This window comes from Urocitellus parryii, chromosome 6 (assembly GCF_045843805.1).
Source record: "Urocitellus parryii isolate mUroPar1 chromosome 6, mUroPar1.hap1, whole genome shotgun sequence".
Lineage (NCBI taxonomy): Eukaryota > Metazoa > Chordata > Mammalia > Rodentia > Sciuridae > Urocitellus > Urocitellus parryii.
Window position 1 is genome coordinate 187,700,531 of NC_135536.1, and position 70,438 is coordinate 187,770,968.

The window sequence follows — 70,438 nt, forward strand, 5'->3', positions numbered from 1 at the left end:
TTGTTCACCTCTCCTACCTGTGTTTAAAAAAAAAAGGCTGAGAAAAAAGTGTATTGTCTCACACGTGTGTTGATAGGGATACCCAAGGATCTGAGGAAACTGGGGTGCCTCAGTACTAGGAAGCGAAGACCAAGTCATTGCTCATTGCAATGTAACTGGGAAAGTCGCCTACACCACCAAGATGACTTGGGTTGGCAAACTGGCCTGGCCTCTAAATCTAGGCAGTGGATGCCTGGGTTTACAATGATTTTATGGTTTTAAAAGCACTATAAAAATAAAGAAAACTACGAAACAGAGATTGTATTTGACTCGAAAAGCAAGGAATGTGATCTGGCTTTTTTGCAGGGAAAGTTGGCTGACCCTGAGTCTAAGGGTCAGAATGCAGGGAGCCGGCTCAGGACCAGAGCCTGAGGTGCAGTGAGCCTGAGGTGCAGTCTGCCTCGCTCAATGCTGGCAGTGTCCCTGGAGCTAGAGGTCCTCAGGCAAGGCAACTGAGCTGTTTCCTTATCCGTGACAGGGGGGTAAGAATAGTATCTCTGCTTAATGGAAAGGCTGTGAGGACATAAGAAAATGTAAGTGGAGTCTCAGCAGGGCCTGGTGTATGGGTGATGGGAAAAGGGCTAGCTCTTCTCACCTGCATTATATGAGCAGCGGATTCCACAGGCATGCTGGGAATATCAGTTCTGTTATCTGCACAGATGTGTGTTATTTACAAATTTAAAGTGCCCTATATATTATTTAGGTAGCAAAAGTGGCACATAAATAAAAAGTCTAAGTCATCAAAATCTAGGCTGTTTGGAAAAAATGTTGATATTTTGAAAAAACAGGTAGCAGATAATTCTAGATTAAGGACAACTGAGACCCGATATAAGGTGTAATCCCAGAATAAATTGTGGGGTAGGAAAAAACAAGTGAACACACAAACCAACAAGATCCAAAAAAAGAAAAAAAAAAAGGATAGTTTTGGAAAATGTGAATGTGGACTGAATATCCAAACGGCATTAAGCAATCGAGGTGACATGTCCCTAGGTGGGAAGATGGTGTGTGGTTCTGCAGAATGACCTTGCTCTGAGGAGACACGGCAGGTCTTTCGAGATGAAGCGCCGTTATATCTGCCACATATTTTCAAATGGTTTAACTGTGACAACAACAAAGTCTGTGCCTATGTCTACATATATACAAATAGATGTAAGACAGAGTGCCGGGAACTGAGGAATCTGGGGAAGGAAACGTAGGGGTCTACTGAATTGCACCCCACCCCCCTTTTCCCAACACTTTGAAAAATTTCAAAGGCAATAGTTGAAGACAAAATTCTTCAGAAGCTTAGATATTTACACACAATGTATTTAAGAGGGTAGCACAAGCTACTCAGCCACCAATTTCCCTACTGACATTATTATTATGGCAAGAATATACACCATGTTTAGTATTCCCCACTTAGTAATTGTTTCATTTATTATTTTCCTATTCTATTTAACATGTTAAAACGATGTAGCAAGATACACACACACACACACACCACACACACACAGACACATCAACCCGAGCTTCACTTTCCTGTGTTTGAGTGTCTGTTCCTGGTAGCCACTTTAACTTCCTACATAGGGAATCTTTTTTGGTTCACAACAGACTTGAAATCTGTGTGAACGTTGCATGTGGCTCCCGCAAGACCCAAACTACCGTGAAGACAGAATGTGGGTTCCAGCGTGCCCTCGACAAGGAGGCTGAGGCTGAGCCTGGGTTCTGCTCTCGGTAAGTGAGCAAAGAGATGAGCCAGGACACCTGTGAGCCGCACAGCGTCTTCAGGGTCCAGAGGAAGAAGAAGAGACTGGGATGCACTGAGGCAGAGGCTGGCATCTTGCTAAACAGGTTCCTTGGACACAGAGGGACGGGGGAGGCACTGTTGTCCAGCGTGTCAGCTGATCTCTACTGAAAAGTCGTTTCCACCCATCTGGGAAGCCAACCTGTAGGCAGCTTACACAAGCCCGTGTGTCCCCACAGTTACACACACACTCAGCTTTGCTTTCTCCAACCTGCACAGGGTTAGGATTCATCCTTTGCCTTCATCAGACACTCAGAACTAAGAGCGGTTGCATCCTCAGCCGTCGCTGCTCCCCCCCGCACACAGACCCCACGGCTCACCTTGGGTCCTCCATCCCTGATGCTCGTTCCCCTCATGTCAGTGATGTGACCCAGCTGCGCTGAGCTCCACGGCTATCTCCGGCTTCAGAGGCAGGTTATGCAATGTCACTGCATGCTTCTGGCTGGTTCTCAGAAGCTGAATTCTATGGAGCTATCTCTCTGACACATGGGAAATCGTCAAGAAGACGCTCCCAGTCAGCAAACTTTCTGGAAAGTGCGATAAGAGTAAAATGAGAGGGCCGAAGGAGGGGGGACCAGAAACGCAGGCCACACTCCCTCCTCAATGCCTGACGTCTCACTGTGTCTATAAGTGGAGATTGTCACTCATTTGCTGTGTAAAACCACAGAAGAGGAAGAAAAAAATTCTTCTGCTTTACAGGATGAAGTTCCTACTTTGAAGTGCTCTGGGTAGTCATACAGGGCACTTTGTCCCTCGAACACTGTGGAATAACTCCCACCGGACAGACCTGGCTCGCTTCCCTGGTGAGAGACCACTTGGCAATATTTCTGGTGTTGGTCAGCATGCCTTCCTCTTGGCTTCTTAAAACTTGCCTTATAGCCGGGCGTGGTGGCGCCTGCCTGTAATCCCAGCGGCTAGGGAGACTGAGGCAGGAGGATCGTGCGTTCAAAGCCAGCCTCAGCAACTTGGCAAGGCACTTGGCAACTCAGTGAGACCCTGTCTCTAAAAAAAAAAAAAAAAAATACAAAATAGGGCTGGGGATGTGGCTCAGGGTTGAGTGCCCCTGAGTTCAATCCCTGGTACATGCCCCACCCCCATAAAAAAAATCTTGCCTTCTGACAGCCAGGGTAAAACAAGTCAGGTGGACCGTCTTCCCTCCAGGTGGCCTTCCCCATCACACTTGCCCTGTCGTGAGCCCCACACCCCCCGGCTTCATTTGCTCACAGTGCTTGGGTGAACATCTTCTGAGCTCGGACTGCAGCAAGTACTGAGCTCAACACCACCCTTGTCCCTATCTCTGAAATCTCGCCACTGTGGTCTGCACTTGAAACCACCGTGCTAATACACCTGAGTCTTCGGGACTTGCCAAGTCTTTATGCTTTCCCAGCATCTCGAGACAACCTGCTGTAGGACAGACTGCAAAGACGCACCTGCGTTTTTATTTCATGGAAACAAAAGGGCACTATTCTTCCAAGCCTAGCTTCAGCTTCACCCCAGCCAGCTCCTTCTCCTCTCCTTGCTCCCCTCTTGCCATCACAGCACGTATTGGCTTGTCTTTTGGTTGGGTTGAGTATCCAGGTCCCCACATCAGAGCGTGGAATGTTTGTTTGCCAAATGACTTATTTTTGGACAAGACCATCTATATTTCAAAATGTTATCCTTGTTTGAAATGAACTTTGAGAGTCAAGCAATTGACAGGCTGTGTGGATGGGACTAGATGACAGGGAGGGGACAATGACCCCACAGTTCCCTCACAAACCAAGATTGCAACCAACCAGGTCAGAGTGGAGGTGGGAGGAGAGGAGGCCTAGAGGAGGGGGCGGCTTCACCCCAGGAAGACTGGATTGGCGAATCCGAGGAGGCAGAGCTTGCTCCTCTACAGCGTAGATTTAAAAAAACAAAACAAAACAAGACAACAACAACAACAAACAAACAAAAAACAACTAAGATGAGAAGCAGCAAGTCCTGCTTAAGGGAGACAAGCAGATCCCTAGGAAGAGCAGTGGAAAGGCTGGGGCTGGAAGGAGGCCTGGACTACAGAAGTGTTGGATGCCCTTGGTCTCTGCAGAGAGACAGTCACTCCCAGGGCACTGCGTCAATGACTGTAAAAAGCTGCACACAGTGGCAGGCCATCTGTTTGTCGACTTGCGTCAACATTCCTTAGGCCGCCCCTTCCCTCCTGCCTTCTGCGAACTCCACGGTCCTCTGTTGGTGGGATGGGTGATGCAGAATCCCAGGTGAGGACGATGTGGCTGCTTCATCAAGCCTGCGAGAGCCTCGTGTTGCAAGGGTGGGCCCTACCAGACCTGGGTCCTATGCTGCCAGGGAACATGGGAACAGGAATTTTAGATAGGGCAGTGTTAACTTGAGCATTCGTTTTCTACAATTAATTATTTTTTTAAATCAAGAATCGATATCTCTAACACTTAAGGACTCAAACGTAATGTAGAAATCTAGTCACATCCAGAGATAACCACGGATTTTAAAATTACAAAAAAGCAAAAACAAAAACAAAAATCCATTACTTTTTTTTTTTTGGGAAACCAAAGGAAGACAGCAGAAAGCAAGGGCTTAGATAGAATAACAGGGCAGGGCTAACCTGTTTTGTCTCATCATCCCAGATGTGGGAAACCTGCACTAACTCAAATGTAGAATATAAAATGTAATAAAATTATATAACAATACTACAATATTGATTAATATAATTATGTATGAGCTCTAGATTATGACTTCCAACCTATTTTAATGCACCTGTGTCATTTCTTTGCAGTACTTGCAGAATTGAATGCCTGGGACGTAACAGGTTAAACGGCAGGGCTGCAGAAGGTCTCGCTCATTCATGCTTTCAACACCACGCAAAAGCTCCCCAGTGCACAACTTTTTGTTTCTCTTTTTAAAATGCCTGGAAGCTACTTTATAATAAATTACTCAATGTGAGGCTTTCCAAATAGGGACCCGTCTGTATGGGTCACTGATGATTTCCCAACGTTTAGACAGTGGTGAGCACATAGCACTCGAAAATCTTTGAATACATGAATACTGTTTAGTACTAGGTTGGTACCAGGACAGACAAAATACCAATCGTTGGCATGTCTAGAGCACCACAGTGCCGCTTTCTGGTTACAGAGTTTTGTTCTGCTCCTTTAGCACCCTGTTCTTTCATGTGGTGAGATACTTTTAGCAGCAGGTGGAAAGGGTGCTCCATGCTAGTCTGAGCACCCAAACTCGAGACACAGTGATTGGCTTACACATTGGGGGGGTGCGGGCGGGGCTATTTGTTCAGGTAACCAAACGGGGTGATGAGAGCATGGAGAAAAGACAAACAGACACACAAATAGAGAAAAAGCTAGGTCCCTGTGGTTCACTAAGAACCCTGGTTGGGAAGCAGTGACTACGAACAAGCTCAGCATGTTTATTATATAGGTTTTAACATCAAAAGGATTTATTGTGAGAAAGTTTCTTCAAGATAAACAGAACTGAAGCTGAGGATATAAATAGACCAATTAGAACTATCAGTTTTCGCCCATAATTCTCTACCCCCTGGGCAGCTGGCATCTGAACTCTAGGTCATGAACTGATAATTCCATGGCTGGCACGAAAATTCCCATTGACCAGGGCGTCACCACAGCAGCTGGACAGTCTTCACACTGAGAATTCCCAAGAGGGGCACTGATTGCCTCTGTCACCAGACAGCTCATGGACTGTAGTTCATTCCCCACTCCTGACAGGGGAAGCCAGTGCTCCCAGGCAGGTTTCACTGTCTTGAAGGTACTTAGAAAGGTTCTGCCCTGAGATGGCCAGGAAGAGGAGCAGGTGGCAGGCTAGGCTCTCTTGGATGACTCTGCCACCAAGTGGTGTGTGTCTGCTAGAGAATGACACCCACACAGGGCCAGGCTAGCAGAGAAGAGAAAAAGAACCCCTAGAAGCACTGGGATCGGGCCAGGACTGAAGAGCAAGCTCTAGGTTCTCTGGCCACCTGAAGGGCTGGATTTCTGAACCCTGGAGGCTATGAAGTGCTGTTCCAAATGCATTGCAGAGATGACCTCATTTAGTCCAACTGCAGCCTTGGAAGTTAGCTTCTACTACTCTTCCTATTTTGCTGATGAGGATCCTGGTGGTGGTGGTGGGACATTAATTTTGCCAAATAACCTAGTTTACTCAACAAATAGACTGTAAGGAGAAAATAGAGACTGTAAGGTGAAATCTAAAGATAAAGAGACTTACAGAAATCATCAGATCACAATGTATGGGCCTGAACTGGATCTGAATTCAGAACAAACCATTTACCTGGCAGTCTAAACACTGAATACATACATGATGGTATTCATTAGTTAATGTTATGATGATTAACATTGATGTTAGCAGGTGTAATAATGTTATAATTTTTTTCCCTTTATTGGTGTTGGGGATTGAACTCAGGCTTGCTTTACCACTGAGCTACATCCCCAGTCTTTTTAATTTTTTAAAATTTTGAGATAGGGTCTTGCTAAATTGATGAGTCTGGCCTTGAACTTACAATCCTCCTGCCTCAAACTTCAGAGTCACTGGGATTACAGGTGTGTATCACTGTGTTTACCATGATTTGTGTTTTTAAAAGTCCTATCTTTCAGACATATGTATTAAAATACTTGTAGATAAAATATATCTGAGAAATTGCTTCAAAAAGATTCAGAAAAGGGGAAAGAGAGATACAGGTAAATTGAGGTCGGTGAAGGTCAGGGAGTTTATGTGGTAGATGTATTGGGGTTTATTGTTCTGTAGACATTTTTTTAAGAATAAAAAACAGCTTTATTAAGATATGATTCAAGTGCCATAAAACTCACTATTTTTTTTTTTTGTGTTACCAGAGATTGAACCCAGGGGTTCTTAACCACTGAGCCACATACCCAGCCCTTTTTGTATTTTATTTTGAGATAGGGTCTTGCTGAGTTGTTTAGTGCCTCAATTTTGGCTGAGGTTGGCTTTGAACTCCAGATCCTCCTGCCTCAGCCTCCTGAGTCGCTGGGATTATAGACATGTGCTGCCATGCCCAGAGGGAAAACCCACGCTTTTAAGGTATAAAATTCAATGGTTTTTAGTACAGAGTGCAACGATCCCCAGTAATTTCAGAACATTTTCATTGGCCCAAAGAGAGACCCTCATCCCCATCAGTCACTCTTCATTTCTCTCCCTCCCCTTCTCTGGGGAGTCTCTACACGATAGACTTCTGTGTACATCCAAAATTTTCTTTCTTTCTTTCTTTTTTTTTTTTTTTTAAAGAGAGAGTGAGAGAGGAGAGAGAGAGAGAATTTTTTTAATATTTATTTTTTAGTTCTCGGCGGACACAACATCTTTGTTGGTATGTGGTGCTGAGGATCGAACCCGGGTCGCACGCACGCCAGGCGAGCACGCTACCGCTTGAGCCACATCCCCAGCCCCCAAAATTTTCTATAATAAAAAAAGAGAAAGAGGGGTATGGGGGGAGAAAAGGGAAGGACAAACTTGCTCAAGGTCACAGTGAAGTGAACAGTCTCCTAATGAAGACTGGCTCTACTCTAACTGAAGTTCAAGTGGTTCCCATCACCTTGGCAGTTTCCCACAGTGACCTTCCCCATACCGAAGGGCTTGCCTTCCGGTTCGCCTTACACACGGCGATGCAATAATTTGCATGTCATGTGTTCTAAGGAACTCAACCTAAACCAGAAAACAAAACAAAGACGCAAAAGCAATGATACTTGGCCCTGGAATTAGACTACTTCCTACATAGCTAGCTAGGACTTTTGTGGAATTTGATCCCTCTGTGATTCTTATGAATGAAAGGCGTGAGAAGCAACTCAGACACTGCTGCAATCCACTTATACTGCAAGTATTGCGAGAGTGATTATTCTAGGAAATAGGGTGCTTTTGAAATACCCGTCTGAGACTCTGGTGAGGTTACTGAGACCAGTACTCTGGGCTTAATTTTTTTTTTTTTCCTGAGCTTGGTGAGTCTGATTACTTTACTTCTATAAGGTCTGATAAATGTGTAGGGAGGCAAGTTGCTTATGTTTTCTGTACATGTCTGTACTGTTTTCCTGACAACTTTTAGCTATGAAGGTCTCTTGAGTCTGGTGGTATTCAAACACGGGACACTCAGTGCCTGAATTGGAAGGTGTAGCTGAATGAGACTGAGAACACTCAAAACATTGAAGACTTGAAAGTCTCAGATGGTACTGCTTCAAAATTATCCGAGATTATCTGGCAGGTTTTACTCTCATGAAGATTATTCATAAAAACAGTTCTTCTGGTCATAGAATTTTATAAATTGCCAAAAATCTCACTAACTACAGTGGTGTAGGGATAATGCAGGGAGGACTGGGGCTTTGTAGTCGCTGTAATAATGAGAACTCAGTTTCCTAACCAAATTTTGATGCCCAGGTTAGAAGCCCCTGGCAAAGGCTGAATGCTAGCCAACCAAATAGCACAGTTAGGGGTGCATCAAGCAAGTCGTCATCGGGCAGGGCACATAAAGCAGCCAGCAGTCAACTGGCCACAGATGACTGGGAAAGAGGCTTCCCTACATAGGGGGCAGGAAGGCGAAGTAGAAAAGCTCCAGAAGAAGGTGAGAAGCATTAAGTATGAGAGTGGTAGACCTATTGAATTATTTCCCACGAGTTTTATTCTTCCCTTCAAATACACTCTTGACCACTGTGTCATTGTAGTTCCTTGTTCAGTTCTTTAAACACATTGTACATTGAACAGTCCCAGCGTGTTCAGGTCCAAGTTTCGTGTTCTTGCTGATCTCCTAGTGGCTAGTTTCCCCATGTATCTGACTGAACTCCATCCTCTGCACTACTGGAAAATCACCTTAGGATGGAGGTGAGAAGTGTTCTAATGCCGCAGTCTGGCTGGGCACAATTCAGGAGCCACTTGTCAAAAGAAACTAACTTTATTTTTAGAACTACAAACGCCAAGCAAAACAGCTCCTCAGGAAAAAACCCTCAGAGCCCAACTGCCACCACCGGCTTCCACAAGCCTCTCCCCACACAAACCACTCCACCTCCCACAATCCTCCTGCTCTTGAGGCCGATTGGCTGGGTCGCATGGGCGGAGCCAAAGAAGTCCCCCAATGAGCAGTTCCGTAGTCTGAAGGGCAGGGAAACAGCCCAATGAACATCACCGCAGAGGAGCCAATCAGCTAGATGTTGCTGGGGCCACTGTGAGCATCAGCCGGCAGCTGGAAGTTTGCTGGCAGCTGGAAGTTTGCTGGGGCCCCTTTGGCTGTGGCTCTCAACATCCTGGCACAGGGAATTTGTGCTGGCTGTGCAAGTCACAGTGGCCACTGCCAACCTAGGTGGCTTTTAGTTTTCCACTTGGTTTTGTCTGAGTGTGCAAGTGGTCCCAGTTGTTCTAAACTTGCTTGAGGAACAGCTTGTTTCAGATTCTCAAGAGATCTTCCCTATGTCACCGTCCCATCCCGCCTCCCTGCAAGCCTGAGCCAACTGCTGAGGAGGCAAATTTATGGTCAAGCTTGTCTTTTTTATTGAGGGGGCACCTTTTAAGTTCCAGGCTCTCTGGGCTTTGATCAAAGTTCCTGCCCTGTGAAGACTCACAGCTTTGACTTCTGCTCAGAAACCGTTAGGTTCAAGAAACCGACCATCCTCTGGATTTGTGCTTTATTTTTTGGCTCTCAAGAATTCCCTTTCTTGTTAGCTCAGCTATCTATTTAAAAAATAGACTCTACTTAGTTTTGCATTGAAAGGGTTCCATGTACCTGGTTTGCTATATTTTCAGAAGTAGGCCTCCCCCATAAAAGCAAATGCCTCCCTCTCTCCCAAGTCTGTTTCACCAAGTATTAAAAAGAGGTGCTTCACTCTTTTCACTTGAAGTGCCTGCTGGAGATCACTGTGATGAAGGCATTTCATCAAGAAAAGCTGCTGTAGCCCAGAAGACAAATGACCTGCCTGACAACTTATCCAGCTAGTAACAGAGCAGAGACCAGATCCCTCACACATCACCTGTCCTAAGGGAAACCAAACTATAAGACAAAGGAGTTCTCTCCTAATGATCCAAAGAAATTAAACTATATTTGAGAACTTCAACTTCACAGACAGAAGAGTAGATACAGAGCTCAAGGTGACTCAGCTACAAATAAGAGTCCGAGAACAAGCACCAAAGAAGTGTGGAAATTATCGGTGAAGACCACCTTTTGAGAAGTGATGTTCAAATATGGGAACACTCAAAGCAAGCTCCAAAAAATTATCATTATATACAAAAAGTTTATTTTAGAAATCACATCTTTTAAAAAAATAACACAGAAGGTATACGTTCTCATTCTAACCAGGTATTATTTATCATGTTTTTCTTTTTCCAGTACAGGGGAATGAATCCAGGGGTGCTCTCCCGCTGGGCTATATCCCCAGCCCTTTTTATTCTTAAAAGTTTGAGACAGTGTTTTGCTAAGTTGCTGAGGCTGCCCTCGAACTTGTGATCCTCCTGCCTCGGTCTCCTCCATGGTTGCTGGGGATACAGGCATGTGCCACTGTGCCCAGCTTGTTCATCACTTTAATGCCAGGATGTAATGCGGTACAAGTGAATGAGATGCAAATATAAGTCCATACAATACTCTTAGCACTTACACCAGCTCAAAACTTTTAAAATTCAAAAACAAAAACAAAACCTATTTTGGAAACACAAAAGTACCTTGATCTCAAAATCTTCTGAATAAGTTCTGAAACTATGGAGCCATTGCTTAGTCTAAAAACAAACAAAAAAGGCATTGCCACCTTATTTCATGAACAATTGAAAAGATCCAATGATGCGTGTATCAGGAGTGCAGTGTGGTCACTTCAGGACACCAGCCAGAGAATACAGATGGGTTAAACCTCTGCGGTACAGTTTCATAGGCAAAAGGGAGGTTGAAAAAAATTGAGGAGTTCTGCTTGATAATTTTTGTTCCTGTTCAGTAGCTTTCTTTTAATCTTATCAAAGTAGCACTCCTAGATAGCCAACTTCAAATTCTGGAAATCAGAATGAAAAATAAAACTGGAAATTTACATTAACTATGGACCAAAAATATAGCTCTTTGGAAATCTCAACTAAAATTTTGTGTTTTAACATGTTAAGAATGTTTAAGATGAACCAGGCATGGTGGTACATGCCTGACATCCCAAATCCTTGGGAGGCTGAGGCAACAGGGACACTTGAGCTCAGGAGTTTGAGACCAGCCTTGGCAACATAGTAAGACCCTATCTCAAAAAAACAAAAAACAAACAAACAAACAAAAAAACAAAACAAAACAAAAAACAAACAAAAAGAAAACTTAATGGATAAATGATTTTATATAGACCAAGGAGTTAAAATAGTCCTCAAGGATGACTAAAGAATTTCTATGCAATAACTTCAAGAAATTCCTATAATATAAGCAATTTTTTTTTATTTTAACCTATTTACTATTTTTATCAAATGATCCCAGACTCTTATTTCTAGGTACTCCTACCCAGATCATGAGTTATTTGTTTTGGGGGAATAAAGCAAAGTTTATGTTTGTAAGTTCTCTTACCCAGATAGAACTGAATCCAGAGAAATACTGCCACACTCTAAAAACTTCAAGAAAAAAAAGAGAACCTCTATGAGGTGGTTCACTACAAATCTTTGAAGAATGCAGCTGCCATGTGTATCTGTGATAAGTTATAGTCCTGCTAAAGAGAAATGAAAGATTTTAAATTACCTCAGAAATTCCTGAGAGCAATGGCAGGCTTCCCTAATTTGCTTAGATCGAATATATTTTTATTATTGTTTTCCACCAAATTGTTGTAATTTTATTGGAAATACATTCACTAAAGATGAGCTCTGCTGGCACTGAAAGGATAACGTGGGAGGTCTGACAACAGATATGGTACCTACAGATCTTCAGGGAGCACTGGCCATTCATTTTATTGAAGTGAAAAGTATGTAACACTGAAGTTGCATATGTGAACTTTATTATCAGAATGATGTCATTTTATGATAGAACCGAGTGTCTCAAAAATGGTTCATCACGGCACAAACTCTGGATCCTCAGAGCCACATGGCTACTCGCATGCCAATGTATCTGGGAAGGAAAGATACAGAGTGTAGTGGAAGAGGCATGGAAGTTGACAAAGTACCAAATGAAAGTTCCTCATGACAGATTCATTTGAAATCTAGAAAGCACTTTAATATTTTATCCTTCTCCAAATGATCAAGAGATTCCAAAGAAATGGCAAGTCCTGTATTTACAAAATCGATGAAAGTCACACTGTAATAATCAGTGAATGTAAAATAACTGCACAGATCTGTGTTTCCAACTTTTTCCACCATGATTCTACATCAAGGTAAAAAAAGATTCTTTTGTACAAATCCAAGAAGGATGCAGACAGAGCTGGCAGCACAACTGTCAAAGATGGTGCAATGACTTACTACGGAAGCTGGTGACAGGACACAGGGGAGGAAGGCAGAGTCCTAGAGACAAGAACCCTAGAAATGAAGGTGGCTCAGTCGGTGGTTGATCTCCGGTACCAAAACCGGGCTCTGAAGTCGTCACTGCAAGTCATAAATCCGGGGTTGGTGGGTGAGTGTACTATGCAGCGTACAATGTTGTTGTGCCCCAAAGACAGCAGGTTCCTCCGCTCAGCTGTCCTGGAGTCCCAGCAGCAGAGGCTGATCGTCCTTTCATCAGGCAGCAACACATAGTCCTCCGTGTGGTTAAAGACAGCCTGTGTCCGGTGCACCTGCCGTCCACTCAGACCCGCACCTGCCACAGAAACCAAGAGGTTAAGGGCTGTGGAATGAGGGATGGCAAACCAAGTTTACATCTCAGACCCTGGGAATATTCTAATACTTTTAATGTAAAAAGAGCATTTAAAAACTGTTCAAAATAATATATCTCTACCAATTTTGAAATAAAAAATATATGAAAATCACTTCTAGGTCCACCGTCTATACCACAATCCTGACTCTCCATCAATAAAGTCCTTCAATTTTTGGGCTAATAAGTCAGTCATTTATACTATGGGACACTTTTTATTTTTTAAACTTCTATAAAATGGCTCCATTACCTTTGGTTCCTTTCCTGTCGACTGTGGTTCATCTAAGATCTCTTTATAGATTAAGACTATTGGCCCATTTGATATATGCACATATACTATGTCCAACTTTTATAACTGTTCAGTGTTAAGTCTCAAATTTCTAATGTTTTCAGGATAGTTTTTCTTTCCACTATTTCAAGAGCACTTTGAATTCTGACAAAAATATCAAAACTAATTATAAGTCTTATGCACTGACAGGATGGGGTGTTGACTTGTAAATTAGCAAAAATAGAGAATTGCATATAAAATCAATAGCATTTCTGAAAAAAACAAATTTTCACCTAAAACAAAGCCAGTTTGCCACATTATCATCATGAAATCCAAACGTTCATAAACCTAAGTTTTTGTCAGCAGCCTGGTGTCTGTGTGGATGCGCTGCACTCCTGGGAAGGGGTAGAAGACCTTCAACATATACTCTGGTCATTTCTGGTCTCCTTTTTGCAAGAAGCACACAGTTCTTCAATAGTAATAAGAAACATTTTAGAAATAGTTTTGTATAAAAGTATTTCAGTGAAGTCACCAAAAAATTTAATAGAATGGCTCTTCCACAGACTTGCTAGTTGTATATAACACTAGGGGCCAGAAAGATGGCAGGGAAGCAAACACCAGTTACTGTGAGACACATGAAGAAGGTCATGCTGCACCCTAGTGGCTCAACCAGCATATCCTTTAATTTTCTTTTCCAAGGTGCAAGAGGGGTTTTTTTTTTTTTTTTTTTAAAGTTTTCTGAGCTATACAGTCGTGGTGATTCTACTGTATGATACAAACCTCAAGAGAAAACTATTCAATAAAGTTCCTCGAGGTTTTCAACCACAAAACAGTCTTTGCTGCTACAGAAATGGAAGAATTAGACACAATATTTTAACATTCACTCTCTTCTAATTTCTATCAATGGGATGAATTGCAACAAGTTTATAATAAAAAAAAAAACTACAGACACACCTGTTAGCCATGAGAGTGACACAAATTAGTGAGGATACAAGTTTACTTTTGTTTTTCTGTTTGAACAGCCCATTTTCTATCTGTGTTGAGAGTGCATGTGTGTTCTTATTTGGGTGGTACCTCTGCTTTCTCAGGAATAGGTCAAGATCTTCCCTTCTAGCTCTTCTTTCCCTAGTGCATACCATTACTGAGATCCACTAGCTGCAATTTTTCCCTCTGGTCTGCATTGACATTTTTGTGGGTGTGGGGCAAGTCAGTCTACAAATGGACCACCAGGTTCTCAAATGTTACCTGCATGGAATCTAGACCTAGTTCACTTAAACTGTAAAGTACTGAGAAAAGCAAAAGCTGTTAAACCACGATTTTGTTCCCAGCTCTGCCTCACCTCCAACTGTAGCCTTGGCTGATTTAACCTTTTAAGCCTTGCTTTGCTCTTAAATAAAAAAGGACAACATCTGCCCTGTTCAATGCATAGTAGTGTGTTGCTCTACAGCAAAGATCTAAGAATTCTGGAATCAGTAAAATGCTATAGAAACATTAATACCAACTACTCACATACCCGTGTATCTGACCAGTGTTCGTCCTGTTGATATTTCCCAAAGTTTAGCTACAGAGTCTTTTCCACTTGAAAGAATGTATTTAGAATTTTTGGAAAAAATGGCAGAACAGACTTCGGCTCCGTCATGTGCTTTTTCAAAAGTTGTGATGCATCGATTTGAAACACCATCCCATAATTTGATGCAGCCATCCTTGCTACCAGTTACATACATATTGGCACTGGGATTGTAATTGACAGAACATATAGCATCAGTATGCTGATCTTGAGGATTGCAAGAGACAAAACACTGAAAGGTGTTGATATCATAAAGGCGAAGAGTTGGGTGCTGAGTTCCAACAAGTATAAAGTCTCCCGAAGGATGAAAAGAGATGGAGCGCAACATTTCAGCTTCCTGGAATGACAGACATCAACTTAAGTGACCAAGTGGTGAACATTAAATCCAGGGGATTTTTATTACATATGTATCAGAAGGAATAAAAGTACTCTCTGGGATATATCAAATCTTTTTTTTGAGCAGAGATTCTGAAACCTACATGGTTATTGAAGAAAAATGCACTTAAAACAACAACTTTTGATTTGCTTCAGAGCCGTTAACTATTGAGTAAAAAATAAAGTTCAACTATGGGAAGATGGAAGTCAGTACTAGAGCCGCAGTGTTTCTGCAATGCACATTCAAAATACAGTGCCAAATGTCAGGATTTCAATAAACACCTGATAGTTTCTGTATTGTTTTTTGTTTCCTATAAGTTATATGGGAGATGGTAGATTAGTTTTTAATAGGAATCTGCAACCTGTAAAGAGTGATCTGGATTCTGAATCCCAGTCCCATGAACTGTGACTGGTCCTGACCAGCCAGAGTAAGCAGGCACATGGCAGCATATGAACTATGTACCAATGGAATCTGATTCTTGTGCCATCCAGAATGTATCTCAGTTGCTGTACTTGTTTTATAGGATGACATGGAGAGACTACTTTAAAAAAAAGAAGAGTTGTTCAACAGCTCCCTATGTTTAGAAAAAAATGTAAAGCTCTCTTCCAAATATTTCTAACCTGAATGTATTTGAAGGCTCTTTTTGCAGATGGCTTTGAATAATCAAATAATTTAAGGGTGTAATCCCTTGAACCAGATGCCAGGATCTGTTCTGTTGGGTGGAAAGCGAGACATGTAACTTCATCCACGTGATCATAGAGTGTTCGAATGACTGGGTGGTTCTCCATGTTCTGCTGTGCAGTCTCATTCATCATGACCTAGATTAAAAAAAAAAAAAAAAAAAAGTAGAGACACTCAACGTACAGGATCTGCTTGCATCAAAGAATACAATTCACAGCTATGGTAAATCAGAGCTAGCTTAAATCATTTGCTTGCTTTCTCAAGAATGAGAAACACAAGGCAAATGGTGAGTACACTACTGGGGTTTTTACCTCTATTGGCATAGCACTTTTGGCCAACATTCTTTCTGTGTCGAGTATCTTTATGGAAGCATCAGCAGATCCAGTAGCTATCAACTGCCCATCTCTACTATAGGTAGCTACACGGCATGGTCCTTTATGGGATGTGACATAGCATGTTTCATATTCAGAAGCCTCTGGGGACATTGTCTGAACATCTGCATCAAACTCCAAGTCAATCCCGGTGCCAGGGGCAACTGTATCTGATCGACCAATTGCATACTGAACCGCTGTGTCATCGTTTTCCATTCCTAGAAGAAATCAAAATTAAAAACATGAAAAAAAAATTAAATGCCAAGACAAAGTTCTGGATCCAAAACTAAAGATGTTCACCAACATCAACTTACAATTTCTGTGGGCTGCATGACACCCAAACCTTTACAAAATTATGTTCCCTGCCATGCTGTCCAAGGTTCTCAATACTGGGCAGGAGCAAGAAAAGGCCCCCACAACCAAAGGCAACTTCCTAGGTTCTTGCCTCCAAAGTATACTACTATAACTACAGCTACAGAAACCCAATAAACTAGCAGTTCTGTAGTTAAATCATCCATATTTTTCCCTTTAAAATGTAATATTTTTAAAGTTGAGATCTGTTAGTTGCAGATACAAAGTAGTCAGCTAGAGTGTTAAACACCATCAGTGAAATGGTTTTGAAAGAATGTAGGCTAAATTAACTAAAGTCGGTTCAGAATATACATTTTAAATTTAAAAACAACCACATACATCACATAAACAATACATTTATTTATATAAGAAAAACTATACAAATAAGAAAATAACAATGATCTCAAATTTTTGCAAATATTACTGTCAACATTGTGGTCTGACTTCTTCTGATTCTTTCCCCATGCACAAAATAGTTTTGTTTTTTAAAACAAAAATAGACTGGCACTGTGTGCTATATTGTCCATTAAATCACACAGAATAAAACGCTGCCTGAGCTAATAAACATTCATCTACAACATTATTACATTGTTGCATCTAATTTTATGGACATTTAAGACTTTATAAATAATAGTATATTAATAGTTGCATTTTAGTTTATCCTCTTTATTTCCTCAGGATAAATCGTCACAATTGGCTTCACCAAGCCAAAGAGAACAATATGTTTGATAATTAAACATCTTATTAAATGTCAGGTAGGCCTCAGGATAAATGGATGAAGAAGACAAGGTTCTTCTGTTCTTTATAGAGCTTGCAGTCTTTATTTGTGAATGCTAGGGAATGAAAATGTGAGAACTGCCAAGAAAACAAGCTCAAAACAATGAAAGAACTTAAAAACAGTAAATCTGTCATGAAAGAAATAGAATTATTGAGGCAGAGTAATTAGGGAGGTATGAGGAAAATGGAAAAGAATAGCATACTGTGCACTCAGGAATTATTTTAAAAGGGGTAAAGGGGAATCTGAGATGCCATCTGAGCTGAGATTTAAAGGAAGTCAATAGAGTGCTCTAGTTCATGTGTACAAATGCATTAGAACCAGCCTGAAGTCTCCATGATCTGCACTGCACTTTACCCTTTCAGTGTCTAAGAGTATTTAATACCTATTAGAGACCATAACTAAATAGGAATAATCTCAAAAAATTCTGCTGTGGGAAAACATCTAAAACTTAAGTATGGGATCTATAAATTTGCATACATAAGATACCTAGTTTGATGAGATGCAGGAGCTGCTCCGAGGGTGCGCAGACAGATTGAGGCTTGATTTCATTTATGAGGCCATTAGCAATGCTGATGTAGCCATCATAGAGCAGCTGGCTAATGATCAGCTTGTAGAGCTGCTGGCGGTCCTTCAAGCCCACTTTGGTTCTGTACATGTTGGAGTAGAGAACCGTTTTCTCAGCTGCAAGAAAACAAGGTGGATGGTGAAGCGTGGAGGCACTAGTAAATCACATAAGTAATCCAGGATTCTTTGGTCAAATAATCTTGCAGGGCTTAAATCCCAGCTCTACTAGCTGTATTTTCTTTAGGTAGTAACCTTATTTTTTTTGAGCCCAGGTCTCTCAGATGTTACATAAATTACTAAAGGTCAAATGAGAATGGTGCATATAATGCACTGAGCTCAGGGCTTGGCATACATAAACTATTCAAGTTAATGTTAGCCAATATTTGTAGTAGAATCCACTAGCAACTTTTCTTCTCTGCCACACTATCCACCTATGATTTTTACTCTTTGTTACTATCCTAAAATCGTCCATTTCTTCTGTTAATAGGCAAGACAGCCGCTATTCTGTTGAATGCACTGTTTCCACAGCTGAGTTGTGTTTACTATTGGCTGTAATGTTCACTCTTAAAACCTGTTTTAAGGCAAATGAACTTATTACTATAATTAGATAATTTAGGTAGTAAGCCAGTATGTGAAGGAAAAAAAAATTCAAGGGTAAACTGCTTAATGAAACATTGCCAATAAGATAGGGCTATAACAACTACAAAAATGGAAAAGAATAGCATACTGTGCACTCATTGGTTCATTTACAAATGTCTAAGTTCTCCTTCAGTCTTTGAAAAAGAAACAAACCACAGGTGGAGGTTTTTGATTTATGCAAGAAGACTCCAATAGGTGGCCATGAAAAAAATTTGATTATCAAATACCAATATATGTATGTGAATGCTTGCACAGATCAGAAGGTTGCAGGTGTCTGGAGACAGTAACAGAGAATAAAAGTGGGCTCAGGGCCTGAGTTCTTGCACAGTGTTAGGTGTCAATAACAATATTTATCACGTATTTCCTACTTGCCAGATATCGTGCTAAGCAGTTTATAGACATTGATTTATTAAATGAAAGCATTCAATGTACTGAAAAATAACGCAAATACAAGTGTAAAAGTACATTTGTGCAGACGATATTAGAGCACAAAAGTGTTGATGAAATGAGCTCAAATAGCAAAGGACACCATTCAAAGTAAAGTGTGGCTAGTAACTCTTCCAAGGTTAGAGCGGCCTTCAGAGCTGTCCCACAACTTAACCACTACACTATTCTCTCTTAACTCCGGCCATGGGTGGGGGGTGAACAAAGAGATTTTAAAAAAGAAAAAAAAAAAAAAAAAGCGCCCAAGCCCCACTTCTCAGCTCCTCCTGAACGTTCGCTGGAGGGCTGGGGAAGCCTGTTTATCTTCTCCAATTCGCAGGTGGGGACACTGAGGCACGAGGACAGGAGACTCCGGGCCAGGACCGGCGACCACCGGCCAGGAAGCGGACCGGGCCGAGGGCGCAGGGGCCCCTAGCCGAACGCGCCGCGAGCACCGGGAAGCAGAGGTGGACGGAGGCCCGGGTCGCGGCGAGAGCGAGGCCCGGGGAGAAAGGGTGTGCAGGCCCGGTCGGGCAACTCAGCACGCAGAACTCGGGCGCACGTCTCCCGTTCGCTCTCGCCCTGCCCGCCCAGTCCTTCACGTGACCCTCTGTAGGCCCCAGCCGACCGCACCGGCCGCTCGCCCCGTGTCCCCGCATCTCCGTACCCGCTGATACGGCTTTCTCGGTCTCCCGCTCTCTCCCAGAAAGATGGAGGCGCGAACCCTGCCCAATGGATCGCTCGGCGCGCACGTTCATTGCGCACGCGTAAAGGGCGCCACGCCGAGTGCTGCGCTATCGATCGGTCCCATTCTCTCCTGCCCTTCTCGCCATCTTACTTACTGGCACGTTCGTTCGCCTCCTCCGACAGTATCTTCTATGCGACAACCTTGACACCAAGGGGCTGCTGTCTCACGAACAAATGCCACAGCCTAGAGAGCACCATAGACGCTAGAACGGCCCCGGGTCTGGCGCGCCGTTGGCTCCACCACTTCCGTAATCTCACGCGCAAGTGCGCCTGCGCGCCGCCTGCATCTTGTAACGTGAGTCATGTCGTCGCGTTTGTTGTGAACCAATCACAAAGCAGCCTCACCCTGGCTTAAGCCAATCATCTTTCGGATTAGAGGGTTTAACTCTTCTTTAAAAAGAAGAACCTTTGAATTGTAACGGCTGAGCTCTAAGGAGGACTCGGCGGCCCGGGGTCGGAGGCGTGATCCTGCTGGTGGGTAGGGTGGGCAGGGGGGTCCGCTGGGTGCGGTGGACTAGGGCTGCGGCCCAGGACCGGGGTGTTCTCCCGTTGCGCCGGCCGCTTCCCCAACCCGTCCTCCCGCTCCCGCGGCTGAGCGCCGAGGGACGTGGCTGCTGGGTTTCGCCGTTGGCTGTAGAAGCGGATTGGGTGTCTGGGGTGGGCTTTCTGCCCGGGTTTTGTGCTGGTGGAGACCTGGTAAGAAGAGACAGCCTTCGCCGTCGCGGGGCTGGGAGTCTACGAGCTGGGAAGATACCCGGCGGCCGCGGTGGGGCTTGCGAAGGAGGCGAATAGGGCTGAGCTTTAGCGGGGCCACTTCAGTAGAAGAGCTGGAAGGTCCGTTGTCCTGCTGGCTGGATGAAGGAGGGCAGTACTAGGGGGACCTCGCAGAGGCTGGCCTGGTTCGGCCTCCCCTGCTGTAGACCTGGGTGCATTGTGGGGTCTTCTCAGAGTCCTGGTCAAAAACTAGAGCCGACTGCAGGCGCAGCAATCAGAATCTCGGGGTGGGATTCCCGTGTCATTAACAAGCCCTCCAGGGGATTCTTACATTGAGAGCTAGTAGCGCAGCCCTTGCATGCTAATTCTAGGGGGATGTTAAAATGAAGACTGGGACTGGGACCCAGATGACAGACATCCGGTGAGGCAGAGGGAGCTACTGCCCTCGACTTTCCATGTCTCCACTTCCTCCTTAACCTCCTTGTTCCCTTGAATAAAGGCTCTTGGGCAAGATATACACTTCTTTGTCCCTCCCCTTCATCTCTGAAGACATCCATAGGTCTGAAGGAGGAAAAAAAGATTATGAAACCCGCTGTGCTGTTAATATTTTCCTCTGCACATTAGTAAACCTCTGGTTTTAACTGCCTGGGCCTGTGAAGGTCATTGGTCATGTGATTCCTGAATCTGGTTGCAGATCTGAATCACCTGAAGAGCAGTGGGGAATTGTGGATCAGAATATTATTCCTTTATGCTTATTTATCTAACTATTTATTTTAAAAAAATAAATTTGAATAAATGTCTGTACTTCTAGAAGAATGTTGACTAAAAGGCCTTGATCATATGTGATCTCATTAGTCTGCTGCTTGTAATTATTAGGGAAAGTGAAGAAAGCCTAGAGCTTCTGTGGAAAAAAAAATAAACATTTGCTTGGCACAAACATGAATTTCCTTTTTATAACTGTTACTAATCCACTGTTTTATATAAAGGCTCTGGGCTTGTTAGTCCAGTTGCTGTCTTCATTGTGGAGGTATTATTTGTAAAGTGGATATGAAACTTTGGGAATGGGGAATACTTTCTGATTGGATTCTAGAATAAAGAGAACACCTAGGTCAAGAAGGTTTCTCTGCTTTCTTTGGTATTTCTTCTATTAGATAGGTATTTGTGCCTGACTCTTGTTATTGATTTCCTTTGTCAGTGAATTGGTTCATTCCCAAAGCACTGGAGTGTGAGTTGTATGCTAGATGCTATTCTAGGTTTTGGCTGGCAACAGTGAACACAATAGGACTAAGCTCTCGCTCTCATGGGACTTATTTCTGTGGAGTTTCTGAGTGGTAATAAAGGATATCTGAGTCTGGGGAAATAGGCAGTAAACAGATGCACATGATGATATAAGATGTTAAGGGTTATGGAGAACCATAAGATTATTCAGTAAGGAAGCATTGGGCAAAGATCCAAATGAACTGGAGTGAGCTAAACATGTGGAGAAAGAAATTAAGAGGTAAAAGGAACAGGAAGTTCAAAGGCCTTGAGCCAGGAGACACCTTTGAAGAAAAGCTTTGTGTGACTGATATGCAGTGGACAAAGGAAGTCAGGTGGTCAGGATCCACATTTTATGAGTTCATAGGCTTCTCAGTGCATGTAAGAGTTTGTTTTGATGAAGCTGGGGAACCATGGGGACTTCTGTACCAAGGACTAACATGTTTCACGTTGATGGGATCAGTGGACCATAGTGAAGCAAAGGTGGAAGTGGGGAGATCTTTAGGAGTTATCTTGCAAGTAATCCAGGGGATAAAATTATGGTTAAAGCAGATAGTAACATTAGAGATGGTAAGCAGTGATAGTTTTGAAGGTAGAGCCTACAAAGTATCCTAATGGATTTAGGTATGGGGTTTGAGAGAAAAGTAACTACAGAAAGGGTTATGCTAAGGCTTTCATCCAGAGCTGCTGGCAGAACGAATTTGCCATCAGCTGAGATGAGGATGTCTGTGAGAGGGATCAAAACATCAGTTTTGGATATGTTAAAATTGAGATGTTTGGGCTGGGGATGTGGCTCAAGCGGTAGCACGCTCGCCTGGCATGCGTGTGGCCCTGGTTCGATCCTCAGCACCACATACAAATAAAGATGTGTCCCCCAAAAACTAAAAAAAAAAAAAAATATTAAAAAAAATTCTCTCACTCTCTCTTTAAAAAAAAATTGAGATGTTAACCAAGTGGAGATGTTGAGTAGAAAGTAGATAAGCTAAATCTGGAGTTTAGAGAAAGGTCTGTGCTGGGTATTTGGGCATCCTCAGCCTGTGGATGGTACAAAAGCCAAGGAGATCATGTGAACTCACCTTGGGAGTGTGTGTAGGTAGTAAGTAGTTTGTGTACATAGTAGTGCTGGGCTTGAGCTCAGGGTATTCCATGAGCAGGGAGGAGAAAGGAGTGTGGAGGGGTGAGAAGAGGTTGCCTTTCGGATGCATTAGTATCAAGATGCCTGTCAGACAGTTCTGGGAGGTCCTAAGCAGGTACTTGGATATTTGAGTCCAGCAGTCAGAAGAGAGATTAGGGCAGAAGATGCATTTTGAGTTATCCATTAGGATACCTCTATTAAGAGGTATTTAGAGCTGAAGCATAGGATGAAGGTCTCTATTAAAGGGTAGAAGTAGAGGATACTCATTCTTGGATCATCCCAGATAGCACAGTTTGGGGGAAAATGAGGCCAAACCAGCAAAGAAGGATAAAAAACAGCTAGTGAGGTGGGAGATAAACCTGAACCTTAATAGCAGGGAGTAGGAAAGGTGAGCCACAAAGCCAGCTGCTGCTGAGATGCAGATGAAGGTGGAATTATTTGCTTTGACAGCGCTAGGGTTCAGCCATGAGCCCTTAAAGTGGCAAAGATAAAAAAGCTTAATGGGGAATGGACTCAGGGAGGGTGAGAAATAGAGATGAGGGAGCTTTGCTGTTGGAAGGAGAACTGAGTAATGGGGTTGTGGCTTGAGGCAGCTCTGGGGTAAGAGGGGCCTCTAAGATAGCAGGAATTCCAGCTGGCTGTGCATGGAAGGAAGTGATCCATTAGAGCAGGAAGTCAAATCCAGGAGTGAAGAGTGCTTGAAGGGGTGGGATGACATGCATGGGGGAGGGAGGGGTTGGCTTGGTGAGAAAAGCCACATGCCTGTACATGTGTGTCAGATGAGAGAAGTCCTCCCTCATCAGCTTCATTGGGATGAAATATAAAGATGTGTGTGGAGGCCTTTCATGGACAGCTGTAACTGCCTAGCACAACACTTTGGAGCAGGAGGCTGTTTTTAAAGGTTGTTCTTTTTCTTTGCAGGCATCATGGACAGATCTAAAGAAAACTGTGTTTCAGGGCCCGTTAAGGTAAATTGAATAGTTTGCAATCATATTTATAAAACTCACAGGGAGATCAGGCTGGCATCTGAAATTTTTCTCAACTTTACTTTGGGTTGTGACTTTAGCTCCCTATTGCACTCCTGAATTTGCCTGCAGCCTACTGTGTTGTGGGTGCTTCCTTCCAGAAGTAATTGGCTTGCATTTGAATTCTTGAGCACCCTCTCTGGAGCATTCAGGCTGATGAACTGGTGATGGGCTTTGAGGTTTCTCTTCTCTGCATAGGCCCTTGGTTTTAGATGGACTGTTGGAGCTAGAGTAAATCTCACCCACTCCATCAATTTATTGTGATTAGCTCAGGGTTTTAGAGTTAATCGTTACACTTCACACAGGTGTATAAACACATTTTAGTAATAACTTTTGAAGAGCCTATGTTTGTAAGCACTTGGAAAATAAAACATTGACAAATAATAGTAATAAATTTATTGTGGAAAGTCTGGTGTGTAACAAAATTTAAACTTTGCTTGAAGATAAACATTGTTGGACAGTCTTTTTTTCTAAACATATTATTAAAATGATTTTTTAAAATATTTATTTAGTTGTAGATGAACACACAGTATCTTTATTTATTTTTATGTGGTGCTGAGGATCGAACCCAGTACTTCACACATGCGAGGCAAACGCTTGACCACTGAGCTACAGATCAGCCCTCAAAATGATTTTAATGGATTGGAATTTTTGTGTTTGGTTTTGAAAGCAGTTTAGGGAGTATATTTCCAAGGCATTGAGAATTTTTAGAAAATATTTAGTGTTCCCCTCAGTAGATGGAAGTTTAATTAATGAACATGTGTTAAGGGAATGAGTTTTTTTTTCTTTTTTTTTTTTTTTTGGTGGGGGGGTGAGGAATTAGGATAGGAAGTATTCATTATCTCTTTCAACCATTTTCATTCCTGTGGAAATGCTCATTAAAATAGCCTTTCCCTTCCATTTATTATCAGTGCTATTCATTATTTTGCTGTGCTAGGAAACTCTGGAATTCTCAAAACATCCAACCTTTATTCTGAAGTCCATAAAGACTTGTTTCCTTCCTATTCCAGGCTACAGTTCCACATGGTGAAGGTCCAAAACGTGTTCTGGTCACTCAGCATATTCCTTCTCAGAACCCGTTGTCTACAAGCAGTGGCCAGGCTCAGCGGATCTTGTGTCCTTCAAATTCTTCCCAGCGTGTTCCTTTGCACGCACAAAAGCTCGTCTCCAGTCAGAAACTGGGACAGAAGCAATTGCAGGCAGCCAGTATACCTCGTCCCGTCTCCCGGCCAGTGAACAACACCCAGAAGAGTGAGCAGTCCCAGCCATCAGGGCCTGGTAAGCTAGCTTTTGAGTTTCATTGAAGTCATTATTTGGAGCCCTCTCTTTTACATCACATCTATTGAGAATGAGTAAAAAATAAGATGTCCACATTCAAGTAAAATGTCTGTGCTAATACAGAAAGTTTCCCATCCTCTTGAAGAGTTGGGCCTCCAGGGACAGTGCCAATCCCATGTTCTCTTGATTGCTTATTAATGGGATGTTGGGTGTTTATAGCAGATACATTTGAGGAATTGGAAATGTAAAGTTTGGGCATGTGGAGGGAAATACCAGAGAAGCAGAATAGAGGCACACAAGTATGATGGGTCAGGTCACATGGGGCACTGCTTCTACTATTAAGGGGGTGGGGCTTCATTTCATCATTGGGAAGCTACTGAAGGTTTTTGTGGTATTGGGGATGGAACCCAGGGCCTTGCTCATACTTAGGCAAATGCTCTCTATTGAGCTAAATTCCCAGCCCATTTTCAAAATGTTAATTTTGAGGTAGGGACTCACTAAGTTGCGCAGGCTGGCCTTAAACTTGCGATCCTCTTGCCTTAGCTTCACAAGTAGCTGGTATTATAGGTGTGTGCTGCCACACCTGGTGATACTGAAGGTTTGAGCAGAGATGGGACTGGTAAGCCTTTAAGAAAGCTTCCTTGGGAGGTATTGTGTGAATTGGAGGGCAGCAATGCTGGACCCAGGGTTCCCAGGTAGGAAGAAGGATGAAATCAGGGTGGCAGTGATCCGAGTAGGGTGAAGCAGGGTGAATGCCAACAGTTATTATTTATCAGCAGTTGAGTGTTACATCAGGCTCTGAGACAAATGACTCCTTCACCCATGTTGTCTTATCAGTCTTCATAACTACTTCATGAAGGTAGCCAAAGTTGTTAACTCCATTTCATAGAGAAGGAAGCTAAGACTCGGAAGTAGTTAACTTATGCAAAGACAGCCAGGAGGGAGAGGTGCCAATAAATTTAAGAGCTCATTTAGGATGCTGACTGAGAGAATTGGGTGATAGGCCTGAAAGATGAGTAAGAAGGAGTTAGGGATGATGGTGTAGGGAAGAAAAAGAACTTGTCCACCCTCAGAAGGTTTGGTAAGTGGATCTGTAAAATATACTGACAGTAGACAGATTAATGGGAGAAAAGCCATTTTAAAAAAAATACTTTTATTTATTTATCTATGTGGTGCTGAGGATTGAACCCAGGGCCTCACATGTGCCAAGTAAGTGCTCTACCAAACCGCAGCCCAAGAAAAGCCATTTTAATTCCATGTATTGCCCAGGAATCACAAAGTATGAACTTCAAGGGCCAGAGGATTGACATTTACATTGCATCTTGAGCTGCAGAATGTAGTGGATGCCCAGGGCTTCTGGGAGGAGGGAGGCAGTGCCAGGCCACAGAGGGCAGGGAGGTGAAAGCATGGGAGCCTGGGCTGTGCTGCTAGCTGGTAGAAAGTCTCTTAGGTGATGGCCTTGCTCCCAGCTTCTTCCTCTAGCAGGTGCTTTCCCATGTCAGTTTGATTTAAAGATGTGCGTTGCTCTTAGAAAAGTTTAGCTTTTCAGAGCTCTCCTGTCTGCTGCTTCCCCAAAATAGCAGTTTGAAATCTGCCAGAGAAGTGTCTTGGGTGGCACATTCTGGCTTCCTGCGGTCATTGCAGTGTGGACCTGCATTCCAACACCTGAGTGGAGCATACTGTGCTGAGAAGGGTTGAGGTATTGGAGCAAGACAGCTGAAATGTCCTGTGTTTTCACAGCTAATGAAATGGTGACTCTAATTTCTTGCTGTGCAACTGCTTGCTGTATTTCTATATTTCACCTTGGAAGTAGGGTGGCTGTCTTATGTTTTTTTGCATGCTGTTGATGATTGAGATGTACTGTACTGATGCTGGATGGCTCCATGTAGTGAGGTGGTGACAAGGCCACAGTTTGTCATGGGTGGAAAGACTCTCTAGAAGCTCTTCACTGTAAACTGAGACTTCAATGGAAATTTGCACATTCTTTGTCTTTAAATTATTACTGGAAGGCCTAACTGTATACATTCTTACTCATTTTGTACAGACCTCATGGTGGGAATCCTTTGGGGTTTAATAGACATTGTTCTATAAAGAAACTAAGAAAGCCCAGATTATCAGTTGTGACATACTATTAATATTTTGGTGGATGTTCTTTGATCTTTTCTTTAAAAAAAAAAACCTTATTCTATATAGTTCTAAAAATAGGATTTTAATTTATTCACTATAGGAAATAATCCTGAAAGGGAACTGGCATCAAAACAGAAAAATGAAGACTCAAAGAAGTAAGCTTTCTTATTTATCAAGTTCTATACTATTAGTCCAGTAAAATATACCATTTCATTGCAGTTATGAGGGTTTTTTGGGGGGGGGATGCTGAAACTGAACTCAGGGATGCTTAAACTGAGCCACATCCCCAGCTCTTTTATTTTTATTTATTTTTTTTGTGGTGCTAGGGATTGAACCTAGGGCCTTGTGCATGCAAGGCAAGCACGCTACCAACTGAGCCATATCCTCCCAGCTCCAATAGCTGAGGCTGGCTTTGAACCCGTGATCCTCCCACCTTAGCCTCCTGAGCTGGGATTACAGGTGTGCACCATTGTGCCCGGCTCATGAGAATTTATCTTCATTTAGAAGAAAAATGTTTCCAGAATTGTAAACAAGTCTCCCCCACTCCCCATATAGGTATTTACTAGGGGCCTTTTCTTTTAAATTGCTTTTTAAATATAGAAAAAACTTGTAAGACTCTGTTACAGAAAATGTGCAGTTCTTCTCTACCCTCAGAAGTTACCAATGTGTATAACTTACATGTGCTCTGCGTGTGACTTGTATATGCTTTTTAAATTCTTATATAGAAGTTCAGGTGTATTTGTTATGTTTTGAATTGGGGTCTTACTAATTGCCTAGCTGGCCGCAAACTCTTGGGCTCAAGTGATCCTCCAGCTTCAGTCTAATGAGAGCTGACTACCCATCACACCTGGTTAAAAGTGCAAGTTTTTAAAAAACTGTCACATAGTAAAATTGTTAAGTGTGTGTGTGACTGTAGGTATTTTGTAGTACTGATATAATTATTGCATTTGTTGTGTACTGAAGAGGCTGGCTGTGATATCTACCCCATTTTCTAAGGACCTGCTCTTAATCTCTGAACTGGACTCTAACTGGGGGAGCAGGACCAGGAATGACTCCATAGTCTTTTTTTGCTTTTAGCTGCCTAACAGCCTTTCTCAGAATTGAACTCTAGTAGTTCTCATGCCCCACTGGCCTGTGGGGTCCCGCCTGCTTCCCTTAGCAACAGTATTTCTGTGTCTACCTCTAGAGTGGGCTCTCCACCTCAGAAAGGGTTAGCTCCTCAGGATAGAAGGAAGTGGTTGGTTTGACACAGGACCACAGGGGATCCTGAGTGCTCTTCCTCTGGAGTTACTTATCCTTTTATTTGGTTTTTAGAGTTGTTGGTAGGCCTATACTGCTGAGCCTGGAGTAGCCCCAGGACATTCCCATTGAGGGCTGCTCTTTTAAAAATGCAACATCATTCCTAAATGCTGCCTCATAGAGCTAATGGCAGCTGGGGAAGTTGGGGTTTAATGATTGATTGCAACTTGTTACTGGTGGCTTGGTTCTTGTTGAGGGTACATATTAAGTAATTTTGAATATAAAATTATTTATGGAATGTCTGCTACTAATAAGTTGTTAGCAACTATTTGTTTTCATACTTTAAGATGTTCAAATTACTTTTTAGAAGGCAATGGACTTTGGAAGATTTTGACATTGGTCGCCCACTGGGTAAAGGAAAGTTTGGCAATGTTTATTTGGCAAGAGAAAAACAAAGCAAGTTTATTCTGGCTCTTAAAGTGTTATTTAAAGCTCAGCTGGAGAAAGCAGGAGTGGAGCATCAGCTCAGAAGAGAAGTAGAGATCCAGTCCCACCTCCGGTGAGTGTCCAGGCTGCTGTGCAGAGGAGTGGTTTTGGGATTTAAAGTTCCTAAAGGTTAAAAAGCTGAAATCTCTCTTTAGAGGGCTTGCTTCATAGTGTCATGAAAAACCATTAAATATGTCATTTTCCAAATACTTGGGTGCTATTGTCCTGAAAAATCACTTGAGGATTTAATGTTTTGTTAAGGAAGTAATTTACCTGGGGCTTGCTGCTGAGGTGTGTGTGCATGTGTGTGTGGGGGGTGGGGGGGGGGATAATTAAGAGGATTGCCACCCTTTTATCTGAGCTAAGTAAAAGTTGCCTCTGGTCAGCGGGATGTTTTTGCTTGGCTGGTCAGTGGATGTTTTTGCTTTCAGTGTTTTTCAGATTTGAATTAGGTGCTAATACTTGCACTCTGGCAGTATCTGGCATCACCTGGTGGGGGATCTGGATGTGGCAAGCAAGACAGGCTGTGCCACCCATGCCCTGTGGCATTTGGCTGCTGCCATGACTGCACACTGCTCTTGTGACACTCTTTTGAGTGGATGTCATGATCTTTTCTTTTAGCATGTAGAATAATATTGAGCTAGATTTTCCCCTCAAGAATAGTGATGCCTCTAGGAAGGAAATAGTAGTCTGAGCTGAAGCTCCTATGATACTTTAAAATGTGTGTAAAATGACAATGTGTGTGTATGTGTGTGTATTTTTCTTAGAGCAAGCCTATAGTTTCAGACTCTCAGGTGGGGTTGGGGAGCAGGCTATTGTGTGAAACACCATAAAACCATGGTTTTATTTACATGAGGGTTTTTCTTGGTATTTGATAGTTACTTTGGGGTCAGCTCTGAAATCAGATGTTACAGTCCTTATCTTTTGTTGTAGGCATCCTAATATTCTCAGGCTGTATGGCTATTTTCATGATGCCACCAGAGTTTACCTAATTCTAGAGTATGCACCGCTTGGAACGGTCTATAGAGAACTTCAGAAACTTTCCAAGTTTGATGAGCAGAGAACTGCTACTGTAAGTTTTCATTTATTGTCCAGGTTAATTGTTTCCTTTATACCTATTTTCCAATGCAAACCTGCCTTTCGTTATAGTAGAATAAGTTCTTTCTTAATGGAAAGGTAGCTTCATAGGTTCAAACATTTAAAATGGCAAAATCAAAAGAGCTTAGTTGTACCCTGTGTGCAGATAAAACTAGGCACCTGGTGGAATGCTGTGACTGGTTTGTTTCCATAGCTGTTATTTCTGTGGAAATGTGTATAGACAGTTGCCATCTTTTATGGTTTACTTTGGAATGGTAAATTCTTCAGATTCACAGCAGTCGTGAAGAAAATAGAAGGTTTCCGTGTGCCCGTGCCTAGCTCCTATTGACATCTTGCATTGATATGGTACTTTTGTCACAGATAATGAGCCAGTATTTATGTGACCATTAACTAGTCTATGCTTTTGCAGAGTTGGGTAATATTTCTCATTGTTGGGTAGGGCCTACTGGCTTTGAGAGGAAGACTTAGAGGGCAAGTGGGTTTGTATCATGTCTGGGATGCGTACTCTTTTTTTTTTTTTTTTTTAAGAGAGAGAATATTTTTAATATTTAATTTTTAGTTCTCTGCGGACACAACATCTTTGTTTATATGTGGTGCTGAGGATCGAACCCGGGCTGCACGCATGCCAGGCGAGCGCAATACTGCTTGAGCCACATCCCCAGCCCCTGGGATACGCACTCTTAACATAACCTATTACCTGGGGTGGTGGAGGAGCTACAGCATGCACCTCAGGAGGTGTTTGCCAGGTGTAGCCACATGAAGCTCCCGCTTTCCCCCTTTCCCTAATATCCTTTCAAAGAAAGTTGCTGCACAAAGCCTACACTGAGTGGAGAGTGGGAGAAGGATTTAGGTAAAATATCAGGAATTATGTACCAGAGAACTTGCTTGCTCTTCCTTATTATATTCAACCATTATACATAAAAGGACTCATGGATATTATTTTATTCTGATTTATAATCCAATACTACTTTATTTTGATGAACAAACTGTTCCAGCTCTGGATGCTGGGTGTGCTCAGTACCACTGGGGGGGATCATTGCTTCTGGGACCTTGGTTGACAGGGCACAAGGGAATACATGTATACAGTAATCATGTATATACCTGTGTCTAAATAGTTACCCATCTAAACATGAGTTCATACTGAAATCTTTACCCAATCTTTTACCACATGGATCATTCTGACCACCTTCCCTTGTCTAGGACTACTAAGCCAGCATTGAGAAACCTGGATTTCGCCGTCTACCATGCATTTACTTACACGTCCAGTGTACCTACATTACTACATATGTACGCATGTCAGAACTGCTAATCAGTTAACCCATGGGAACAGCTGTCAACTAGAGTAGTGTACACAACTTCTTTTGTCTGTTTTATAGACACTGTTTCCAAAGTTATTTAGGCCAACATACTCCATCTACACTCATCAGTGAGGTTGCTTCATACATTTGTAATATACTTAGATTCTTCATAATATCCTAGGATGGCACTTGATCCCTGAGCCACATCCCCAGCCCTGTTTTTTAATTTTATTTAGAGACTGGGTCTCACTGAGTTGCTTAGCACCTTGATTTTTCTGAGGCTGACTTTGAACTTGTGATCTTCCTGCCTCAGCCTCCCGAGCTGCTGGGTATAATACAGCCCAGTATACACTTTTAATGCTATAAAGTTGGGTGGATTTTGAAACGTGTAACATCATACATCCACCATGTAGTGTATAAGAGTTTCACAGCCAGTAAACCTGGCATTACCTGCTCAGTCCTACTTCCTTAGTCTCTGGCAACCACTGAGCTGTTTACTGTCTATTGTTTTATTGTTTCTAGAATATCATAATTGGAACCTTAAGAGCACATAGCCTTTTAAAATTAGCTTCCTTCACCTAGTAATAAGCATTTAAGATTCATCAGTATTTTTTTGGGGGGGGGGGCTTGACAGTTTTCTTCTTTTCCGGTTCTTATCCTTGCCTGCATTTGATGTTGGTGTTTTGGACTTTACTCATTCGTATAGGTGTGTAGTGGTATTTTCTTGTTTTAATTTACAGTTTTCTAATCGCAGATGACATTGAGCTTGTATATCATCTTTGAGGCACCTGTTGAACTCTTTGCCACTTTTAACTTTTTTGTTGTTGTTGTTACTGAGTTTTAAGAGTTCCTTGTTATGTTTTGGATACAGGTCCCTTATTATATGTGATTTGCAAATATTCTCTCCTAGTCTACGCCTTGTTTTTTCTCATCTATGTCTTTCACAAAGCAGTTTTTAATTTAAAATTTCAGCATGTCAGTTTTTTCTAATCCCAGCAACTCCAGAGTCTGAGGCAGGAGGATTCCAAATTGGGAATCAGCCTCAGCAACACCCCAAGGCCATAGGTAACTTAGTGAGACCCTGTCTCAAAAAATTTAAAGGGCTGGGAATGTGGCTCGGTGGTTAAGCACCCCTGGGTTCAATCTCCAGTACAAAAACAAACAAAAACCCCTTAAAACTTGAGGCACTGGGGTTGATTCTCAGCACCGCATATAAATAAATAAAGGTCTACTGACAGCTAAACAATATTAAAAAAAAAAAAAGAAAACTTAAGGAAACAAAAATAACATTGTTTTTGCATACTTTTATGCTGACTAATGAATTAATATACATTAATTAGTATAGTAATTAATATACATTAATGTAGTTTTTCTTAGTTATTTTATGCAGCTATAATGGAATACCTGAGATTGGGTCAGTGTAAAGAATGAAATTTATTTCTTCTAATTCTGGAGGCTGGGAAGTCCAGCAAGGGTCCCATATCTGGTTAGGGTGGTCTTTTTTTTTTTTTTTTTTTTTGGTACTGGGGATTGAACCCAGGAATGCTTTATCACTGAGCTATATCCCTGTCCCTTTTTACTTTTTTTTTTTTTTGATGGCTCTGGCTGGGGCTGTCTTATTGTATCATCCATGGAGGAAAGCATCAGAGTAAGTGCAACAGAGGAAGAGAGGGAACTCAAGCCCATTGACAAATCTGTGTTGATCCACTCATTAGAGTGGTACCCTCATGACCCAGACACATCTCCCCTTAGGCCCTCCTCTGAACACTGTTGCATCAAGGGTTAAGTTTCCAGCTCATGCTTTTTGAGGGACACATTGAAACCATAGATGGCATTGTTGATATGCCAGTGAGCTTAAGTCTAGTTTGTTTATAGTTTAGAATAATTTTTTCCTGATACTCCTGAAGTAAATTTTTATCTTCAAACAGGTTATATTGTTGTAGAGTGATCTTGGTTTTAAAAAATGGGAATTGACTGCACTTAAAAGATGTAAAAGAAAAAAATTACATGAATCCCTAATTTGAGTTCTTCAGCATTGATTACTTAATTCATTGTAGCTGGGCCATCAGTTGTCATGAGGGGATGTAGTTATAGTTCATAATTGGTCTTTCCTGTCTTTCAATGTCACATCAGCTGTATTGGCAAAGAGGTAACTAAGTACTGAATAATTTGATGTTCAATTGATTTATATAGACATCTATTGCTTCTACAGTGTTTAAAACCTGCAAAACATGTTAAAAATCTGTTGTATTTTCTTTTAGAAAAGATCTGATATTGTGTTGTTCAAGACCTAAAACAGATGTTTGATACTTTTTTTTTCAATAGTACATAACTGAATTAGCAAACGCCCTATCTTACTGCCATTCAAAGAGAGTTATTCATAGAGACATTAAGCCAGAGAACCTGCTTCTTGGATCAACTGGAGAGCTCAAGATTGCAGATTTTGGGTGGTCAGTACATGCTCCATCCTCCAGGTATGTAACATTATGAGGTGGAAGTTGTTTAGCAGAAGTTCTGGGGGCTGATCATATACTAAGTGCAAAAATCTCTAAAAATATTTTGTTAAGTTGGGGCAAGTGACCAACCCAGAAATAATTTAGGTCTGATAATAGATGTTGTCTTTAAGAAAACTTTATTCTGTAGCCAGGTAGGGCTATATATGGCACTCTGGGCCCACTGTTAAGGATGCTGAATGTCTTTAGAGACTAATGAAGAGGATGGACAAGTCAACATGTGACAAGTCTAAGCAAGATGCAGATGTGTAGAGAAAAGTCCACCTTAATGGTGGGAAGGAGATGCTGTTGCTTCCCAGATAAGGAGACAAGGAAAGTTCCAGAGACAGCAGTACAGAGGTCTACAGCTGAAAGTACAGTTTTTTGGGGAACTTTGAAAACCAAATTGGTTTGGCTGGATGACTGAGGATGGTGATAAAAGAGTCTGTTTGCTTTTTGGCAGCAGGGGGAATAGTCCTTTCTTTAACCCCCTTAAAAATGAACAGAGACATCATCTAATGAAACAATTGGGCCTTAGGTGAACCTGCCCAACAAGAGCAGGTTTTAAATTGATTTGGGTTTAAATAAGCTTTGACGCCTGGTGTTGAGTGGGACATTGTAAAGTGTACATCTACTGTTCAGGCTTGTCAGCTTTGAGGGAGGACTTTAAAAGTCATCAAGTGGTAATTATTAAGATAAAGTCAGTTAAAAGAAATTGTGTAGCCTAAAATATACAACATGGGGTGAGGTCTTAATAGGTCATTTCTGTTGTCTGCCATATGTTAAATCTGCTGTTATGGTCTCTTAGAATTGTAGTTTCATGGGGCTGCAGGGCTTAGCTTGACCTTAATGTGTCCAGTGGTGTCACCATGACAGAAAATACAAGGCTTATTTTTTCTGAAGAGATCATTTATATAAATGTTGATGGCCTCGTCACCCTGCATCCTGAATGTTAATAACTATAACAGTTTCCTGGTTATTGTGGACCACTGTGTGAAAGCCCCTGATGTAGTCTCAGTGGGGGTGAGAGCTTGGACATCTGCACAGGTAGCTGCATACCTGTTTCACTGAATGTACATTTGTGTGCTCACGAGACACCAGGCAAGGCTGAGCGCAGCTCAAAGCAACAGGAACCTCCATAGTCTGCCCCCGACTGGATGTCTGTCACCCCTAGCTTATTCCTAACCTTGTTATGAAATGGCCGAGTTGGTAGTGGACAGCATGCTGGTCTGCCCAGTGCCTCCATTCAGCAGGTCTTAATACTGCCATATTGGCTGCATCTGTTTTTTTTGAAAATAGGCTACAGCATCATGATCCTTGAACACCACCTAAAAACCAAGGGATTGTCCTGTATAATCACAACCATTATTACACCTTAGAAAATTAATAGTGTTGTTCATATCTTTATCTATGTTTGAATTTCCCCAGTTGTCCATGAAATTTTATCTTTGTATTGCGGATTGGACTTGGGGGCACTGAGCCACATCCCCAGCCCTATTTAGTATTTTTTATTTAGAGACAGGATCTCACTGAGTTGCTTAGCACCTCACTTGCTGAGGCTGGCTCTGAACTTGTGATCCTCCTGCCTCAGCCTCCCCAGCTGCTAGGATTACAAGTGTGAGCCACCGGGCCCTACTATAGCTATGTTTAGAAATCAGAACCAATAAAGGTCCATCCATGGTATTTCATTCTTTGGTCTTGATCTAGACCATCCCTTACATTTTTTAAATGTATTTTTCTGATTATGGTGTCACGTGAACTACATTTACAGAGAACTTTGTAAGACAGCTTTTTTTTTAATGATACTTTCAGTTTCTTCTAGATTATTCAGGTTCTGTAGCTGGACAGATTTGGGCTAAAGCTTGGTTGCTAGCTATGTGATCTTACACATCTCTCTCTTCTATGCTCTGCCCAGAAATGGGGTTGACAGTGCTTCCTGAATAGCATGGGGTCTGGCCTGGTGGGGGCGCTCAGTCAGTGTTAGCATAATTAATGATTTAGCAGCTGCCATGATTTTAAAACCAGAGCACATCAACCTGAGCCTCCATTCTTTAGGAGAACCACTCTCTGTGGCACCCTGGACTACCTGCCCCCTGAGATGATTGAAGGCCGGATGCATGACGAGAAGGTGGATCTCTGGAGCCTTGGAGTTCTTTGCTATGAATTTCTAGTTGGGCAGCCTCCTTTTGAGGCAAACACACACCAAGAGACCTACAGAAGAATATCACGGGTAAGACGAACAAAAGGACCAGCACTATTAGAATTATTTTCTTATCAGCCTGAACTTTAGGCTAAGGTTGGAATAGCTAGGCAACTTGGTCTCTCTAACTCGTGTTTGTGACATGTTGTCACTTGTGCTCCAGGTTGAATTCACATTCCCTGACTTTGTGACGGAGGGAGCCAGAGACCTCATTTCAAGACTGTTGAAGCATAATCCAAGCCAGAGGCCAACTCTAAGTGAAGTACTTGAACACCCCTGGATCACAGCAAATTCATCAAAGCCACTGAATTGCCAAAAAGGCAAAGAGTCAACTAGCAAATAATCATAATCGTGCAGGGAGAGAAGTGTTGAACCAGGGCTGCTATATAGTCTTCAGGAACATGCTGCTGAGACTCGTCTTACCTACCTGCCTTTGACCTAAAGAGAGCACTATGGGAAATGTCACGTGTCCTTCTGAGCATGCAGTGCCTTAGCCTCCCTGCCCAGAGAGCTCCACTGTAGTAACCACACCCTTCAGAGGGAAAGCAGCCACAAGTCGTGCTGCTTTTACGGGTTTCGCCTGTAGCTGTCCCCACAGCTGTGCCAGGCAAGGTGGCCTTGCAGGAGACAGACTGGGAGTCTGGTTGTGAAGAAAAGTGACCACTTTGCCCTGAGTCGGCTAAGGAGCTGTATAGCAACCTTCAAGTACCTGAGTGTCTGTGTTAACTTATTGGGTGGTCAAGCCTGGGAAAGCTGTTGGAATGAATATGTGACTTCCTTTTAAATGTTAAAATAAAGGTTTTTATATGGTTTTTTTCCTTCCATGGCATCCCCTTAGATTCAGTGTCTGTCAACTTTATTAAGCCTGTGGTTTCTTGTCCTCCTTAATGCTGTGTGATGTAGGAGTTGTTTCTAAATGTTAAGGGCTTTTTTTTGGGGGGGGGGTGTACCTGTAGTGTGTGGCTAATTAATATTTTCACCACCTGTTCATTGTGGTGAACAGGTTATGCCCCAGGTTAAATTCACATTCCCTGACTTTGTGGCAGAGAGAGCATATCTCACCCTCTTGACTGTTGGATAGTCTGTAGTTCCTGGTGTCCTCTGTCCATCAACCAAAGATAGGGTGACAGCAATGAAGGAAAGGTGGAAGTGTTTAACTTGGACAGAGTAGAGAAATGTTGCTTTCATGGCTGAATCAAGGCAAGAGACTAGATTTCAGATATGTCAATGTGGCCAGCACAAAGAAACTTCCACATCTAAGTGACAAAGTATTAGGCTTCAAAACATGACTGAGTGAAACTGCAGAGGTGAGCCCCTTAAGGCAAGCCACTCTGAGACCAGAGTAGTAACACTTCATGTACAATCCAGCCCTGTCTGTCTCAGTGCCATGCGATGGCAGTGATGCTAGCTAAGTATGCTCAGGATGTTTCCCCAGCACCAGTAGCTCACTGGCAGCACGTTGGCACCCTGGTCAGTGCTGTTTGTGATCAACAATCATGGTTTACCAGAAAACAAAATCTTCAGAAACTTTATTTCACAGAATTGAACGTTTTACTATGTCAGATTAAAAAATCGGGCAAACAGCTTGCATTTTTAAAATAGTTCAGTTTCATTCCTTTTGTTCCATTAAAAACAATGTAAATACAAGCAGTCTGTACATCTTGCTGGTGATTGCTTGGTTTCCCTGATCCTTTGACCTTGTTCTCTCTTTTTTTTTTGTCTTGGCCACAGGAGTAGAATGGGATTGGGGGTGAGGAAGTGATATGGCTATTTGTTATGATTTGTATTATTGCTTGTTTTTTCCATTCCCATTACTGGTAGATTTAAACCCTTAGTCCTGTAAGACTATAGTGTTTTTTTTTTTTTTTTTTTGGCAGTACTGGGGATTGAACCCAGGAGTGCTCTATTTGAGCTGCACACCCAGGCCTTTTTTAAATTGTGAGACGGGGTCTCACTGAGTTGCCAAGGCTTGCCTTGAGCTTTCGATTTTCTGCCTCACTCTCTCAAGTAGCAGGGATGATAGTGCATCACCTCAAGCGGCAAGGTCAGCTTTTTGCATAGGCATTGCTAGGTATCTGGGAGACTGGTGCATATGGGGGTTAGGAGCCCAAGGCTGACAGATCACTGTTTAATGGCTGTCTAGACCATAAGAGAAATTAGCACTGGTGTTGGGCATCTTGCTCAGTTGTGGAGATATCCTTTGGAATTAGGTTCCAGTTTCAAATCAGTGCTTTTGGAAGTGGACTAACAATTTTAAAGTGGGAAAAATATATAGTTCCACTATAAAGTGATATTGCAAATGGATGTCTGACCCATAGAAATTCTTTTAAATATTAACAGATACTGATTGGCCTGGGCAACTATGGGTTAACTAGGAAAGTGTCAACAGCCAGACTCAGTAACCAATGTAGTCACTTAATAGTTCCTTTAGTCTTAAAAAAAAGGAATGGTGAGTCAGAAAGATAAATGCAACCTTCAAACATGCAGCAGAGTAACTGTTAAAACCGGGTTCCCAGAGTGTGGAGCAAGACCCTGTATCAGAGCACAGCCCCCAGGAAAGAAATTGATGCTGAATCCCACAGGGGGGAAGCCTCAGTTATTTCTAATTCTGGTCTCATCTTCCTGACACTTGCCCTTGGCTGGATGAAACTGGCTTGGTGGACTAATTTATACCTGCTGCCTCCACTCCCTGGTTTGTGTTACTTCACGGTTGCCTTCTTAAAAGTTTTCTTTTTATTTTGGTACTGGGGTTTGAACTCAGGGAGTGCTTTTATTACATCCTTAGAGCTTTTTATTTTTGAGACAGGGTCTCACTAATTAGGTTGCTGAGGGTCTTGCTAAGTTGCTCAAGCTTCCCTTGAACTTGAAATTCTCCTGTCTGAGGCTCCTGAGTCATTGGGATTATAGGTGTGTACCACTACACCTGGCTAAGTGCTACTAGTTTTTTAAAGGAAGTGTATATAATTTTAAAGGAAGTGTATATAATTTTAGCTTAAAAAAGTAATTAGTGTAAACATTGTGACTTCTGGAATATCTGAAGTTTGAAACAGAGTTAAGCAAAGATTGTCTCAGCTTTTCATATGTGCCAAATTCCTCTGTGAATATGGGCACTGGAAGCCAAGTGATGCTCTTGGACAAGGTTCCCATGTTTTACCTGAACAGAGAAATGATCTTGACTTCAGAAAAGCCATTGTAGATGGGCCCCATGTTCAGATTTGAAAGTGTTTTGGGACCAGTGAAACAGCAGAAATGCTTTCTTTTCCCAAAAGTGTAATGCGGGTCATGGGGCTGGTGCTAAATTTAGATTGTGGAATTAGCACACATTGTTAAGTTATGCTCTATTAACTGTGCAGCACAAGCAGCTGTTTTGTAGAACATTGCAAGTTAAACTGCAGGCCGTTGATGGTAACTCAAGAGGGGAAATTTTTAAAACCAGCTAAATCAATCATTGCTTTTTAAGAACTTGAGCAAAGGTTAGCCCCCTGAGTTTTTTGCAGTTACACCCTTACCAGTGGTTTTCTAGAGGGAATGATCTATAGGTGTTTGTGGTGTTGAGATGCTAGCTCATTTGTGATGTCTTGCTGACAGACATGTACAAAGCCCTCTGATGAGTAGCATTAACAAACTAAAAAGCAAAAAAAAAAAAAAATTACAATTATTCAAAAACCTGCTTTTGGCTGGCAAAGGTAAAATTAACCCATGAGAACATAACAACAGGCCTCTTCCTACCACCCCCCCAAAACCTACAATATTAAAAACTAATTCAAATAAGGTAATTTAAAACAAACAGGGTTTCAGTGCTGAGGACCAAGGTGCCCATCAAGGTTTTGCATCTGGAGGTTTGAAAAGTCCTACTTTCCGAAAATATCTGACAAGGAAGGGCACAGTGACTATCGTGATGCTGATCCTCACTGGTGCAAACAGCTTGTGGATTGCGTAGGCCACCACAAACGTGCTGGTGCTGGTTGCCACACTGGACGGTACCAGTGACTCTTGAAATCCGAGTTTGAGCAAGATCGCAGACATGTCTACACCACTGGAGGGGAGGCAAAACAAAACACAATTATAGCAAGGGTTTAAGTTAATAAATTTGTTTGGCTGTAAAATTTATCACATTTTTTTAAAGATCCTATAAAAGTAGCTGGAGGAATAAAAAGGAATCAAGTTCTCATTCATATAGGATCTTACATGACATTAAAACATATACCTATTACCATCAGAAACCTTACCTGGAGACCACCATGTAAAACAGCCCCACGGAGATGAGTGAGATCCCAATGTGCAGAGATACGCCGATTATACCATATTCTTGAAAGACCTTTTTCAGCTGCTGTGACTTGCTTTGCTTTCCTTCTATGCCACCTGTGTTGCTGCCTGTTGTCTCAGTGGCTCTGTTGGGGTCCTGTGCATACATATACCAAAGAAGGCAGACTAGGTTGGTGGTCATCACTGGCTTGTATACTCACTTCTTCACCCCCTAAAATGTCAGTTATTCTCTTCAGTGAGCTAAGACTAAGTTTCACTTAGTCTCTGTGCAACCAAAGGTTACCTTCTAGGTATGGCAGACAGAATGATGGACCTAAAGATGTCCAAATCCCAATCCCCAGCACCCATGAACCTGTCTATTTACATGGCAAAAGAATTTTGTAGGTGTATTAAAAATCTTGAAATGGAGAGAGAATCCTGGATTATCTAGGTGGACCCAATGTCATTACAGGGTCCTTGTAAGGGTTGGTAGGAGAGTCGGTGCCAGAGAGGGAGAGGGGATGGCAGGTGGGATCTGGAGAAGCTATGCTGCTGGCTCATGGAGGCCAGGGCCACAGCCAAGGAACTAGGCAGCCTCTAGAAGCTGCAGGAGGCGGTAAATGGATTCTCTCCTGGAGCCTCCCAAAGGGACCAGCCTTGCTGACCCCTTGACTTTAGCCAGTGAGACCCTGTTAGATGACCTCTAGCAGTGATTGCATGTGTCTGTTAGAGCAGCAAGAGTGACTCCTGTACTTCAGGACTTGTTTACTTGGGGGACATCAGTGATACTCCTTTAGGTACTTTCTCTGAGCCAGGTGGTCCTCTGCTGCACTGCACCATATCCATTTGGTTTCCTTTCATCCTCCTGGCAGCCTGCTGAGGTAGACACTACTGTTTTTCCCACCTTACAGAGGAACAGCACAGTCACTGGCCCAAAGTCATTAAGATCAGAGCCTAGGTCACCTGATGGTCATGTTGGGCACATGACCACCATGCTGTACACTACTGAAAAAGAACATGGGGCAAAAGCTATGGCTTATTTACTCCAGGACCAAGACTCACACCTTAGATCTGAAACAGGGAGGGTCCAAATTCTTGGACAATTGACTAGGATGTGTACAGAAGTCTGTATGAATGAATGTGGCATCTGTTAATACTTATGGATCACCTACCAGGCCTGGAGAAACAAAAAAACAACCATTCAACAAAAAAACACAACAGAGAAACAAACCATGCCTGTGTTGGAAAATGCAAACCTCAGTAAGAGAGCACTTTTAACCAAGATTCATCAGTAGTCCCTAGAGCTGGTCCAGGCAGGTGGCGAGCACAGCCTGTGAGCTTGCTCTGCTTACAGAGCCTGCAGCTGCACTGCTTCCCCCGTTTTAGAGCATGCCACAGCTGAGCACACTGCAAGGCAAGGGGAAGGAGCATGCCAGCCACAGTGCCCAGGAGATGGGGTCAGGCTCTCAGATGGCAAAGAGGCATGGACATGATATGGGCCTGACAAAAGTCTCCAAACCCGCCCCCTGTGCCTGCACAGCTCTGGCAGCCAGGTGTTGGGACTTCTGGCCTACTCCAGAATTGCCCTGGCAGCCAATGCTTGAGCAGGGCCTCTCGCTGATCATGTCTGGGGTGAGGCTCCAGATGCTGTTTCTCTCAAAGGCTTCTGTCTGTGGACACTGCAGACTAATGGGGATCTAGGGAGCTTTTCTATGCGGTATGGTATTACAGAGTAGGGTGAGGCTTGGTACTGGGCTTTGTAATTCTAAGGGGATCAGTCTGGCATACTCCCCTGGCTGATCTTCTCTTCTGCTCACCCCAGGACAGAAGGGGAGGGTCCCACTGCTTTTCCATTTCACATATTTTATGTGGAAATGAAAATGTCACCTCCTCTAAGAGGTCCTCCATTGCCACCTTCAGATCTCTATCAAATATCACCCTCTTTGAAACTAACAGGAAACTGTTAATCCTGTTGGAATGTCTCATTCCTACCATTCATTGTCTTGCAATGTAGCTGGAAGTTTGGCTGCCTTTTGATTTTTCTTTTATGGCCAGAAGGCCTTTTGCCAAACTAGAGGGTATAAACAAAAGGGCCCTCCACAGAGACACTATGCTCAGTCTGGTGAAAGGACAGACTGGCACATAATTGAGTTTCAGTGGGCCAAGTGTCAAGGATGGGAATTGAAAGGGACTTTCAGCCACCATCGGTTTAATAGCAGGTTTAGCCCTGGAAGGGCCTGTGGCTTGCCATCCTATCAGCTCTGGCAGCTGTCCCATCACCACAAGAGGCAGTAGGGCTTGTTTATCAGAACAAGTCGACCTCTGTTGGCAACCATTGTGCCTGGGGGTGCAGGGCTGGTCAGAGACCTTAAGGACAGGGGGAAGCGACATGTGCTGACCAAGCAAATGGAGGCTGGCAACCACTTTCCTTCCTTCTCCTCAGAGGTGGAGAGTTCTGGAAAATTGTCTTCCTTTAGGAATGGTCCTTTTTTTGCAGGACATGGAGGGCACTGTGCATTATTTTTCCTTGCCCTCATGAGGGTCCATACTCATAGTGCTTTCATATCCACATATATATGATGCTCCCTTCCCTGCCCCAATAATATTAAAGAACAAAATTTGTATTAGAGAAGGGGCAAGAAGGTTGGAAGAATGAACCTAGGACCCTGCCTACAAGTTGACATCGTATTTTGGACTGACACTTATTTTTATTCATTGGCTAAATTGTAATGACACTATACTGCATTTACTTTGTACCAGGCACTGTTCTGAGTACTTTGGAAATATAGATTCATATAATCCTTATCACACATCTGTGAGATAGGCATTCCTGGCACCTCCACTAAACAGAAGAGAATCCTGAGTGCCCAGAGAGGCTGCATAACTTACCAAGGATCACACAGAGATGAACTGTCCAAGCTGGGACTCAAACCTAAAGTCTGGTTCCAAGGCCTTTACAACTGTACTGTATTCCTTGCATATTCATGAGCATCTTCTCAGTGCCAGGCACTGTTCCAAGTACAGGGGACACAGCAACAAACAAAACCCACCAGGAGCCTATGGTCCAGCAGGAGGAGAGGGACAACAAACAAAAGTGAAATACCAGGGCTGGCAGAGGTGACAAGTGCTATGGAGGAGCACCTGGCAGGATTCCTGGTAGGAAAGCTATAAGTTACAATGAGGGAGGCCAGAGCTGCAGAGGAGAGGACAGGCTCAGAGGGCGAGTCATCTGCCTAGGCATCCTGTCCCCTCCCTAAGGGGTCAGTGGCCTATTCCTGCAGGCTTTACATGAGTGTGGATCATATTAACTGGAAAAGGCTGGTTTCTTCTGTGCTTTACTGCTCCCTTTAACAGAGCTCCTAACTATAGGCAGAGGTGGGCATGTCTCTCAGGCACTTAATGAAATGCCTGATATATTTTGAGACCCCAGCTGGGCTTAGCCTTCTTGCTTCCAATGCATGCAGCTAGAAGCAGCGGAGGAGGGGTTGGCTGGGCTCCATCCAAAGCCAGACCCTCTTTCTCACCTGCTCCAGGCCATCCTGGACAAGGGTCTTCTCAAGGAGATCAATATCTTTTTGTCTTAAACTACAGTTTGGATCTGATCCTGCCTTGACTTTACCCATCTATTAGAGAGCTGGACAGCCAAGGACAGATCATAGGCCCCTATATTTTATATAAAATCATAGGCCCCTATATTTTATATAAAATATATTTACTGTGATTTTAACAATTGCTAATGTTAATTTAGGAGATACCAGATGCCAGGAATGAACATTATCTCATTTTACATTCACACGCTATGAAGTGTGAACTATTAACATCCCATTTTACTGGTGATGAAACAGAAAAGTGAAAGCATTTAATCGAGGCCACATTCAGTGCTCCTGTGTGAACACAACCCTATCAGGAGAGGGCTTGGGCTGGGGATGAGGATGATGGAGCTGACAGAACAGACAAGCAAAGGCCATTCCAGATGAAGAATGCAGAGAAGCCTGGCCCCACGGGTTAAGGGGCAGCCAGTGGAGGCCCCTGAGGCATCACTGGTGGTCAGGGAAGGATTCCTGAAGGAAGGGATGCCTAGGTTGAACGATGAAGAATCAACAGGAGGGCTGGGGTTGTGGCTCAGTGGTAGAGCACTTGCCTAGCATATATGAGGCATATATTCAGCACTGCATATAAATAAATGAATAAAATAAAGGCCCAGCAACAACTAAAAAAGATAAGTAAGTAATAATAAAGAATCAATAGGAGGCAGCCTGGTGTATGCGGTGGATTCCAAAGACTGTGTTAAGGATTTAGAGGCAAGGCCCTTGTGCCATGCACCAGGCAGGAGAGGAGAGGGCAGGGGAGGATGTTTCTCCACCTGGAGGACAGGCTTAGAAAGAGCATATGCCAAACAAATCCCACTGCTACTTACTAGAAAACTAATTAAGGAAAGTTCAGGACGGGCTGCCCCTGTGCGAGGCACCCTGCTCAGGCAGGCCTGCATTAGCCCATGGAATTTCCCCCAGACTCTTGTCTGGAAAGTGCTAATTTCAGCCCTTGACAGGTCAGCAATGCTGGGTCAGGCATACAACCCAGAGTGCAGAGTTAGAGGCACCCTGATGAAGGACTGGGGCTGTGGGTCCTGACTTGCTATTCCTGTATCTCCAAACTTCACTACTACTTTATTAGAGACCCACTAAAAGAAAAAGAAAAATAAATAAAGGAAAGCTGTTCTGAATGGAAACTAGTTTTCATTGAGCATCATGCAAGGCAACCAGAATAAGACACAGTTCCACACCATGGATTTTCTGCCTGAAGAAGATTGCTCTTCTAGTTAGATAAAAAGGGTGGAGCAGCAAGCTAAGGAGGTGTTAGATAAGGCAGCACCCGGAGGAACTTTCTCCTTGGCCAGTGCTCTAGTGTGGAGGCCTGAATGGGACTTCAAAGGGGCAACACCTAAGGCCACATCAGGAAGTTCACAATAAGTCTAGGCCCCCTAAGATTCTCTTGTTACACCACTGTCCTGGTTGAACGCTGGGCATTGTGTGACCTTCGGCAGGCCACCAATACCTCTCTGAGCCTCAGTTTCACCTACTGTCTATTGGGAAGAGCCATTTCTTGGTTTATAGGGATGTGGGGACTCAGGGACCCCTGAGGTGATCGGTTTTGGGGAGCTGCAAGTGCAAATTGTCCTTGCAGCGGAAGTGGCCTGCCCCTGGCCACTAACAGCAGGGGATCGGAGGTCAGGATGAGGTGGGAGGCTTACCTGGTGGACACGGCAGTCCCCACCAGCGGTGCGCAGCAGCCGGGCGTCTGGCCCAGGCCTTAACAGGGCCAAGGCCAGGGGCGGCGGGGGACAGCGGGTGGTGGCGCCCAGGAGCCGGGTGGCACGAAGCCGGACCCGGGCACCCATCCTGCCCGCCGGGAGCAGCAGTGCCAACAGCGCAGCCATAGTGCGCGGTTAGGCGCAGGTGCCGACTCTACGGACCCGGGAGGAAGCAGAAGGCCCGAGCGAGGAGGGCGGGGCCGGGGCCACGTGCCCTTCCCGGTCCGGCCCCAAGTGCTGGGGTCGGGCTCCGGATGGGCGGGGCTGGAGACGGGTGCTCTTCCCTCCTGGCTCCACCCACTCGTCCCGCCTTCTGGAGAAGTGGCCGGAGTTTACCGGCTGCAGGCGCGCGCGCCTTCCGGGTCCCGCCAGCGCAGCGCCTCTGGGCGGGGCTTCAAGCGCGCGCCTGCCCCTGCCCGTCAACCCCGCCCCTCGGGGCGAGTCTCCGCAGGTCTGGGCCGGAAGCTTGGCTTCCCAACTGCAGGAGGATTGAAGGGTGGGCACGAGGGTCGGGTGGGCCTAGGGCTGCGGCCTGCCAGAGCTTTCATGCCAAGTGGAAAGTCCAGGCGCAAAGTCGCAGGTTATTGATTCCATTTCTATGAAATGCCCAGAACAGGCAAAACTTCAGAGATCTAAACGGATCAGTGGGCACCTGAGGCTGGACTGACTGCGCAGGAGCGGATGGGACTTTTGGGGCAGGGAAGATCAGCTGAATAAGTACAACTCGTGCCATTGGACACTTAATACGGGCCAATCTCACACATGCAAATTATATCTCAAAGGAACAGTTTAATAAGTCCTACGTGTTAGCTGCATTCCAACGTAACTAACCTCTTACAATTACGGAAATCAACTTGGATGTGTGTGCATTCTTCTGTTTATCTGTTTGTAGGGTGGAGTTACAGCCCCACCAGTTCGAGGATTTTGGGGTGGTCCCAAAGCAGTTGGGTGGGAGTGCTTCTGCTCAAGTGTAGGTGGTGAGAGTTTAAGAGAGCAGGTGCTCAAACAAGTCCTAGGAGTCCTACTGTGCGGTTCTGGGAGTAGCCACTTAACCTGAATTGCAGTCTTTTTCATCTGTAAAATGATGTTACCGCTGTTTACCGGTTACAGTCCTTGCTTCCCCCAATGCTGAGGTATAACACCAGAGAAGCACTGGGGAGGCAAGTTTAGAGTGGAAAGTGGAAGGCTTTATTAAAGGACAGCAGAAAAGACTTCTCCCCTGAGGAAGAAGAGGACCCAAAAGGTGGAATCTGTGGAAGAGGGCGGTCTTCCCTTTTTTTTTTTTATAGCTAAGGTCTTCTTTCAGCTTTCCCACACTCGTGTCTTTTGTTTCCCTTTGTCTGCAGTGATAGAATGCAGGTGGGAAGGCCCAAGGGAGATAGGTGGGCTGCAGGAGTAATCTGGGCAGGAAGGGCCTGGGGCTGCTTTTGATTAGCACCTCCCTGTTTGCTGGGAGCTGCTTCATTAACAGTTCCTTAGAATGGGTTCGGGCCTTGGGCACATTAACATTTCAATTTCCCCTCGGGTTGCTCTGGTTTCCTGGACTCCATTCTCAATAATGGCCTCCATTTTCTTTATTTTATTCGATTTTAGACCGGATATACCTAACTACACTAACTACTCATCTTTAAATCTGGCTTCAATGAGAATAGTAATAGTCCCCCTCAGGAAATTGGAAAATAATTTGACACCGTCCTTAGAAAGGGCCTTACCCAGTGCTGGGGCAGGAGGAGAGCTGTGAGGTCTTGAAGAGCCTTGCCCTGCACTCTGGACAGGGACCTGTGGATGGCACCTGACTTTGAGGTCCTCCCAATCCCCACAGTTTTCCTATCTCTGGTCCTTCTTTGTTCATTTAAGTTTCCTGCCCAAGCTTCATATCAGTTGAGTTTGTGATTTTTGCTGTATGATTATTAGGGCATCAGAAAAGCACATTTTTTTTTCACTTTAAATGTGATAGTAAATATAATACTGTAATTACAGTATTATAATTATTTTGTAATAATAGATTTTTTTGTCTAAAAATGATGTGGAAATTACCTTTCTTTTAATGTAGTGTAGATACTGTTCTTCACCTTGACTTTTTTTCTTTTTTTTAAAAAAAAAATTTTAGTTGTAGATAGACAATATCTTCATTTATTTCTATGTGATGCTGAGGATTGAACCCAGTGCCTCACACATGGAAGGCAAGTGCTCTACCATGGAACTACAGCCCCAGCCCCAGCCCCTCACCTTGACTTTTTTAACTTCAAATATATTTTTGATTTTTTTCTGTTTCTGTATGTAAAAATGTTACTCATTCTTTTAAAGTCTGTTTAGCATTTCTAGGGACTGTAATACACTTAACAATCCCCTGTTGGTGGACAATTAGGCAGTGTTCTAGTCTTTGCTATCACAAACCATGATTACTGAACCCCCTAGTATTTGTGTTGTTATCCATATTCAAGTGTACCTGAAAGACCCTAGCCCAGTTAGCCCAGTTACCTAAGGCCAAGATATGAAATCAAGATAACGGGCTTGTCATAAACAGGCTCAGGCACCGGATGTGCTTTCCATATAACCGGTTGAGAAAGGACAGAGCACCCACATCCTGAGGCATGAATGAATAAACAGGAACAGATAAGCAGGAACAGAAAGAATAGAATGCAGACCTGTGGTTTTTGGAATGCAGACCTGTACCCCCTAGGTGGCCTATATGCTAGATTTAAACAAACCAATAAGAAACCTGTTGCTTCCCGCGCGCAAAACCTGTCCCAAACCCTATAAAAATCTCTGTATCCCCAAGCCCGGTGTGCCAGTTCACCAAAGCTCCGACTGAGGTTCTGCTGGGCACCCGCAGGCGCCTGTGTCTCAATAAACCACCTCGTGCTTTTGCAGCCAGTGTTTCGTGTGATTCTCCTTGGACAGGGTAATGGGGGTCTTTCATAAACGGGGTGTCTTTCATACCTATAGATAAACTCCCCCAAATGGAATTGCTTGGTGAGAGGATATATGTAATTGTACATTTGAAGGAATGGTAAAATTATATTCCATAAAGGTTGCAAAGTATGAGAATGTCTATTTAGCCTCACCCTCAGATACTGTCTTAAGCAGACAAGGTGAAAATGACACTTTCCCCCTTAATTTATGAGTTGGACAGCATCAAATACAGCCATGTGAATAGAATTGGTAGTTATATTCATGTTCTATGCTGATAAAAAAATCACCCCCAACCCCATTTAATTCACCATCTCTGTAGAAGCCAGGCCTGGCTTACTGGGTCTTCTGCCAGGATCTCACTGCACTAAGACCAACATCTTATCAGAGGCTGAACTGTGAAAAAATCTACTTTATGAAACTCATCTTGAATTTATAAAACCAAGGGCCCCTGCTGGTGTCAGCTGGAGTTCTAGAGGTGTCACATGGCTCCCTCGAAGCCTCACACAGTAGGGCCATTTGTTCCTTCAAGGCTCTCAGGAGTCTTCTCCCACCTCCCACCTCTTCCTTGGGTCTGCCAAGTGGACTCCGAAATCTCAGTGTAACCATGGCAGTGACATTACATAATCTGCTACTTTCTGTGGGCTGGAAGAAGGTCACAGGTTTGTCAAGTCTAGTGGAGGGGATTCTAGTAGGGTTTACCCCCAAGAACATGACTCAATGAGGGTTACCCCTCAATGCATGCCAACAGTAGAAGCAAGTTCATACAGTAAAGTATGCTCAAGGGGGTATTAATGGAGGAAGGAAGAGGAGGGAGGTTGTGGTTCAAATAACCTATGTGCAGGGCCACTGAGGATCAAACAGGTGCAAGGTCTGCCTTAGAAAAGACAGAGCTCTGGACTTCAGACAAGGGACACTTTCCTTGCCTCAGAGTTCTTGTCTTAGAGGATTGTTTAGCAAAATATAGGAGTGTGCATACATGTTCTATGAAAATACTACATATTTCATATAAGGTACTTGAGCACCTGTGGCATTTGGTATCTGGAACTCATCCCTCATGGAACAGAGGGATAACTAGTTAGAATTTGACTGTTCTCCCCCTGCTCTACCACCTTCTGCCTAGACTTTTCCCCAGCCCCCCCTTGGGTTCTCAGGCTTCTGTCCTTGACTCCTGCCTCCACCTGGTAGAAACAGTGATCCCTTTAACCTGGATGTGAAGTTTCATCAATTCTCTGCTCAGCCTGACAGCTCCTGTAGCTCCCCTGCACAGCACCCCAGCCTCGGGGCTCTGTTGCCCTTCTTTGTAGTTACTTGCTGTTAACACCAGCAGCAGGCAGGGCTGTACACCTTGACACCCCCTGCTCCCTCTGCCTGGGTGTCTCCAAATCCTCACACTCACTCTTTTATTTTGCTCAGATTTCTGCAAAGACTTGTACTTCCTTGGGCAGCCTGCCCTGGCCCTGGAGCCAGGAAACTTTGGTGGCCCCTGCTGCCTCTATCTGTTGTCATATAATTTCTCACTGCCTGATGAGTCATATGCTTATATTTGCATATATATATGCAGGGGGAGGAACTGCCTGCTGGAGTCGCCCTGTAGGGATTGCCATATGTGGCCTGCCCTTAGTCAGTGCTCAGGAAATATTTGCTGAACAAAGATTTCCTTTTATTTTCCCCTTTTCATTGCGGTGTGCCTTTACTGTGCTTGTCCTGTGAAGTGAATTCACTGATAGTCAGGGGTCTTTGCCCCACTGTGTTTTATAGCAGTGAAGATGGGGTTTGGCCTCAGGACTGGCCAGTACTTGGGCAGAAGGGAAAGTCCCTTCTCCCTACAAGCCTCACTGAAGAGAGCTGGCAGCAGGGAGATTAGAAGGAGGGAAAAGCTATGCAAAGTTACTCACCTTCTTGGCCAAAGTGATTTACTAGCTTATGTGCCATTTTCTGGAAGGGAAGGGGTCATGGGGAACATCAGGAGGATAGTTAATGACATGGGGGAATTTAGTACCAATGGCCTGGGACCAAGTTGTCAGGCTGCGGAACAGATAGTGGTTTGGAAAGAGTTCTCCATGGAATACTGAGTGAGACTAATGGAGAGGAAAGTGGGGTGTGAGTCTCTCCAGGCCCCGATGGACCTGCCTTTTTGCAATGCAGGTTCAGCTGGGACCGGAGGTGATTGATCTACCACCCCTCTGGGGTGGGTGGGGGTGGAGTTAGGCTCCTGCCTGGTTGCTCCCAGAGTTCCTTTGATAATACACTCAGCATGCCAGCAGTATGTTGGGATGACATTCTCTGGGCTCCTTCAGGGGCTTCCCTCTGAGGCTGTAGCAGAGTACACAAGATGCCTGGGAGCCATACCTAACCCGGTGAGGGACCTAGGACTGCTCCCAGTCAGCATGTGGGCTTTAGGGCTTCACCCCCCACACACACACTCCTTTTTTTTTATAATTTTTCTCTCAGGTTGTCATGTTTTTTTTTTTTTCTTCTTATATTTGTTGTTTAGTACCCTTCTAAGCAAAGGAAAATTAAAAATTTATCCTTTTAGCATATATTTCCCTGTTTTCCTTTGTGTTGTATAATGTCTATTTTATTTATTTATTTTTTGTGGTACTAAGGATTGAACTCAAGGGTGTTCTACCACTGAGCTTTATCCTCAGCTCTTTTTATTTTATTTTTGGCATGAGCTGAAAATTGCAGGGTCCTTCTAGAATATTCTGTTCAGTGTGACCTCAGCACCTCTGCTTCCCCCTTGGGTTGGTAGTACATGGTGTAGAGATGGTACTTTTGGCCATCAAGAGACTATTGAGGACTCAGATTATGATTTAACTTAATTTGAAGAAAAAAAAATCACAAACATGAACACACCATGGAATAGTTTAAACTTTATATCCATGACCTGCCTATTGGCGCTCTCTCCTCTGCACCCTGTGGTGGGCATCTGTAACTGATGTCCATTATTGTCATGCTTGGCTTTCTTGTAATATTGTTTGTCATAGTTTGTGAACATCTGAAGTGTCTACTTGCTCATGTGGCTCTTACCTGGAAAAGATGCAGGGTAACACTGTAAGGCTCTGTTGCTGCCCAGGCCTAACAGGGACCCAGAAGGGAGATGAGGTAGGTGCAAGTGGCACAGGAAACTCATGCAGGAAGCCTTAGAGCTGAGAGGTGGAAGAACTAGCTGGAAATAAGCATCATTAAAGCCTCATGCTTAAGCTCATTTTTATCTGAATTAAATAAAACTGAAATATGATTCTTATATCACCACTTTTTAAAAGTCTCCAATGGTCAAATAATGAGGTGACAGCATTTTACAAATCAGAGCCATACTTATATGACAGTGGGAGAATAATGTGGCATTAAAGAAAATTAGCTCTGTGTCAAGAATGTGATGGAGCAAAGGCGGGGTGATAATGAATTTGCTTTCTTGGCGAGCACATAAAAATCTTCATCACAGAAAATGATTTTCTCAAGTCAGAGACTGAGCACCAGGAAGGAGAGGAGCCCAGCTTGGTTTGGATTTGGAGCTGGATTCCAAGTGGGTGTCAGAGGGACTGTTGATTCTCATGCCGGGTTCAGTGCGCAGCACAGCCCCTGTGGCAGGCACTGCTGAGATGCCCCTATGGTCCCTGCCTCTGGGAAATCAGGCCCTGTGTAATCTCCTACTTTTGAGTGCTTGCTGGAGCCTTGCTTCTTATTAACAAAACAGAGCAAAAGGGTTGAGATGTCACCTCCGTGATTCTGTCACAAAACTGTGTGGCTTTCATCTCCAGCTTTTCTGTCTGCTCACTCCCAAGATAGCTGGCACCCTTTGGAGAGGCCCAGATGTGCAGGAACAGGGGGCAGGCAGCCTCTCAGCAGGACCTGAGGTCTGCCAGCAGCCCTGCCTTGAGATGATCACATCCCAGGCATCACCTGAGTGAAATCTGAGAGCCACAGGTCCCCAAGTGAGCCAGGCCTTCTCTTGGCTCACAGAAGCTGAGACCATCTGTGGTATTGGAAATACCAAATTTTGGAGGTAATTTGTTACGTGGTAACTGATGACTGATACAACGCTCAAGCCATTAGTGGCATGTGCGCTGTGCCGGAGACGCATGCAGGGATTCTCACTGTAGCCTCCAGTCAGCTATTTAACGAGTCTGGCCTCAGTTTCCTCATTCACTGATTCACCACTCCTCTGCAGAGAGGACTATGGGAGGGGTTATTGTGGAGTGCCCAGAGCAGGCCTAGTACAGGATGTTGCTCCTTTTTGTCTGTTGCTAGGTAATAAGCCACTCCAAACTGTAGTAGTGGAAAACAACCACCATCTATTAGGCTGGTGAAATCTGTGGCTGAGGAATGTGGACAGGGCACACGGAGTGACTGTGTCTGTGCCTGCATGATGGAGGAGTCAGCTGTGGGTCAATGGTACCTTTTGCACAGCAAGTGACTTCAGGCCTAGTGCGGGGGGAAGTCGGGGGCTGAGCGGAGCGGTCTACCCAGGGCATCACCAGGTGGCATAGCCAATGTCAGCTGGGGTCCTAGCCTCACTAGGGCTCATCAGGGGCTCAGGTGGGGAAAGCCCACTTCTAAACTCCTCCAGACTGTTGGCAGAATTAATCTTCTGTGGCCATACGACAGAAGTCCTCCTTTTCTCTTCAGCTGTCTCTGGGGGTCATTTCAGCTCCCTGGGCTGCCCATTTTTCCTCGTCATCTGGGCCTCTCCATAGGAGGTTAAACGGGGTGGGGGGGGCTGGCTTTACTCCCTAGGACTGAGTCACATATAAGATGATGTCATTGTGATGTCTCATCACCTTTGCCACTTAATGTAACTAGTCAAGGAAGCAAAGTCATCTTTGCTGTATCTAATCAGCTAGAAACAAGTCCCAGTACTGCTCACACTGGAGGGGTGGGCATTATGCAAAGGGGTGGGCATTATGCAAAGGGCATTATGCATCAGGAGGTAGGAGTTATTGGGGGTCAATGACCTAAGGTCTGCCACCACACCTGAGAAGACATATGGTTGGGGTGACTTGAAGGGCTGAAGGCTGGAATGATCTGGAGGCTTCATCACTCATTGAGCTGGTAGCTGGGCTTAGCTGGGACCACTGAGCACATAGGCTCTCCATGCAACTTAGGGTCTTCACCTCATGGCACCTGAGATTCAGCAGGAGATGCCTTCTAAGGGAACTGGGAGGAGCTTTGTGGCCTGTTCTGACCCAGCCTTATTCATGTGGCTTCTATTCTGCCACATTCTGTTGGCTATGAGCAAGTCAGAGACCAGCCCAGATTCTGCTGCTGGGGAACCACACTCCTCCTCTTGAACAGTGGTGAGGTTTCAGGTGGAGAGCTGGTAGGTTGGAAAGCATTTTTGGAGTATTGTCAGGAATGTAATCTGCTACAGCATTCAATAACTATTAACTGACAGTAATGATAATACTAACCTTTGATTCCATTCTGCAGCAGCAGAAACTGAGGCTCAAAGAAATGGTCCTTTCCACCAGGTGTGGTGGTGCACAGCTGCAATCCCAGTGGCTGGGAGACTGAGGCAGGAGTTCAAAGCCACGCTCAGCAACTTAACTTAGTGAGGCCCTAAGCAATTTAGCGATACTCTGTCTCAAAATTAAAATTAAAAAAGGAACCTGGGGATGTGACCCAGTGGTTATGAAAAACCAGCCTCTACCTCAAAGCAAAGCCTGTCCAAGGAAGGGACATGACCTTTGTCCTTGGAAAGACCCACAGAGCACTCCTAGGCACAATCCCACCCTGCTAAATTGTTTATCTACAAATAACAGGAGAGATCTGCTGGGCCAGTGTCCCTGACTCAGTCAGGCTAGGTGGGGATCCATAGCAACTCCCTAGCAGCCATCAACCAGCATGAGACAGGGAAATACCTGGGATGCCAGATGACCCTCCCAGTAGTTTATGGTGGTTGATAACGTGTTGGGAAACCATGTAGTTCAGCATAAACACCCCTCTTGGCTTAAACCAATCAGTTCAAAGGAATCCCCCTCTTGTAGTAACCAATCACCCCTACCCAACTTTTTCCTGCCAGTGAATGTGCTAATCATGTTTTAGAGTTGTTATTTGATTTTCCCGTGGTGTGTGATGATTTGCTAAGAGATGCTATGATGTATGTGCGGGTCCCTGCCTTCTCCAAAGAATGTGTAAAACCGCTGCAAACCCTGGGCTCGGGCCGCTCAGCGTCACCAGTTGCTGTGTGTGCATGTGGAGGACCAAGCTAGCTTGCAATAAACACCTCTTTGCTGTTTACATCGATCTTGGTCTCTGGTGGTCTTTTGGGGGTCCCGAATTCGAGAATAACAGTTAAGCACCCCTGGTACCAGAAAAGAAGAAATGTGCCTCCCCCGGGGGTTTCCCATCCTCATGCACTCCTCATCTCCCGAAAAGCATTTTGTTGTTATCATTGTTGAACTCAGCAGAAAAAAATCTTTCAACATTGTTGTATTTTAGGCAGAAAAGAATTAGTGCTTGAAAAATCAGTCAAAAAGCGGGAGGAGTGGGCACTGATCGGGCTGTAGGGGGAGACTGCCTGGACACAGCAACACTGGCCAACCAGAGGAGCTGCTTTCAGCCACAATGGGGAGGGGGTTGGGAATCAGGAGTCCATCACTGGAACGAATGAATTCTAGGACACAAGGCCACAGCTGTGACCCAGGGACCAGGAAGCTGCTTCTATGATGGCTGCATCCCAGCTCCAACAGCATAGGTCACTGGATATAGAAAGGTGGAGTCGGGTTGCTGCCTCAGCCATGCCTGCCCATCTGCACCTGTGGGGGGGCCCCGGGCCTCCGGAATTCTGCCCAACCCCCACCCCCAGCAAACACACTTACTAGCTGCAAACAGCTCAAACAAAAGGCAGGTGCCTAGGCCTCATTTCTGCCTTCAAGATACTGTGCATGTGCATCTAATCAGCAGCAACTAATTCATACCCAGAAGCTTTAGCTGCAAGGGAGTCTGGGAAGTTTTTGCCTTTTTTCCTGGAAGGCACACTGGAGAGAGTTGGGAGTCGATGCACCTATGTTCAATACCTCAACAAAGCTCCATCTATGAGGAACCTCCAGTCCTCCTCCCACCTAGAGAAGCCTAGAGAAGCCATTCCATTGGTGCAAACGGAGTTGCACAGCCACTCTTAGCTGCAAGAGAGCTGGAATCTGAGGATCTGGCAGAAGGAGGCAGACTTGGCTTAGACTGGAGCAGGCACACTGTCTTCCTGCACAGCCAGGAGGCCCTGTTGTTGGGGGCAGAGCCGTGTGACTTCTGTCTGGGGCAATTCACCCATGGCAATGAGTATGACTCAGGTGGGGAGTGTTACCGCCAGTTATGGGTGACGAATTCTGCTTCCTCACATGTTGAAGTTTGACCATTAGAGAAGCATGCCGAGGCAAGCATATGAACCAGGGTTTATTTAAAAAGGGGTAACATAGACTTCTGCTAGGGAGAAGGGGGCCAGAGCTGGTATCCTGGTATCCCAAGAAGCGAGGTGTTCTGCCCTTTTTATATGTCCTAGGCTTCCTTTGTTCTCCTGCCTTCCCCCCTTAAATTTCTCCTTCCTGTGAGGTGACTCGGCCCAGGAATGCTCGGTGGTGTGGCCAAAAGGTGGGAAACAGGTGGGCTGAAGGGGAAAGGGCAGGGTGGAGTAGAACAGGACACTTTAACAACCTTATAGCTCCTTGTAGGGAGGGGAAATTCCTGGGACGGGTTACCTTGGCAACAGGTTGGAGCAGGGGCAGGTTCTTGTTAAGGGTGGAGGAAGGGCTCTGAAGGAATTAACATTTCAATCCCTCTGGGGACAGCTTCCAACTTCCCAAATCACTCAAAATTGGCTTGCTTGATCTGACCTGACTCGATTTACCTGTCTATCCTGACTGCCTGTCTAATTCTGGCTTCAGAAGCGTGTGTGTGTGTGTGTGTATGTCTGTCTGTATGCCATGGGAATGAAAGGGATGGGGGCCGGGTTGCTGAAGGAAGGAAGAAAGATTTTCCCATCCTAGTTTCCAAGGGAACACACAATTAATCTGCTCTGGGGTCCAGGGCCTAGCCATTACTCACCATGACTTGGACAACAAGCAGGGAATGGTGTTAAAATAAAAAGTGGACAGTGTTTGCGAAGAGTTTCCTTGTGCTTCCTCCCAGTACACACCCTCTGGCCACATCTGGGTGTTTCTGAGGACAAGAGCATCTTTATTCCACTTCTCCTTCTCTCTGTTGGGTTCTGCATTGGCTGTTGCAAGTATTCTTTGCCCTTCTGGCATCCTCTCTCCTGCCCTAACTCCCTGCTTTTCCAGGGAGGCCTGAGCCTGGTGGTAGGAGTGCAAGCTCCCCTCCACATTTCCCTCCAACTGCTCCTCACCTCCTTCTACTTCTATCTCCTTTTCCAAGACAAACCCAACCACCTGTGACTCCACTCTGTTCACTTCCAACCAGCATTCATTATTCTGAACACCTACTGCTTGCCAATTCTGTGCTAACAACTGGTGATACAGTGAAAGTAAGGCATGTTGTGTTAAGATTTGGTGGTTAACATGTGGATTTGCTGTGAGATATGCTTGTCTTAAACCTGGCTGTGCCTCGAATTAAATGATTTAAACTATCTAAATCCCTGCTTCCAAAAGGGGTGGGAATGATAAAACCTATCTCAAGGCATTGTTGAAAAGGTGCATTGGTTAGCTTCGTGTTACAACAATGAAATAACTGAGGCAAGTAACTTATAAAGAAAAAAGGTTTATTTAGCTTGCAGTTTGGGAGGTTCAAAGGCATGTACTTGTATGTACTCAGCTCATGGCAGGAGCAAAACAGTTCCATCCCCAACCACAGCAGAGAAGAGAGGAAGAGACTGGGGTCCCACAGGCCCCTTCAAGGACATACCCCAATGACTTTTACTTCTTTTACTTTTACTTCTTAAACTTTCCAGCACTTCCTGCTAGCACCAAACCTTAGTCGTGGGCCTTTGGGGGACATTTAGCACTCACATTTAGCAGAAATTTAAGCAAGATAATGTGTAAATGTTTATGGAACTGGGCCTGGCACATGGCAAGGACCAAGCCATGACAGTATGGCTGGTACTTGTTCCTCTGTCTGCCTAGCCCCTCCTCCTTAACATAGTTTGGGTGTGACTGTCAAGCCATAGTGTCCCCCAGTCAGGGGATGGGGCACGCGACCTGGATCTTGCCCAAGTGTCTGTTCCTGATGTGGGTAAAAGCGGGGGCATGTGACACTTGTGCATTCTGACCCAGCCTCTCCCTTAATGGAGCACTAATGCTTTTCCTGGTGAAGTCTAAACTGAGGGGAGGGGGAGGCATTGTGAAAAAGCTGCAGGGTGACAGGCACAGGGACACTGTGACTAATGCAGTCTCATGCGGGGGTGGGGGGTGGGCACAGAGGTGGTTTCCTTTTTTGTTGTTGTAACCTCAGTTTAATTACTGACTCCACTGGCTTTTTTCTGGTCCCTGTTAGTCATGATGTCCTGTTAGTGACCTCTCCTTTGAATGTTCTTGTCCATTCATTTGCTCCCTTGGTAAGTCCTTAGCCGGCATTGCCTGACACACCACCTGGTTCTTCTCCCTGTCTGTGAGACAGTATAATGGGGGGCTAAGAGGCAAGGTCACAGCTCCTAGCCATGTGGCCCCAGGAAATGAATTAACCTTTGACCTCTGCTTGAGGACAAGCACCTCCATGGCTGCCTGCAAGGATTAAAAGCAGTCTTGTATGCACACCAGGCAAGTCACCAGCCCCTCTGAAGGCTTGGCTGCCCCCACCGCCACTCCTTAACACAATGGCCTGTGGGTCCGGTGAAGGCAGGCAGACCGCTCTGGAGACCGCTCCCTGTTGGAAGCCCGGAGAGCAGGCGCCCAGGCCTCTTGTAAAGTGTGCACGGGCCTCACGCATTTGTTTAGCAACTGTTCTTGAGCAACAGCCACGCGGCTGGGCACAAAGGAGACAGAAAAAATGCAGGCCGTGGCCCTAGTTCTTGAGATGACAATGCAGAGAACTGGGACACAGGGCTCCTCCACTCCTGAGCTGGTGTCACCAGCAGTGACTGCTACCTCCCACTTCAGAGTGACCCTCTCTCCCCTGGCCCACCCGCAGGAGCTCTGTCCCTGTTTGAGCTGGACTGACTTAGGACTCCCTTCTGTTTTCCTCCATTGCTTGGGGAAGAGTCGTGGTTAAGAATGTGCGCCACAGAGGCACACAGGCTGGGTGGCGTCTGGCTTGACACTGACTAGTGGGCACCTCGCTAAGTCCCTGCAGCTGTCTGTCTGGATGATTACGGTGCACACCTCATTGCTGTGAGGCTTCTGGGGATGGCGTCTGGCGAGCTTGGCCCAGGGCACCCGTGTGGAGGCTGGCATGGCAAGCACTGTCACGAGGGACTCTGACTCCTCCCCAGTTCCTGCTTGGCTGGGTTTCTCTTCTCAGGTGGAAGACTGGTCCCAGTCTTGGGGTCCAAGGCCATTTATGGTTTGGGGTCAGGACCTGGAGGTGCTTCCCTGCTCTGACTCACATTTACCTTGTGACCTGGCGGCCACTCAACACCTCCAAGCTTTGGCTATCTTATCTGCAAACTGGGGATCATAATAGTACTCGCCTGTGAGTCCCCCAAAGGCTCATGTGTTGACAGCTAGGTCCCCAGGGCAGTGGTGCTCAAGGTGGGCTTTGGGGAAGCAATTGGATCTTGAGGGCTCTGAGATCACTGGTGGATTCACCCATGGATGGAATCTGGAAGAATGGACTATTGGGACGTGGGGACATTGCAGGAGAGGGAACTGCCCTGCCCCTTTCCCTCCCTCTGTCTTTGCTTCTCAGCTGCCATGAGGCAAAGCCCCTTCTTCCCCCACTGCCAAATGCCAATGTCTCGGCTTGGCACAGAATCACGAGCCACCACACAGCTTTGTAGGTTCAAACAGCAATTCTTTTTTCCGGATCTCACACCAGCTCCCACACGTTCAGGGGCAATCCCCCTCCCCCCCTCCCCCCCAATTCACGTCCTAAATACTTTCTCTCCACGAAAACTCAGCAGGGGAACTCAGGCAGCAGGCACGCCCTACTCCCAGCAGGAATAATCTTCAACCTCCAACTTCCCTAAAACTCCTATTGTCATGCCCTAAACCCAAGGACGGGGATACTTCCTGCAGGAATACACCCTAATCCTGGATCCACCCTGGTGATTCAGCAGGGTCACCTTTCTCAAACACACAAGCAAGGTCGCAGCAAATTTCCAAGGCAAGTCCATTTAACATGGGGTACGCTGGCAAGGATTACGATGTGTCATTCCTGCTTGGTAATGGCTCTCAGCACCCCATTCCCTTCCACCATCATGTTTCTGCCTCACCACAGGCCTACAAGCCACGGAGCCAGCTGAGCATAGATCCAGATCTCTGAAACATGGGCCAAAGTAACCTTTCCTCTTTTAAACTGTTACTCTCAGGTTATTTTGTCACAGTGACAGAAAGTTGGTGACCTTAGTGCCTTCTGGGGTTGCTATGAGGACTGAGAAGGAATGTTCCCGGGTGCTAGGCATGGGCCTGCCTCCTGCAAGTTGACCATGGTATGCACAGGGGCTGTCTTTGCTTTTCTTCATTCTGAGAAGAAGCCGGAAGGTGTGGGTGTTGGGGGGCAAGACGTTGGATGCATGCTGTCTGGTCTGAGGAGGCCACTTGGGGAGAGATGCTACTTACAGAACCATCAGTGAGAAAAGTGGTGGCCTAACAGAGAATGGAGGTGTGACACAGTGTTCTGAGAATCTCCTTGCCACTGCCTTTGAGAAGGAACAGATCATTTCTAAGTACTGAGGAAGGATCTGGAAGAACTGAGGGGTGTTTTTTGAATGATGTCTGAAATGGTCGCTAATGGCGATGTCTGAAGTAGTTACTGATAACCATGTAAAGAGCCCTGAGTCATGTCTGAGAAGCATGGGGATTAACAGGAAATAAAAATCAATATCTGTACAGCAAACCAGCGCTGGCTCTGTTGGCAACTGTAGAGGTTTTAAAAGCTCATTTTTTTTTTATCATAATAAGTAAGACTTGCTCACTGGAAAAAAATTCAAACAATACTTATTGGGAATCAGGACACACTGTCCCAAAATGTAACAGCAAGAGACCAGAACTGCCACCCAAAATAAATTTTTTTTTCTATAAGTAATTACTTTATTTTTTAAATTTATTTTTTAAATACATGAAAATAGTGGAATGCATTACACTCATTATTACCCATATACAGCACAATTTTTCATAACTCTGTATATAAAGTATGTTCACGCCAAATTATGCCATTATACATGCACTCTTTTTTTGCATTACAATTCTTAATATACATATATACCACATTTTTTCATATCTATGTTTGTATATACCAAAAATAAATTTCTTTGGGAGATTTTGAACTGCCTCTTTGGAAAAATAGCAGACACAGGGGAGCCCTGCAAAGCTGTCTTTTTGTAAGAGCAATGCACATCTCTAAATAAAATTGACTCAGGAAAGCACCTGCTAGAGGAAGAAGCTGGGAGTGAGCCCATCACCTGAGAGACTTTCTATCAGCTGGCAGCACAGCCCCAGCTCCCCACGCTCTTACCTTCCTGCCCTCTGTGGCCTGGCACTGCCTCCCTCCTCCCAGAAGCCCTGGGCATCTACTACTTTCTGCAGCTCAGGATGGGCATAAACTCTGGCCCTTATTTGAGAATCATATTTTGTGTATATTTGTATATATTTTATGCATATTCATAAAATTAAAATGTTTTTTCCTCTGTTAATCAGTCTGTTATTTATTTTGTGGACTCAATTTTCAAACCTTCAGAGAGTAGAGAGAAAGTTTTCTGCCCTCTCCAACTGTCCCTGCATCAGTTAATCTCATGCTCTGAGCACCAGTTTGGTGCCAGGGGCCAGGCAACCATGAACAAGGAGGGCAGAAAGTTGAGTGGATCTTCTGCCCATTCTATACATTTTCTTGAGATGAAGGTGGGTGACCCTCAAGTCAGAGGACTTGGCAGTGCCATTTGTCACACTCTTAAATTCACCTGGCAACTGGGGTGGTTGCTTGAATTTGCCAGTTGTATTCAAAGGAATGCCAAACTTCTCATCTCTTTCCAACAGGCATGTGGTTGTAACCTGGACTTATTTACCTGAGCTTACTTCTCACAGGCAGGAGGAGATGGGGAGGTCTTCTCTCAGATCTTTGCATTTCAGTGAAGGCTTTTGAATATCTAAGAAAAGCATGCCTGGGCAAGAGGCTCATTTAACCTTTAACAAGGTTTTCATGCATCTCAAAAAGCCAAATTAAGAATTTACAACCAAGATTCTGAAGAGAAACACTCAAAGAAGAGGGTCCTTACTTTTTTGCACCAGGGAAAATGAGTAGTATTTTTTTTTTTTTTTGTAATTGGTATTTATTGATTCTCAGTTAGGTGTTAAACAAATATACACTGATGTCACGTGCAATAAAGCTCCTTAGGGAAGTCGAGTAAGGGGCCAGGCAGGTGTTGGATGTTCCATGTGTAGAGCAGGGTGAGCGGGGAGGCCTGATCAGCTGTTTCCCTGTGTCCTTCCAGTGTGTTTCTGTGTACAACAAGGTGTCTGGTTGTTGTCCTACCAAGGACAGCTGTCCACACTGGTAGCTACAGAGTGGCCTCATCTTTTCTTATGGGGCTGTGTGACACTGGCCCAGGCTGGGCCGTGCTAGAACTGTCTGACTCCCTTCCTTCTTGGGTGGACATGCAGGTGCTCCCTACTGGAGGTGGAGGGTGGCAACTGGAGTGAAGCTGAGCTTCTATCTCTGGCACCACCACTTGCTTCCTGAGCGACACTAGGCAGGGCACTGAACCTGTGCCCCAGTTTCCTCATATGGGAGGTGGGAATAGGATCCCCAGTACACGATGGGTTATGTAAAGGGCTTGGATTAGGCTGAGCTCAGAGCAGGTCTATATTGGTGTGAGCTGATATTATCATTATAAAATGTATTAATCATTGTTGATAGTGAGTTTGAGTTGCCGACGGGGCTTGTAATTATCTTCTCATTAACTCAGGCATCAAGTACTTATTGAGCACCTGTGACCTGCACAGTACTGTATCCAGTACTGGACAACTGCTGGAGAACTGGGACAGGATCCCTGCCCATATGGAGCCTAGGATTGGGTGGGGGTGATGTGCAGGGAACCCGTAGCCAAGAAGAAAGCCTCATGAGCCAAGTGGGCGGTGACTGATCCCACCAGAAAGGGCCCTTCCAGAAGGCAGCACTGGGCATCTGAAGGGGAGAAGACAGGCGTGGAGCTTGCAGGGGAAGAGGCTGAGGAGCAGGGGGACGGCGCAGGCACATTTCCCCAGGGAGCAGAGGTGTGTGGGAAGTGGTGGGCAGACTCCGAGGAGGCCAGCGTGTCAAGGCTCCAGTGTGGGGGCACAAGACAGGCTTGGAGAAACTTGCCAGGAGCCAGCTCTTCTGTTGGGGTTACAGAAAACGACACCCCAAAGACTGTTGCTGAGATGTATGGAGCGGCCTCTGGGTTGCTTCTGGGTCAAGGGCTCTCTGACCTCTTGTACCTACCATGCCCTCCTTCCCCCAGCGCTGGGGGGGGGGCTTTCTGCAAAGTTCCCTTGTTACCTGATTGGATTCGCAAAAAGAGAATCACAAGGGTCTTCGGTTTTCTTACTGAAATTTCATTAACCAGATAAGATTAAAGTCCTTTTTTTTTTTTTTTAAAGAGAGAGTGAGGAGAGAGAGAGAGAGAGAATTTTTTAATATTTATTTTTTAGTTCTTTTTTTTTTTTTTAAAGAGAGAGTGAGGAGAGAGAGAGAGAGAGAATTTTTTAATATTTATTTTTTTAGTTCTCGGGGGACACAACATCTTTGTTGGTATGTGGTGCTGAGGATCCAACCCGGGCCGCACGCATGCCAGGCGAGCGCTGCTACCGCTTGAGCCACATCCCCAGCCCCAAGATTAAAGTCCTATAGCAGGAAGGCAGGCGAGCCACCCAACATCACTGTGTAGAGCCTAAGAAACTTTGTCCCACCCTTTGTTCTTCTGGACCCATTCATCTGCTGTGAAAACCACCCTCTATCCCTTTAAAATTGTCTACAGTCCTTTCTCTCTTGCCTATGAAGAGGGTATTTAAGCCTCAATTGACCTTCTCTTTGAGTCTGTGTATTTCTCCTGTTTCTGCTTATAAATAAAATTGTGCCCCCCAACTGGCCTATTGTCAGTTTATTTCTTAGACTAAAATGATCACATACATCTTCAGAGGGAAAGGGCAAATTTAGAGCTTCCCTTGTTGACCTTCCCTAGCCAAATTAGTCTCACCAGGAAATGGGGACATAATGCTCTCATCTTTGTGGGGATGTCTGCGATCTACTCTTAGAGCCTGGCATAATCCACATACCCGCTGTTCTATTACTCTCCGAGTACTGCTACTTATGATTGTTGCCATATTACTCTTGTTTAGAGGATATTCCCATCCAAGATTAACAGCTGCTATTTACTGCACACCGCGCCGCGTTCTAAGTTCTTCATGCGGATATGCATTTATACTTGACCCGCAAAATAGAAAGGGATAATGCCAAGCCCAGATTAAGGGGGTAAGGGAGGATGGGGGTTCTCGGGCGCAGCCCGCTGGGGGTGCAGGCTTCGCGAGCTTGGCCCGGCCCGCAGCGAAGTTTCTTCCCCACGGACGGCAGCTACCCTAAGCCATTCCCATCCGCATTTTGCGCACCCTCGGCGGCGATCGAGGATTGCGCCTTCGGCTTGAAGGCGACCTGACCTTAAAGTTGCCGGGGATTGCAGGGGTCGGAGTTTGGGGTCCCGACGGCGCTCCAGCGCTGCTCGTGGGAAGTGACTGGGTGAGCAATGCCCCAGCGACTGAAAACCTTGCACTAGATGTCCTCGCCCAGGAGGTGGCGCTGCAGGCTCTCCCAAGACTCAGACTACCCAAGGAAGGCAGGACCGGCACTCAGGGCTGGGGAATTAGGTTACTAACGCCACTACTTAAAGACAGCTCTCCAAATCCTCCAGCAAACCGTTTCTGCATGAGTCAGGACTTGTCTTTTGTAGGATGCCAGCCATAAACTCAGGCTTAGGAGCTGCAGAACCTAATACTCTAAATACTCAGAGTTTTAACCAATTTCTTTTTTTCCTAAAACTTTTGTTATCGAAATGGATCCACGTTTATGCAAAATGTATGAATCCGTTGACATAATATCTTTAAAGAGAAGTATGCAAACATAGCAGGTAGAGTTCTAAATGTGAGGAAACGTATCAGGGCTTAGTGAGACTATGAGTGACTTTGTACAAGGGAGGCAGCAGCCAAGCTGCTGTTTGCCTAAGTGCCCCTTTGATTGAATAATACCTCCCCCTTCTTCCTGCAGATTCTTCCATCAGCCACTTCCTGGAGAAGGAAATGGTAAATAGAAAAGAGAGATTTTCTGAGAAGGGAAGTGATTTCAGGGAGCTATTCAGCAGTTGCGTTTATGACTGAGCCTGGGTCTTTGAGATATATTGGGTGGGAGGTCATGGGCCAAGCCTCCCATGCCCATGGGGCTGGTAGTTTTGTCAAGCAGCCAAGCAGTAGGGCCAAGCCTTGTGCAAGGGGCCTGGATGTGTAGGAGGGCAGCTCTTCTGTCTCTAGCACATTAATACCATCTGGCTGCATGCTCTAGGTAGCCACATCTACAACTGAACTGGGTAGTAGATTTTAATAATGGAGAAATACTCCCCCTTCCATCCAGAGGTGAAGTCTGTTTCTCTGCCCCTTGAATTTGGGTTGGCCCATAATTTGCTTTGGCCAACAGTTATTAATAAAGCAGAAATTATGGTGTTTGAGATGTGAGTCCAGTCCTGAAGAGAACTTCCGCAGTTCTGCTTTTGTTTTTAGGAACTGTGACCACTCCGTGCACAAGCTCAGGTTAGCGTGCTGGAGGATGAGACCACGTGAGTCATGCTACCCCCCCCCCCCGCCCCCGCACCAACCCCTACCCTATCTAATTTGGAAGCTATCTGCAAGTTCATGAAAAAGCAAGCCCAGGTGATATCATGTGGCAGAGCCCTACCCAAACTGCTGAATCCTGGAAGCATGAGACAGTACATGGTAGTTTGTTACATAGAAAATGCCAACTGATCCTTGCTGGACTTCTGGATTTGGGGAATGTAAAATCTCCTGCATTTTAAATGTGGGCAATGAACTTTTAAAATTATTTATTGATTTATTTTTTATGTGTTCTTTTTATATATACAGGACACTAGAGTGGGCAATGCATTTTTAAATGCATTGCCCACTGGCCAAAACAGATATTTTTGAGCTCTGCACGGGACCCCAGGGATTGCCAGTTTGCAAACACTGCTATAAAGCCATGGAAGTGGACCTTAGTTTGCTGCTCATAGCAGTCTAAGTTCATGTAAATCACAGTAAGGTATAAATACGAATTTAATGTCTTTGTGGAAAATAACTTGTGTGTGTGTGTGATTGCTGTTAAGAAGCATCTGTCTTTTGGGGCTTTCTTTTTGGGATATGGAAACTCACTTTATACCTGTGGGTTTCTTTGTTCAAGATTATCTCTGGTCCTGTCCTAATCTTGTTACCCCCTGCAGCACATCTGGACAATACCCGAGCTTTACCTTCTGCACATTGATGCTTTAATAACTTCATTTGGTGAATAATCAGTGGATATTGACAAGGATGAGGAAGTGATTATTTTGGTCAGTGTCCCTGAGAAGTGCTAAGTGAGGTAGCAAGAGGAGCTTGACATTCTTTTCACAACAGTTTTTGAAGCTTCCAAGTTTTTTTTCTCACATTATCTGTAAGACTTAAATAAGACCTTACAATCTTGGTCCTAACTGCCTGCCATGAAGAAACACATGCAATTCCCTCAGATTTTCAAAATTAGAAAAGAAAAGAAAAAGTCTGAGGAAGACAGGAGTAGTTGCTGAGCCATCAGCTGAGCTAATACTGATTATTTCAGGTGCTTTTCTCTGAGTAATTCATCGGAGGGTCTTTGTGAGAGAAAGAGCACGGATAGAGATTGCAGGCATCTTACACAATGGAGCTCAGCTTGCCAGCCTCTCACTTCAGACTTGGAGAAGGCTCGGCCCATTTGTGCTTGTAAACGCTTTCAATGTCATCCTCATTTTGTAAGATGGCTCATTTGTGCTTGTAAATGCATTTAATGTCATTCCCATTTCATAAGCTGTGATCACTTGAGCTAATGAATCTGGGGAGAGGAGGCACCAGTCTTTAGAGCACCTTTCTCCCCATGTGGATCAGGGACTACCCACATTAGGGTCACCTGGGCAAAGGCAGGGGAAAGGCTTCTTTCAAAAGTAGATTCCCTGGTTCAGTCTACAGGCACGGACTGGGAACCCTTGGGGATAGGTTCTGGGGTGAACAGGGTTTCTAAGCTCCTTAGGTGACTGCAGTGCACTAGAGCAGGGGAGGGGGCAGGCAGTGTGTTGCAGAGGTGGCCTGGTCTCCTTCATGAAATACCAGAGCCTACAGTCTCCCTGAGATGCTGGTCTATATCCCAGATCGTATGGAGAGTTGGCTTTGATTTTTGCCACCACTATCAATAAAAGAATTTGGAGATGATCAAAACCATGACTAAGTACAGCTTAAAACTACCACCTCTGTGAGAGAACCATCTCTTTATCTGACTTAAGATATTATCCTTTGGAATTAGCTCTGCACTGTGAAATATGGCCGATTCTACTATGATCTATAGTTACTATCAATTGCTGTGCAACAAATGAAGCTGCGATGTAATCAAATAATAATGGACATTTATTATTGTTTATGGTTCCTGTGGATTAGAAGTTCAGAAGGAATTTAAGTGGTGGGTCTGGCTGAAGAGTGCCCACGAGGTCACAGTCAATGGATGGGCCAGGGCTTCAGCCAACCGAAGCTTTGATGGGGCTGGACAATTGTCTTGCAAGGAGAAGCCTTCACTTGGTGGGCCAGCTGGGGCTAGCTCCTGGCAGAGCCTGCACTTTCTCTCGGGATGCTCATGGTCCTCACAGTGTAGGACTGGCTTTCTGAGAGCACCTGGCAGCAGGGGCGATGCTCTTTACGACCTTGCTTTGGAAATCACATACCGGCTCATTTCCAAGATCCGATTGGTCACACAGTGTGGGTGGGGACCACAAAGGGGTGAATACCAGGAGGCAAGTATTATTTCAGGTTACCTTGGAGCATGGTTACCATCTGAACAATCTTCACCTTGTATAAAAAGAATGATAACTCTTGATGATTGAAAGTTGACCATGTGCTACAAGCTGTATCATCCTTTTTCACACACTCTCATAATATCAATGTCATTTGTCAATTTTCAACATCTAAAACCTATCTGCATGCCAAGTGTGAAAGACTTAGCTCAAGAATTCAGGAGGAATTATAAATAAGAACTGTTTAGAAACATAAAAGCCAAGAGGTTTTTGACAGAAGTTGTGAAGTGGAAGGGAGGGAGGAGCCGAGAGGAGGGAATGGAATTAACAGGTATCTCACGAAGGCAGAGGGTCAAGAGCTGCTGTGGAAAGTCGGAAGAACAAGAAACAGAGGGCAAGAACATCATCTGAAGTTCCCAAGTAGCAACAGAGGGGTGGAAATGAGTCATAAATATCAGGAATTGAGAAAAAGAGGAAGTTAGGCGTCAGCTCCTCTGCTGGGGAAGCCACATGTGCTGTCCCATTCCAGGGATAATGGCGAAAACACAGGACTCAGACCTATGGAGGTGAACAGCAGGGTGTGTTAGTTGGAAGTTGGTGCTGTGGGCCCAGGTGGAACAGTTCTGTTGAGTGGACGACATAGAAACTAGACCACACTCTTAAACATGCATCCAATTGCTGGTGGGCCTGGTTAACCAGACTGCTTCATCATCCTGGGTGGTCCTTGAGAATTTGCATTTCTAACAAGTTCCCTGGGGATGCTGATGCTGCAGGTCCAGACTTTGGGAACTCCCAGGCTCAGCAGTGAGTGGAGAACAGCAGGTCAAGCTGCCGTCCAGGCTCCAGAATAGCCAGTGCCTGGGACCTCTTCTCTTCTTACCCTTAACTTCTCTAAAGATGAGGCCACTCTAGATCACTAAGCCACGGGACATCAGAAGCTTAGAAATGCCCTGGCCCAATTTCAGCAGTTTTATAGTGGGGGAGAGTAGAACCCAGAGGTGACTAGGGCTTATCCAGAAATGACACTAGGGCTTACCCAGAGGACCATGATCTCTTCACTTCCTGTCCAGGGCTCTGTCACTGTCTCTGCCCAGCCCAGTGCTGCCAGAGCATGGCTTCCCATCTGAGCCCTTCTAAGTTATGCCCCTTCTGATTTAGGACCAAGGCACTCAGGAAATAGTTCCTTGGGATCCAAACCCCAGCCCCCACCCCAGGATCCAAGGAGGAGGGCAGAGCATGGCTTTTGAATAGAGACAAATCAGGTGATATCCACCCTCTCCCCAGACACTTAGCATGTTTCAAAGCCTCCTAGCACCCTAGTCCCTGCCATTGATGGTGAAAAATAATGAGACAGGCACAGAGGAGATTTGTATTTTAAAGATTTAAAAGAAAAAAGGGTGCTGACGATAGAACTAATATCGTTACATGCTTTTTTCTCTTTACACTTAATTATTATACAGAAGCATGAATACTTTTAAATTAAGTGACTGATTTTCCCTTTTAGTCTTATTTCAGAACAGTGGCTTCTTAGATGTCTCCATGGTGCTCAGGGGAATAATTTACATGAACTTGAATACCACCAGATGTGTAGCTATACCTACCACCTGTGTAAAATATTACCCCATTCAGAATATATGTTGGGACCTGGCCTCTATCACTCATGCATGCATTCATTCTTCCATCCTCCAAATCATGCTGGGTGTGTACTGTAGCCCAGGGCCTGTCCCCGTGTTGAGGATAAGAAGTAAGAGCCGCCCTGATGGAGCGGACATTTGAGTGGGGAGACATAGACCCTAAATAATCAAATATTGAACTACAGAGGATGGCGTCATGGTACAAGCTGTGGAGAAAAAGAAATCAGACAACAAAGACAGCCAGTAGCAGGGAGGAGAGTGCAGTGTAACCCTGTCCTCAGTGGACCTGGGGAGTGGCGGGGCGCTGTTCTGTGTCCATCTCTACATCTTGCAGATGCTGTTTGCACCATCTGAAATGCTCTTCTCTTGTCTACTTGTGGACCTACTTTCAAGGCTCTTCTGACATCTTTGGAACACACATGAGAGCAGAGCTGTGATGCCCCACACCTGGTTTCCTCTCAGCACCACTGGGTGGACAGTTCCCTGCGCCATCAGGTATGAACTGTGCCTCTCTGCTTTGCTTCAGTCTTTCTGGGAATGCAAATCAAAACCACCAGGAGCCAGGGCGCTTCCTGCCCACTAGGATGGCCATGATAAAAGAACAGATCAACTGGGGTTGCAAGGGGCAGAGAAATTCGAACCCTGTGCATTGCTGGTGGGAATAAGAAATGACTAACCACTTTGGAACATTCTTTAGCAGTTCTTTGAAAAGTTAAACATAGATCTGTTATGTGACCCAGAAATTCCACACATATATATACCTAAGGGAATTGAAAAAATACACCCACATAACAACTTACACACGGGTGTGTCTAGCAGCATTCTTTGTAATAGTAAAGAGTGGAAACATCCTACATGTCCATCAGTTGATGAAGGAATAAAAATGTGCTATGCTTATGTATTTATTCAGCACCAAAACAAAACAAAACCCAGAATAAAGCACTGACATGCTACAACGTAAATGGATCTTAAAAATTTTATGACAAATGAAAATGGCCGGGCACGAAAGGCAAATATTACATAATTCCATTTATGTGAAATGTGCAGAATGGGCAACTCCATGAAGACAGGAAACAGATCAGGCATCTCCAGGGGAAATATTGAGAGTAATTGATATAGGTGTAAGGTTTCTTTTGGGATGTTGAAAATGATCTAGAAGGGCTGGGGATGTGGCTCAAGCGGTAGCGCGCTCGCCTGGCATGCGTGTGGCCCGGGTTCGATCCTCAGCACCACATACCAACAAAGATGTTGTGTCTGCCGAGAACTAAAGAATAAATATTAAAAATTCTCTCTCTCTCTCTCTCTCTCTCTCTCTCTCTCTCTCTCTCTCTCCTCTCTCACTCTCTCTTTAAAAAAAAAAAAAAAGAAAATGATCTAGAATTGGATAGTGCTGATGGCTGTACAACTTGATGAGTATTCTAAAAGCAACTAAATTTAAAAGGATAAACTTTATAGTGTGCAGATTATATTCATTTTTAAAAAGACAT

At 44.6% G+C, this 70,438-nt stretch overlaps 3 protein-coding genes across 5 annotated transcripts; 1 reads left to right on the forward strand and 2 right to left on the reverse strand.

Moving 5' to 3' along the window:
- Positions 1–11,484: 11,484 nt before the first annotated feature.
- Cstf1 (cleavage stimulation factor subunit 1) lies at positions 11,485–19,625 on the reverse strand. 2 transcript variants are annotated; one of them, XM_026406780.2, is made up of 6 exons: positions 19,469–19,625; positions 17,487–17,681; positions 15,812–16,089; positions 15,440–15,637; positions 14,390–14,780; positions 11,485–12,554 (listed from the first exon to the last, which is right to left on the reverse strand). In XM_026406780.2, the coding sequence occupies exons 2-6, from the start codon at positions 17,653–17,655 to the stop codon at positions 12,295–12,297; spliced, it is 1,296 nt and encodes a 431-aa protein (XP_026262565.1). In that variant the 5' UTR covers positions 17,656–17,681; positions 19,469–19,625; the 3' UTR covers positions 11,485–12,294. The 2 variants fall into 2 exon arrangements, with proteins under 2 accessions (XP_026262565.1, XP_026262563.2); XM_026406778.2 differs by lacking the exon at positions 19,469–19,625 and adding an exon at positions 19,294–19,350 and having other exon boundaries at positions 11,486–12,554.
- A 142-nt stretch (positions 19,626–19,767) lies between these two features.
- Aurka (aurora kinase A) lies at positions 19,768–36,570 on the forward strand. 2 transcript variants are annotated; one of them, XM_026406781.2, is made up of 9 exons: positions 19,768–19,847; positions 23,401–23,447; positions 24,515–24,782; positions 27,010–27,064; positions 28,516–28,707; positions 29,568–29,706; positions 33,356–33,504; positions 35,578–35,752; positions 35,886–36,568. In XM_026406781.2, exons 2-9 carry the CDS (start codon positions 23,406–23,408, stop codon positions 36,063–36,065), a joined length of 1,200 nt encoding a protein of 399 aa, XP_026262566.2. In that variant the 5' UTR covers positions 19,768–19,847; positions 23,401–23,405; the 3' UTR covers positions 36,066–36,568. The 2 variants fall into 2 exon arrangements, with proteins under 2 accessions (XP_026262566.2, XP_026262567.2); XM_026406782.2 differs by lacking the exon at positions 19,768–19,847 and adding an exon at positions 20,134–20,207 and having other exon boundaries at positions 35,886–36,570.
- Positions 36,571–37,250: 680 nt separating this feature from the next.
- On the reverse strand, positions 37,251–45,507 carry Fam210b (family with sequence similarity 210 member B). Its single transcript, XM_026406783.2, has 3 exons — positions 45,219–45,507; positions 39,952–40,124; positions 37,251–39,758 (listed from the first exon to the last, which is right to left on the reverse strand). Exons 1-3 carry the CDS (start codon positions 45,402–45,404, stop codon positions 39,542–39,544), a joined length of 576 nt encoding a protein of 191 aa, XP_026262568.2. The 5' UTR covers positions 45,405–45,507; the 3' UTR covers positions 37,251–39,541.
- Between the last annotated feature and the right edge of the window lie 24,931 nt (positions 45,508–70,438).

Excerpts from the sequence above, each read along its gene's own strand:
- Fam210b (XM_026406783.2), bottom strand. The coding sequence starts at position 45,404 with ATGGCTGCGCTGTTGGCACTGCTGCTCCCGGCGGGCAGGATGGGTGCC. Across the intron at positions 40,125-45,218 it reads GGGACTGCCGTGTCCACCAG|GACCCCAACAGAGCCACTGA; the intron begins GTAAGCCTCCCA and ends ATGTATGCACAG. Across the intron at positions 39,759-39,951 it reads TTTTACATGGTGGTCTCCAG|TGGTGTAGACATGTCTGCGA; the intron begins GTAAGGTTTCTG and ends CCTCCCCTCCAG.
- Aurka (XM_026406781.2), top strand. The coding sequence starts at position 23,406 with ATGGACAGATCTAAAGAAAACTGTGTTTCAGGGCCCGTTAAG. Across the intron at positions 28,708-29,567 it reads GAGATCCAGTCCCACCTCCG|GCATCCTAATATTCTCAGGC; the intron begins GTGAGTGTCCAG and ends CTTTTGTTGTAG. Across the intron at positions 33,505-35,577 it reads GTACATGCTCCATCCTCCAG|GAGAACCACTCTCTGTGGCA; the intron begins GTATGTAACATT and ends TCCATTCTTTAG.
- Cstf1 (XM_026406780.2), bottom strand. The coding sequence starts at position 17,655 with ATGTACAGAACCAAAGTGGGCTTGAAGGACCGCCAGCAGCTCTACAAG. Across the intron at positions 16,090-17,486 it reads CCTGCATCTCATCAAACTAG|GAATGGAAAACGATGACACA; the intron begins GTATCTTATGTA and ends GATTTCTTCTAG. Across the intron at positions 14,781-15,439 it reads GAGCCTTCAAATACATTCAG|GAAGCTGAAATGTTGCGCTC; the intron begins GTTAGAAATATT and ends CTGTCATTCCAG.